This window comes from Desmodus rotundus, chromosome 3 (genome assembly GCF_022682495.2).
Source record: "Desmodus rotundus isolate HL8 chromosome 3, HLdesRot8A.1, whole genome shotgun sequence".
NCBI lineage: Eukaryota > Metazoa > Chordata > Mammalia > Chiroptera > Phyllostomidae > Desmodus > Desmodus rotundus.
Genome location: NC_071389.1, coordinates 75,978,308 through 76,050,396, shown reverse-complemented (window position 1 = coordinate 76,050,396; position 72,089 = coordinate 75,978,308). Strand labels below are relative to the sequence as shown.

Below are 72,089 nucleotides of genomic sequence, written 5' to 3'. Positions count from 1 at the left end.
GTACCTAAGGGTCAGCCTGGAACACTCTTCTCCAAGTTTTTGTTTGCCTCTTCCCTCAAGCCTCAGGTTAAAGGTCAGTTTCCGACCCCCACCCTGGCTCAATATATGACCTCACACTAACTTATACTTTCCTTTGTATCATCTAAGTTTGTTATTACATGTTCATCTGACCATTAACTCATTAGCTGTATCCCACGTTCCTGGGGGCAGGGATTGCGTCTGTATAATTATTATTGTTATTATTATTCCTCGCAGTACGCCCCAGACCCAGCACATGCCTTGTCCATATAAGGAACTCAATAAGAGCATGCTAAATCTGAGGGTACACTGAAGAGATGATGCCCCTTTCCTCACTGAGAAAGAAGGCTGTGTAGTCAGTCTTGTGGGATTCCTCATAGCTGGGACTCAGCATCTCTGGGGTATGATCATATTTCTAAGAGGAGGATTTGGGGAAAATGCACTCTTCTCGTCTCTGGCTTCATTTGCCTCATCTGATTGGCTTCCTGCTACAGTCTATACCTGCCCACCACTCATGATTCCCATCATAATCCCTCTAAGGCTGATTTCCATCTAAGGGGGAAGGTTGCAGAGAGGAATAGAAGTATTCCTTGCAAAGCCCTCTATCTGTGTATGCTACATAGGCTAATTATTATTGTTACCTTAAAGCAGAAATGTAATTAGTGTATTACTACTTGGTTGTGTTGTAGACTGTGAGTAGCACAAAATTTATTCACCTAAGATTATTGTTGTAGATGATTTGGAGGCAATAAAGAAGCTTATTACTATTCCAGCATCACTGTGGTATTATTGCCCCCTGGTGGCAACGTTAATTACTTAGCCTTGTATGTTTGAAGATGCTGTTTAAGCAGGGGGTCCACAGATTCTCCCTGGAGATTGCGGTATTCACTTCTCTCCAAATGAAACTAGAAGCAAACACATGAGAGCATTTTCTTGGTGAAAACCTCTGTGTCTACCCCACCAGCTCCTTTTCCTTAAGGGTTACCGTTTCATTTCTTTTACTCTTCTTCCCCCAGAAGACACATTTGTTCCCTCTTAGGCACTGTCCGGGGAGGCAATGAGCAGAGAAACGAAGCCAATGAACTGCATGGGGACCCTTGTTTCAGAGAACATCTGTGCCATAGCCAGTGTGCGAGGAGCTAGGTTTTCCATGGGACTTAGATTTCAAGGCAGCAAAACATTTTCAAATGGGTAAAATAATAGAAATACGGCCAACAATCAAATGTGAAATTACGTATAATAATTGCACAACAATTAAATTTTAAGGAAGTGTCACCCGAGCACAGGTTTGCATGTTTCCAAGTGCTTTTCAGTCTCCAAATGAGAAACTTACCCGTTGAGACACAGTTCAACTACTCACAATTGTACGACCTTCTTCTAGCCTTTGAGAAAAAGTAGAAGAAAGGCAGGTGGGGAAACAGTGTTTCTAACTGATAGAAAATGCTTTAGCAGAGTTGAAATATATATATATCTTTGCTATATGTTCTTTCCAACTGAGAGAGCATTTCCCAAAAGCTGGCTGCATTTATCCTTGATGGAAGCAATTCACTAAAGAATGACTAGCTTTCACAAAGCACAACGAGCAGTAAAAACAGTTTTCATTGCTCTCTGCATTCCCATTTTTTCCCCTGTAGTGCCAGATTTAGAATCAGACAGCTCTGGGGATGAATCTCAACTCCTTCTTTGCTAGCTGTGTTACTTTAGGCCAGTTACTTAAGATTTCTAAGCTGTAAGATCTTCTCTTCATCTATGAGATGGGTAAATGGGAAGATCAGATGTGATATTATATGTAAAATACTGTGCAAAGTGCCAGGCACATATAGAACATTCAAGAAACAGTAACTGTTATCATTACCATAATTATTATTGAAGTTATTCAAAACCTTATGAACGGTCTTGAGGAAGAAAATAACACAAAGCCGATAGAAGCTAATTGTTTGTATCCAGGAACAATATTTAGTCACTTTGAAGAGATCATGGGTACCAATAACTGGCAAATAATATCCTTTGCCTGTGTTCATTTTCTTCTGTCCCCCTGGGCAGATGGGATTCTAAGACGGCCCCTGAAATCCCAGGACCCTGGCATACGTCCCCAGGATAATCCCGTCTTCTTGACGGTGGGCGGGCCCTGTGATTATGACAGGGCCTCACAGCCGTGATTGTGTTATAAGTATAGTAAAAATGAACATGTTTGCGGATATAATTTAGGTTTCACACTAGTTGATTTGAGTTAATCAGAAGGGATATTATCCTGGGTGGGCCTGAATAAACCAGATGAGCCTTTTTAAAAAGGGTCTACAGGTCAGAGATAAAAGAAGCAGCAGAGAGTCTCTTCTGTTAGCCTTGAAAAGGCAAGCCACGATGAGTTCCACAGCTGCAAGGAAATGAATTCTGCCAATAACCACATCAGCTTGGAAGAGGGTCCTGCATCCTAGATGAGACCCCAGCCAACACTGTGAGATCTTGAACAGGAGACCCGTCTGAGCCACGACTGCTCTCCTGACCCAGGAAAACTGTGAGGCAATGAGTGTGTGTTGTTTTAAGCCACTAAATTTGTGGAGATTTTTTACGCAGCTATAAAAAATAAACACAACCCTGGCCAGCTGGCTCAGCTGATTGGAGCATTGTCCCATACAACAAAAGGTTGCAGGTTCAATTCCTGGTCAGGACACTTAGCTAGGTTATGGGTTCAATCCCCGGTCGGGGTGAGTACGGGAAGCAACCAATTGATATCTCTCTCACATCAACGTTTCTCTCTCTCTTTATCTGTCCATTCCCATCTCTTTAAAGTCAATAAACATATCCTTGGGTGAGGATTAAAATTTTAAAAGAAGGAAAAAAAAGGAAAATGAATACACTCCCCAATTGCTATTATTTATAATTACTATTTTTAATTACTCCCTCAAAATACTATCATGATAATCACTGGTGTTTTAATTTCCCAAAGAGCTGGAAAAAGAATCCAGGTGTCACGACTCTTTCAGTAATTTGGTTGCTCCTTTGACTCACGTATTTCTTAGAAGAATATATTTTAGTTTCCAAATATTTGGGCTTTTATCCAGAGATGATATTATTGGTTCTTTCATTATATTATATTATTGATTCTTCCCAGTGCATTTCCACGTCTCTCTCCCAAAGTCTAGCGCAAAGAGACTCCGTGCTCTCGCTGCTGTCGTACGCTGTACTCTCACGTAAGCCACAAACCTCACACCGCACTGTTATTATTTGTGTTGAAATCCTCAATTATCTCTTAAAGAGCTTTAGATAATAGGAAAACTCTTATGTACTGATGTATTCACGTAGTTACCTTTTCTGGTGCTCTTTGTTTCTTTGTGTGATCCATACTGGCATCGTGCCAATATGGCATCTTCCAACTGGCATTGTGCTCTTTTTGCCTGCAGGGACTTCAACGTTTCTCTGTATGTGTCTGCTGGCATGTGAATGCTTTTTTTTTATTGATTTGAGAAAGAGAGAATGGAAGAGGGAAAGGGAGAGAGAGAGAGAGAGAGAGAGAAACGTTGATTTGGTATTCTATTTATTTATTCATTTATTGGCTGATTCTTATATGTACCCTGACTGAGGATCAAACCTGCAACCTTAGCATGTTGGGACAACACTTTAACCAACTGAGCTACCCAGCTGGGGTGAATTCTTTCAACTTTATTTTCCAATAACAGTTTACATTCAATATTATTTTGTATTAGTTTCAAATATACTGCATTGGGCTATACAATCATATACTTTCCAAAGTGATCCCCCCAATATTTCCTGTACCCACCTGACACCCTACAGTTATTACAATATATTGATTATATTCCCTGGGCTGTACTTTACATCCCCATGACTCTTTTGTAACTACCAATTTGTACTTCCTAATCCCTTCACCGTTTTCACCGTCCCCCAACACCCCCCTCCACCATGGACCATCAGTCCCTGTGTCTATGAGTCTGTTTCTTTTTTGTTTGTTCGTTTCTTTTGTTCTTTAGATTCCACATATAAGTGAAATCATATGGTATTTGTCTTCCTCTGATTGACTTAATTTCATTCAGCATAATACTCTCTAGGTACACCCATTGTATATATATGTATTATATCTTCTTTATCTAATCTTCTATTGATGGGCATTTGGCTTGCTTACGTATCTTGGCTATTGTAAATAATGCTGCAATGAACATAGGGGTGCATATATTCCTTTGAATTAGTGATTTAAATTTCTACCCAGTAGAAATATATACCCAGTAGAATCACTGAGTCATAAGACAGTTTCATATTTAATTTTTTGAGGACCCCCAATACTGTTTTCCACAGTGGCTGGACCAGTCTGCATTCCCACCAACAGTGTAAGAGGGTTTCCTCTTCTTCACATCCTCACCAGCACTGGTTGTTTGCAGATTTATTGATGATGGCCATTCTGACAGGTGTAAGATGATATCTCATTGTGGTTTTAATTTGCATTTCTCTGATAATTACTGATGCTGAGCAGCTTTTCATATGTCCATTGACCATTGTACATCCTCTTTGGAGAAGTGTGTATTCAGGCCCTTTGCCCATTTTGAAATTGGATTGTTTATTACCTTTTTTTGTGTTGAATTGTGTGAGTTCTTTATAAATTTTGGATATTAACCCCTTATCAGATGTATCATTGGCAAATATCTTCTTTCATTCAGCAGTTTGTCTTTTCATTTTCTTGATGATTTCCTTTGCTGTGCAAACACTTTTTAATTTGATATAATCCCATTTGTTTATTTTTTCTTTTGTTTCCCTTCCCCAAGAGATATATCAAAAAAATATTGGTAGGTAAGAGAAAAGATAGAGATTTCACTGCCTGTTTTCTTCGAGGATTTTCATGGTTTTGAGTCTTACATTTAAATTTTTAATCCATTTTGTGTTTATTCTTGTATATGGTATAAGAGGTTGTCTAGTTTCAATTATTTTGCATGCATCTTTTCAATTTTACCAACATCATGTATTGAATAAATAGACTGTCTTTATCCCATTGTATATTCTTGCCTCCCTGGTCAAATATTAACAACCATATGTGCATGGGTTTATTTCTGGGCTCTCTATTCTGTTCCTTGATCTATGTGTCTGTTTTTATGCCAGTACCATGCTGTTTTGATTACTACAGCCTTGTAGTATAATTTGATATCAGGCAGTGTGGTACCTCCAACTTTGTCCTTTTTTCTCAGATTGCTGTGGCTATGTGGAGTCTTTTGTGGCTCTCTATACATTTTTGTATTATTTGTTTAGTTCTATGAAATACACCATGGGTATTTTGATAGGAATTGCATTGAATCTACAGATTGCTTTAGGTCAACGTTTGTATATCTGACAGCCTTGATTTTGCCTTTGTTTCTGAAATGTATTTTCACAGAATATAAAACTATAGGTTGCTCTATTTTTCTTTTAGTATTTTAGGATGTTCACTACTTTTAACGTTTCTCTGCACATAGCAAGTATTTTTTCTCTGTCTGCTTTTAAGATTTTTCTTTATCAGTGGTTTTGAGTAATTGTTTATCATATATTTTGATGTGGTTTTCTTATGTTTTTTGTGCCACTGGTTCCTTGAGCATCTTGGATCTGTAGGTTTATAGTTTTCATCAAATTTGAAATGTTTTCAGTCATTATTTTTTCAGATATTTTTCTTCTTTTCTCCCCACCCCCTTCTGCTCTCTCTTTTGGGAACTCCAATTATAAGTATCTTAGGCTAAGTGAAGTTGCCCCTTGATTCACTGACACTCTATTCATTTTTGGCTTTAGTCTTTTTTTCTTGAAGTGTTCCATTTGGTAGTTTCTATTGCTCTTCAGTTCACTAGTATTTTCTTCTGCAGCGTCTAATTGGTCATTGCAATGAACTAAATGTTTGTGCTCCCCAAAAATTCATATGTTCAAATCCTTACCCCCAACGTGATGGTATTAGAAGGTGAAAACTTGGGAGGTGATTAAATCATGAAGGCGGAGTTTCATTAATGGAATTTGTATCCTTCCTTGTAAAAGAGACCCCGGAGAACTCTCTCACCCTCTTCCCACCATGTGAGAATACAGTGAGAAGTCTGCACCCTGGAAGAGGGGTCCTACCAGATAGCAGCCATGACCTCAGACCTCCAGAACTACAAGATATAAACTGCTTGTGTATAAGCCATCCAGCCTATGGTACTTGGTTATAGCAGTCTCAGTGGACTGAGACAATCATTAATCCCACTCAGAATATTTTTAAAATCTCAGCCATTATAACTCCAAAAATCCAGTTTGGGTCTTTTTTGTATCTTTCATGTCTCTGCTTAATATGCTCAAACTTTCCTCTAGCTCTTTGAACACAGAGAATGCAGTAATAATAAGTTTTAATGCCCTTGTATTCTAATTCTAACATCTGTGTTCGTTTGGAGTCAGTTTTGGTTTACTTATTTTTCTCCTAATTGTGTATATTTTCCTCTTTTTTCCACATGCTTGATAGGTTTTTTATTAAATGTGTCTACATTATCAATTTTATTTTGGGGGGTTCTGGAGAGTTTTTTGTTCCTGTAGATAAACACACTTGAACTTTGTTTTGTAATGCAGCGCCATTACTTGGACACAGTTTCAGGTATTGCTTTTATGAATTGTTAGGTCAGACCACAGTGATGCTTATTGAGGGGACCATTCCCCCCCCCCAGCTGCTAATGACAAGCATTTAGTACTTTCTGATTACTCTAACCTATGCCTTCTGGGGTGTTCTAGGCTGGCTGGTGAGAACCGGAACTGTGAGAGCTCTGAGTACTATCCTTTATATTTCTTTTGGGTGGTTCTTTCTGCAGCCTGGGCAGCTTTCTCATATGCTTGTGCTGATGAGTACTCAAGCAGCCCTCTGAAATATCCAGAGTTTGGTTTTTTTTTATGTGTCTTCTCAGGTACTTTGTGCTCTAGCACAAAGTACCTTTGGGGTCAAGCTCTAGCCCCCTTTTTCCTCCTGGGATTCTCAGCTTGTCCTTGATGAAAGGCATCCACTGGGCTCTCATGGGATTTTGCCTTCTGCAGCATCATCCGGAAACTTTCTCAGGGCAGTTAGCTGGAGATGACCAGGCTCATTTAATTTGCTTTCCACCTCTCAGAGATCACTGCCTTTCATTGTCTCATGTCCAGTGCCTTGAAAACCATAGCTTCACATACTTAGTTTGTTTTTCATTGTTTCCAGTGGGAGAGTAAGTCTGGTCCTTATTATTCCACCTTGACTGGAAGCAGAAGTCTATCTGGACCATGTCACATCAGGGGAAAGGGAAGAAGGTTGGAGGTATCATTCTACTGAACTTCTTAAAGCTGTCTAGATGTATGGTACTCATTCAGTTCAGATTGGTTTTCAGGTTCACCCTCTGTTTCTTTTTATGTAACAGATTGAGGGAGAGGACCGGTGACACGCCTCTTCATTTCTCTTGGGGCAACTTTGAAGCATACTTTGCTTTTTTCCTAAAAGAAGGGAAATAAAAGAATTTTTAAATTCTTGCTAAATTTAATTCAACCAAAGCTAAATGTATAAGAGGATAAGAGCTGAATAGTTCCCTCCAGGAGGCTGAAGTGACACCACATCTGCTCTGAACAATTGGAAGTACATTTTTACTACATCGTGTAGTGCTAGGTGAATATTGCTGCTAACATCATTGCAAATATCTATCACTGTTTCTCCTTTAGCATGGAGCTGGTGAATAGTATAATTAAGTCAGTTGGGATTAACTTTAGAGGGGAACAAGAATAAGCAGATGATGTGTTACAGAAATGTACACTTGAACCTGTATGGTTTTATTAACCACCAATGTCACCCCAATAAACTCAATTAAAAAAAGAATAAACTCGGCAGGAAACTCTTAGGCCAGCCCACTACGGGCAGTTCTTTAATTATTCCTTTTGAGTCTTTGAATACCGCGCTGGAAGGAACTGAGGGTGCTGTTAGCTGCAAAACCTGCTGGGAGAGGCACGTTCCTGCTGCAGTGCGTGCTGGTGCACATCCCTGGCTGAGCAACACCCACGTTCCCCGTCGCTACTAACACAACCTGTTTGTAAAGTAAAAGACATTTCGGGGAAAATGAAGGAAATTTTTTCATGAAATACAGTATTATTCTCTGCCGAGTGCTAGAGAAACTCTGCTAAGGGAATAGGAAATAGCAGGATCCACATGGGCAACATGGACTTAGGACCATAAGGTACCACCACATCTGGGGCCCACAGCTTGATACAGCATCCCTTCTCTGATCCTCAGGCAACTCCTACGATGAGTATAGTAATACGTGACCTCCTCAAGAACAAGAACTAGATGCTGCTACTTCTCTTGAGGTCCCACCCAGTCCTAAGGGCAATGATGCTGACATGAGTTACTTCTCTGACATCATCCCTGCATTCTCCTAACTCCTGTGCATCCACCCTGGCCTCCAGGCTCTCCCTCGCACGTCCCACGTATGCTTCTGCACAGGGCACTTTGCTTACTGTTCCCTCTGCTTTGAACACTCCACCCATTCACACCCATAAGGGTCATTTCCTCTCTGCCTCTCCTGACTCCCCAATCTAAACTTGCATCACCCTTCCAGTCACTTTCTATTGCTTTTGGGATTTATTTTTCTGCACAGCACTTTCACCACCTCTCATGGTAGATGTCTACTTTTTTGTTTATTCTGTTGCCCCTTCATAAGCTCCATGAAGGTAGAATCTTTGTTTAGGTCTTTCCTGTACCCCCAACACCTGGCACAGTGCCTGGTGCACAGTGGGAATTCAATAAATATTTCTTGAGTTAATAAGCTTGTGGAACAAATGGCATTCTTTTAGGAAAAAAGCAAAGTATGCTTCAAAGTTGCCCCAAGAAAAATGAAGAGGTGTGTCACTGGTCCTCTCCCTTAATCTGTTACATAAAAAGAAACAGGCTAATAAACATGTGCGGATCATAAGAAAGCTGGCTTGATTACATGGAAGTAACAAGATGTCTGGCCATAAATTAAAATGTAATGTATCGAGTAATTGATTTTATAGGTATCTGTAAGTATGGAGTCAGCTGGGATTCCTGGGTAGCAATCTAGGAAGTGATTGAGGGATTCACAAGAAAAGTGAGGTGGTTGGTCTGAGACACTGTCAAGGAAAAATTGGTACGAAGAATCCCCAGAAGGACAGGGCCTCAGTCGCAGACCCTGCAAAAGGTCCCACACAAGCTGATGCATGTGCTCCGTGAAGACTTGAATAGCACAGACATTTTTTTAACCTATACAGTTACTTAAGACTAGCACCTAAAAGCAGGTAGGGAATCACATACAAAAAACCTAGCCATCAACAGCTATCAGGACCATTTTAAAAACTGAGCTGGTATTTCATCTTAGCACATTCCCCTTCTGAGCGGGCATCTCTAACAAAGACCTATTTCTATTTTTGAGGAATGAAAGACATTTTCTCATTCTACATCCACAATGTCTGCCTGACTCCTTTACTCTTTTAATGCCTGTCACTATGTGAGGTCCACCTGCCTACACACAGCTAAAAGGTGAGTCTGAAGCAGAGTAAGCATGGGCCAACTTTGGGCTCGACAGTGAACCTGACATGTACTAGATGCCCAATCCATGTCTGGGGAATCCAATGGAATTGGGCCATTACTGCAGGCAATGACACTGGTGCCCCCTGCTGTGTGGATGCACACAGCAGGTAAAGAACCAAGCTCCTCTTTTCCAGTGGAGGCTGGTCCAGAGCATACTTACACACCCTTATGTATTTGGAAAAGTTGTCCCAACCTTTATAAACAATTTCAATCTCTCTTTCTCTTTCTCTCCCTCCCTACTTCCCTCATCTCCAACCCCAGCAACAGTACTTACACCTGAGTTTCACAGTCTTCACACAGAGAGAAATAAGTAGCAGCCTCACTGTGATGATTCCCCTGGCAAGACTCAACAGACTTTCTAGGAGAGGAGAGCTATAATTTCCCTCCAAGTAATTCTGACGATCAGGTCCTCACAGCAGCTTGTTCTGAAGGAGAACAGGCAGCTCCCTGTAGCTGCTGCAAATGAGAGAGAGGACAGAAGGAAGGAGGGCGAAGCAGGAAACTGTGGGGCGATGCACCTCACCCCAGCTCTGACGGGGCTTCTCCAGGGGAAAAAATAGCATCCACTGTGAAAAGCGCAAGCCTGAGTCTGGCTGGTGGTAATATGACATGCAATGCTTGAACTTTAAAAAAATTTTTCCTAGAGTCAGGGCCTGATACATCAGGCTAGAGGTAAGTTGACCTATGTTGGTATAAAAATAACATGTAATCAATCTCATGGTTAAAAAAAATTTAAACCCTCAATCTTTTTCAAAAGTTTGAAAAAGTTTGATTATCAACAAAATGTTTTTTCTTCCCTTGCAGTGTTGTGAATTTGATATAGTTGTGGACTTTATGTCAGAGTTTTAGAATTTTATCTACTTTACAATAAAAAATAGGTAGACTCTAAATGTGAAAATATAGTCAAAATCATCTTAGCTGCCATGTAGTGCATAATTACAGTGAGTGGAGCACTTTCTATGCCTTTAAAAAAATTATTTAACCCTCCCAGTAACCCTAGGTACCATAAAATAGGTGGATACTATTTCTATGTCCTATTTTATTTTTTAATCAAAAGTATATATACTTCTTACAGTCAATATTATTTTGTATTAGTTGCAGGTGTAGCTATGTCCTATTTTAAAGATGAGTAAACTGAGACTTAGGAAGGTGAAATAATTTCCCAAGGTCAGAGATGAGCTGAGGTTGGCCTCTCTGTGAAGCCCAGGTGTTCTCTGCAAAATGGCAAGCATTCCTGTGCATATGAATAACTTGAGAGAATTCTTTTTTAAAATATATTTCATTGATTATGCTATTACAGTTGTCCCATTTTCCCCCCTTCACTCCACTCCATCCTGCCCCCCCCTCCAACCCCCCCCCCCCCTATAGTTCATGTCCATGGGTCATACTTATAAGTTCTTTGGCTTCTACATTTCCTACACTATTCTTATCCTCCTCCTGTCTATTTTCTACCTACCATTTATGCCACTTATTCTCTGTACCTTTCCCCCCTCTCTCTCCCTCCCACTCCCCTGTTGATAACCCTCCATGTGATCTCCATTTCTGTGGTTCTGTTCCTGTTCTAGTTGTTGGCTTAGTTTTCTTTTGTTTTTGTTTTATGTGTGGTTGTTAATAACTGTGAGTTTGCTGTCATTTTTACTGTTCATATTTTTTATCTTCTTTTTCTTAGGTAAATCCCTTTAACATTTCATGTAATAAAGGCTTGGTGATGGTTAACTCCTTTAACTTGACCTTATCTGAGGAGCACTTTATCTGCCCTTCCATTCTAAATGAAAGCTTTCCTGGATAGAGCAATCTTAGATGTAGGTCCTTGCTTTTCATGACTTGGAATATTTCTTTCCAGCCCCTTCTTCCCTGTTAAGTCTCTTTTGAGAAGTCAGCTGACAGTCTTGTGGGAACTCCTTTGTAGGTAACTGTGTCCTTTTCTCTTGCTGCTTCTAAGATTCTCTCCTTCTGTTTCATCTTGGGTAATATAATTATGATGTGCCTTGGTGTGTTCCTCCTTGGGTCCAGCTTCTTTGGGACTCTCTGAGCTTCCTGGACTTCCTGGAAGTCTATTTCCTTTGCCAGATTAGGGAAGTTTTCCTTCATTATTTGTTCAAATAAGTTTTCAATTTTTTTGCTCTTCCTCTTCTCCTTCTGGTACCCTTATAATTCAGATGTTGGAACGTTTAAAGGTGTCCTGGAGGTTCCCAAGCTTCTCCTCATTTTTTTGAATTCTTGTTTCTTCATTCTGTTCTGGTTGGATGTTTCTTTTTTCATTCTGGTCCACAGTGTTCATTTGAGTTCCAGCTTCCTTCCCATAACTATTTGTTCCCTGTACATTTTCCTTTGTTTCTCTTAGCACAGTCTTCATTTTTTTCATCTAATTTGTGACCATATTCAACCAATTCCATGAGCTTCCTGATTACCAGTGTTTTGAACTGTGCATCTGATAGGTTGGCTATCTCTTCATTGCTTAGTTGTATTTTTTCTGGAGCTTTGATCTGTTCTTTCATTTGGACCATTTTTTTGTTTTGTTTTGGCATGCCTGTTATGTAAAGGGGCGGGGCCTTAGGTGTTCACCCGGGCGGGGTAATGCTGGTCACTGTGCTGTGATGATATATGTGGGGGAAGGGCCGAGAGGGAGCAATGGTGCTTGCTCAGCTCTCAGCTGATTTTCAGTCACTCCCTTCACTACCCACAATCAAACTGGGCCCTTCTGGTGCTGCTTTCTGAATGGGTGGGTTTGTGTACGTTCTAGGCCCCCATGGGTCTCTCCAATGAACTGTCCTGTGAGGCTGGGAGTTTCTCCAGCTGCCGCCTCAACCCCCACAAGTATTTTCAGTCAGTGGTTTGAAGCTTTATTTCCCTGCGCTGGAGCCCTGGGTTGCACGGTCTGTCACCTGGTCCAGCCGATGCCTTGCAGCGAGTCCTCTCTGCCCGGCTGCCCATCTCTGCCCCTCCTACCAGTCTGGATGAATGTTTCTTCTTTATCTCCTTGGTTGTCGGACTTCCTTACAGTTCGATTTTCTGTGAGCTCTGGTTGTTTTTTGTTTTTAAATTGTTGTTGCCCTTCTGTTGGTTGTGGGAGGAGGTGCAGTGTGTCCACCTATGCCTCCATCTTGGCTGGAAGGCTTGAGACAATTCTTGAAAGTACAGATTCTGGGGCACCACTCTCAGAGATTCTGATCCAATAAGTTCATTCATGTGGTTGGGAAGCTGCACTTATGACAAGCAGCAGAGATGATTCTGAAACAGATGCTATAGCCCCTCACATCAAGGACCAGTGTTCCAGGGGCTAATAAATATCCAGCATTTCTTAGTCCAGCCCCTTCATTAGAAGAGTGAGGGGATTGCCCCCAGAGGTTAAGTAACTTCCTCGGAGGCTGGTCCACTAGCTCAGAGCAGGACTGGAATCAGAATCGAGCCAGCTGGCTCAGCCTTTTTTCCACCACATTCCGATACAGAAAAATTCAAGTCTCTTAGAGAGCTTTGTTCTTCCCCTAGCCTCTCAGTTCTGCAAGCAGCCAAACTCCCCTGGAGCGTCAAACAATATGTTCAAGGCCAGCATGGAAAAATCACACCACTAATTTGAAAAGTCTCAGAGCTTGGTGCCCACGTAGTGCTGAAATTGGAAGCAGTAAAAATCATTTAAATATTACTTTTCTTTAATTGTGAGAATATCAGTGTGTGAAAATCGCGATGTGTAACCTGAAGAGTTGTTACAGCTTTCTAAAAAGGAAACCTGCCTTTACAACTGCCATTCAGCAAGTATTGTTTCTCCTTTCACACATTGCCATTAAGATCTCAGCACAGAATTAGACCCATATAATATCTAAACGTGGTTCAGAACAAGTTCTTAAGGGCAGATGTAAATGGAAGTCTTATAATTCTATGAGATCATTATGGTTGAATTTACTGTTCAGCTGCCACTCTGAGCTATTACCCTGAGAGTGGCTGTTTCTCTCTGCTTTTACCCAGTTTGGGTTGAATGAGCAAACACCAAGATTGCTGGCTTAATGCCAAGGTTTGGCAAACAATTGTTCCCCTGTGTGGGGGCTTACTTATTTATTTCTGGTTGTTCTCTGCAAGAATCTGTCATATCAAGTCCCTTGAAGGGATAGACCTAAAATATGCTTGCACTCTACATTTTGAGGCAACTCCATGAATTCATCTGCGGTGTTATTGCAAGCGTTCGCAGGTGGATTGCAAAAGTCTTGGTTATTCAAGTGTGTTGTTGTGTATGTGTGTTTTAATGACAATATTCTGATACGATTTTCCTTTCCTAATAGTAGTTTATCACTCAGCCGTTTATGGACAGACTTGGGAGCTTTCTAAATGTGCTTGGTACTGTTACTGAGGCAACCTGCCCCAGAGGATTCCAGAGATAAAAACTTCAGGGGCCCCTCGCATCTGAGCCACTCAATGTGTATGTGAGGCAGTGGACTTTTTCTGTTTTCCAGAAATACAATGTTTGGGTGGAAGTGTCTGACAAAGGAACACGAAGAACCAGAACAATATGGGGTTTTGAAATTAGGTCTTTAAATTCAAGATGACTTTTCAAATGCCACCCCATTTCTTACAATCTGGCGCTCTCTTTTCTTTTTCCAGAAGCTGCAATGCTCGCTGCACACCCACTTGGGAGGCAAAGCCTCAGAGCAGCACAGTGGAGTTTTGTCCGTAGCCCTCCTGTCGCACAGGGTGCTCCCAGCAAAGCATGGCAGGCTCTCAGCAGCTGAATGAAGCCGCTTAAAATGTCTTCAGGCATGGAGTTCAGTTAGTTAATGAGATAAATTCCCCCTGTGTGGCAGCTAGTCCCTAGCAGGTTTTCTTGCCCTTCTGGAAGCCTTATAAGCTCTTTCAATCCATTAGAATTCCACATAGTTATTTAATACCCTTGTGGGAAATACTTTATCATTTTAAATCAGAGATCAGCAAACATTTTTGTAAAAAGCTAGACAATAAATATTTTTGGCTCTGTGGGCCATATGGCCTCTGTCACAGCTACTCAGCTCTGCTCTTGTAGCACAAAAGCAGCCACAGATAATGTGTAAATAAACGAGTGTCTGTGTTCCAATAAAACTTTATTTATGGACACTGAAATTTGAATTTCATATCATTTTCATGAACCACTAAATAATGTTCTTTCTTTTTCTTTTTTTTTCAGCTATTTAAAAATTAATTCCATTATTAACTCACGTATCAAAGACAGGCAGTGGCCTTGGGCTGGGGGGGCATAGATTTCCAGTCCTTGCTAAGCTAATAATTATTAAAATAAAAATACCAACATAGCCATCAGCTTCCCTCATTTACCTAAACATTAGCAAGCATCAAAAATGTCAGCTGTCACTGTAATAATTAGTCAGTTGAGATATGTTTTGGAATAAAGGTCAGCATATGATATTTCTATTCATAGGAAGAATGCCAGTAAATTCGGTGAATTTGGTGTTGGGTTCAGAACTGATTTCTTTGTGTGACTCCCCATCTCCTAGAAAAGCTCAGGGTCTGATGTGAAATTGGGAAGGTTTCAATGTGAAGTTTGAGACCTGTCAGCCGTGCAGTGCTGACCCTGCCTGGGTGTACTTAATGCCTGCAGGGAGACCTCTGTGCTCTCTGGTCCATTAGCCATCCCGGGAAGGGGAGCTCCCTCTCAGAACAGAGAGCAGGGGGGAAGGGGACTCCAGAGCTTGGATGATGGCAAGAAAGGGTTTTCTTTTCTTCTTCACCCTGACCCACTGACTCACAGAGACCCCTTCTCCACCAGGGTAGCAGGGCAGGAAACTGGTGTGGCACTCAGGTTTATTACACTCCTACTTGTAATTTAATGCATCAAGTTGCTTCCTAGACGGAGAATACCTTGATAAAATGAAGTCAGTTTCTCTTACCTCCTGTACTCCATTGCCTAATAGACTTGATTGTAACTTTCCCCCATCATTTCCCTCCTCACTTCTTTCTTCTTCTGTCCATATTCCTTTTTTCCTTTCTGTCTTTTGAAGTAATGATTTAATGTTCACTGATGTCCTATACTCTTCCTATGTCGTGTGATCCTATACCAACAGCGATGGCATCCCTGGGAGTTTCTTAGAAATGTGGTATTTGCTCCCCCATAACCATTCAGAATCTGCATCTTAACAAGACCCCAGGGTGTGCTCATTAAAGTTTGAGAGACACTTTTCTTTATAATATCCTATCGCTCCAGAGAAACAAAGCTCAACACAAACTTCAGGCTTAAATGAATATACTGGAGGGAAAGAGAGAAGTAACCTTCTCAGGATTATTCAGAAGTACAGGAAAAAATTAAGGATAGTAGTGAAACTTTAAAATGAGCGAGTGATGGCCCTGCTTTGGGGAGAATCTGAGGACTTTTTCCTCTAGCTGTCTTCAAGGTGGAAACAGGTTATCCCGCACCAGAGCATGTTAGTTAAGGACGGAGAGCACAGAGCCTTGGTGTCGCGCCCCAGCTCCTGTGTGGAGGGAGACGTGGAAATGACGATCACTCCGTGGTGAGCGCGGGGTGACTGCAGCCACTTCGCTGCAGAGAGAGGTCTGTGGAGGAGAAGGGTGAACACAGCAGGGTCATTCCTTGGCATTCCGAAATATAAGGGAAAAGGCAGTGTGAACTGGTAGATATTTAATAACCAGTTTGGGAGTGGGGAGTGGTGGGAGAAGCCCTGATTTGTAGTATTTATTGATCTTCGTGGTGCACATATTCCCACCTCAGGTGATTTCAAACAACCAATGTGATGTCACTGAACGTGGACTTGGGAAGAGGCACAAAGCAGCGCACCACTGTATGACAGTTCCACTCTACAGATACAACAGACCTAAATAAACTAAAAAATATGATAATAGTAAGCTATAATAAAATTTTTAGAAACTGACGAGTTGTATTTAGTACCTTTGTTTTTCATAGAACTCATTTAATTGTAAGTGTATATAATCTAAATTTTAATAATGGTTGTGTTTAATGACCAGGTTCAAATATTCCTGACAATCAGTGTTCATGAGACAGCACGAGCAGGCTCTAGTCCATCCCTGGAAAAAGGCATTTCCATGACCTGGGACTGTAGTCAGAGTGTGCTTCCAAACATACCCGTACAATACAGTTGGGTACCACCCCATTTATTCACGGGGATGCCCAGCAAACCTCTGTTTGCAGGTTGCCTTGAAAGGGGGATGGGAGGTTATCTGTAATACCTCACTCATATAGTTCATCCTACAAACTTTCATTAAGCCATCTCAAGAACGTTTTATAGGTGTGCTCTGTGTTGGATTATTCTAGTTGAAAATTTTCCAGTTTCCAGTTGGAACATTTCATGTGACTTATTATACCATGAGTTAATTTTTTCAGATACTTCCCAAATACCACTGAGCTTTGTTTCAACTCTTCAGTCACAAAATTTTAATGCTGGCTGTTCAATAATTATAATGCCTTGACTTTCATCTTCCCTCTTGAATTTCATCTTTCCTCTTCTTCAATTTTAGTAAAGAAAAATTGGCACACATCATCCAAGCAATAAGGAGAGAGAGTGAAAATGAGTTTAAATACTGTAAATAATCAGCTTCTTATAAAATTGCTGACCATTAATTTCCTTGGAAGGATCCAACAGTGTCACCTTTCCAGAATTCTTACTAGTATTTTTCCGGGTCGATACCTGGAGGGACTGAGTCAGGCCACCTGGTTCCTCATCCCAGATTCCTCAGTAACGGGTCCGCCCCCGACTCCGCCTCCCCACCTAAGTCAGTCTCTCTGAGCCCGAGTTTGCAGCCTGTAAAATAAGCAGTTGCTCCATGATCTGTAAATTCCCTTTTAGCTCCTTTTTTGTTTTAATTTTCGAAAATAAAAATTAATTGGAAATAGAATAAAGAGAAAAAAATGTTGCTCATTTGAGCAGTCTGCTTGGTCTGCCTTTGTTGAAGGATTACACCGTTTTAATTTAATTCTCTTAGAGAAATAGGCATATGTATGCTCTTTCCTAACCGCTCATAAAATATATCTTGCATAAAAATGATTCGCGTGACCCGTTTCTCGGCTGCTGAGCTGTTTATGATCCTAAATACCTGGATCTCTGTTTGTGTGACCGTCCTCTCCGGTGGCCACCCTGACACTGCCGTCCGGTGCTGTCCAGGGCTCCCTCACTGCCCACTGGTCCTCAAGAGCTGCTTCCGCCCACTGGACTCCTACGTCGCCTTCTTGCAATCACAGTCCCCACGGAGTCTGAAGCACAAAAGCCAAGAAGTGGAGTGCGTGGCTCGGGCACTGTAGGCGGGGGTGTATGCCACTGTGCCTTAGAAAGGAGGAAAGGAGGCCACACAGGATGCTTACGACTACAGTACTTCAAACTCTAACTCAGCCAGCAGCCGGCCTTCCCCTCACTTCGCTTGGGAGGGGGCTGTAATTTGCATCCCAGTTGTGAATTAGGCGCCTCCGATCTTCCGGTTTTCGGTTACAAAAGTCCCAGGGTCGGGTGATTTGGTTTATTGTGGCAACAGTTCCCGGCAACTGCCCAGGTGTCAGCGCCTCCTGCAGAGCCTTTCCTTGCTGGATGCCGGAGAGGCGGAGGCGCTGAAGCGCAGGTGCAGGACGTGGGGCTCTGGGGTTCAGGGACGCGGCTGCGAGAGCGCGAGGGGCTCACTGCGGAGCCCGGTCAGAGGAGGAGCGCGCTGCGCGCAGCAGGCAGCATGGGCTGTAGACCATCCCAGCCTGCTGAGGAACAGAGATTCGTCCCCACGCCCAGGAGGGGCTGGGAAGAGGGATTCAAGGTAAAACAGACAAAACAAGAATAAAAACCGTTGCCATGTGTGGGCGAGGCTGGAGTGGATCCGAGCAGGGTCGGTGAGGCTCACGGGGGATGGCCTGTATGGAGGGGGCGGCTTGGAACCAACTTTATCCGTCCAGTGTTTAACTGCTGTTTTAACAGGGATCCTTGCTGCTACAGGACCAGCGTTGAGAGTCTTTTGTTTCAAGGGCTAACAAAAGTGATGTCAGCCCAGGGCAGAGGCAGAGGCAAGAATAATGGGATGAGTGGTGCGTTCTTCACAGAGCTGGGGTTGGAGATGATTCTCAGGGGCAGGTGAGAGCACCTGGGAGCTGCCATGTATTACTAGCTTCCAGAAAGTGGGCCCTTTGGGAATTACTTAGAGCTGGAAGAGATCTCCTTTGCCTCTTGAGGGCCCCAAGGCCCAGAGAAGTAGACAACTTGCCCAAGGTGGCACAGCTTGTATGGGGTACAGGGCTGGAGAAAGAATCTAGTCTTCAAAAGTCTCATTCCAATACTCCCTCCACTCTCCCTCAAAGTAGTTTCTTCCTTAATTCTTCTGGAGACATGCAGGGGAATTTTTTCCAGGGTGGGGAATGGAGAGATGGGTTGGTCCAAGCAGAAATGAGGTCCAAGATTTCTCCCCATCCTCACCACATTCAAGATTCCACAAACAGAACTAGGAACCCACAAGAGTCTCCTCAAGAGGGGTTCCCCAAAGTTAATGTTACCATAAAATGTATCAGCAAAAGCTTTTAAGAATGAAAGACAACACAGATAATAAATTTACCCAGATGGTTTAAGTTAAGCCCATCCTGTCACCTTCCCTAAAGGGCATTTTTGGAACTACAGTTCAAGGAGCACACACCTTCTATCCACAGGCGACGTGCAAGACACTCTTCAGTGCCAGTTACAACACCTACTCTGTGTGAGGGACATCTGCTTGGCTCTGGGAGTCAAAAAACAAACCAGGGTCTACTAAAGGCTGAGACTCAAGCTTAGCGCCTGCTGCGTTGGGAGAGGTCAGCAGAAAACACCTGCTTTCCACCCCAGCTGCCGCTGCCTGCACGTAGGGCCCAGTGACCTCTTTGTGAGTCTTTCTGCCTCTCCTGTCATCATTCTAACCAGTCTGCCTCCCACCCTGCTGCCTACCTTCCTAAAAAAAAAAGTTTCTGAAGTGTGCAAAACCCTTGACGTTTGGTCTTACCCATCTCTCTAATATCATCCTCTTCTCTCCAGTCCCGATCACTCATGGACTTTCCCCTCTGCCAGCCGAGAACTTGGATTGCTATGCCCTGCCTGGTGTGGCTCAGTTGGTAGGAGCGTCAGCCAATAACCAAAAGGTTGCGATTCCATTCCCAGTCAGGGCACATGCCAGGTTGCCGGTTTGTTCGCTATCTGGGCGGTTATGATCCCAGTTTGGGAGTATCCAGGAGGCAACCAATCAATGCTTCTCTCTCACTTTCTCCTTTCCTCTCTCCAAAAGCAACAGAAAAAAAAATGTCCTTCTGAGTTCCTCCCATTCCTTAGTGTCTGCCTCTCTCCTAGTAGCATAACCAGACTAAAGACAGTCAGCAAGGAGGAAATCCAGAATCGAAATAACCTGAAAATAGATTCAAAGTCAACTCATGCATATATCTCTTTCCCCACCCCAAGCACTTGACTTTGGAAATCAGATCTGGGAAAGGGATAATTATTAATTAAACACTTGCTATCAGAACAGTACTGCTTCTACTACGTTCATAAATTCCTGGGACTCTGAGTTCAGTGGTTCGGCAGTGTCTTTAAAATCAGATGAACACGTTTGCTTGCATGAAAATTTATGTTTCTTAGTGGCACAATTGTAAAATATTCTGAATCAAACTTCTTGAGATCTGCCCGCAGACTTTTTCTTCATCTTACTTTAGTCTAAAGTAGTCCTTGGAATACACTCCAAGGATCCTTCATACTCTCCCCTAATATTTGACGAGAAAATTCTTATTTATTGTCAGTTAATGGGACCAAATACTTTTTAAAAAGTTTTGTTGTTATTCAATTATAGTTGTATGCCTTTTCTCCCCATCCCTCCACCCCACCCCAGCTGAACCCACCTCCCTCCCTCACCTCCACCCTCCCCCTTGGTTTTGTCCATGTGTCCTTTATAGTAGTTCCTGTAATCCCCTCTTCCCACTGCCCCCCTCCCCGGCTATTGTTAGATTGTTCTTAACTTCAATGTCTCTGGTTATATTTTGTTTGCTTTTTTCTTCTATTGCTTATGTTCCAGTTAAAGGTGAGATCATATGGTATTTGTCCCACACCGCCTGGCTTATTTCACTTAGCATAATGCTCTCCAGTTTCATCCATGCTGTTGCAAAGGGTATAAGCTCCTTCTTTCTCTCTGCTGCATAGAATTCCATTGTGTAAATATACCATAGTTTTTGGATCCACTCGTTTGCTGATGGGCACTTAGGTTGCTTCCAGTACTTGGCTATTGTAAATTGTGCTGCTATGAACATTGGGGTGCACAGGTTCTTTTGGATTGGTGTTTCAGGGTCCTTAGGGTATAATGCCAGCAGTGGAATTGCTGGGTCAAAGGGCAGTTCCATTTTTAGTTTTCTGAGGAAATTCCATACTGTTTTCCACAGTGGCCTCACCAGTCTGCATTCCCACCAACAGTGAACTAGGGTTCCCTTTTCTCCACATCCTCTCCAACATTTGTTTGTGGATTTGTTTATGTTGGCCACTCTGACTGGTGTGAGATGGTACCTCATTGTGGTTTTAATTTGCATCTCTCTGATGGCTAGTGATGCTGAGCATCTTTTCATATGTCTCTGGGCCCTCTGTATGTCTTCCTTGGAGAAGTGTCTGTTCAAGTCCCTTGCCCATTTTTTAATTGGGTTGTTTGTCTTCCTGGAGTGCAGTCGTGTGAGTTCTTTATATATTTTGGAGATCAGGCCCTTGTCTGAGGTATCATTAGCAAATATGTTTTCCCATACTGTTGGTTCTCTTTGTAATTTGGTGCTGTTTTCTTTAGCCCTGCAGAAGCTTTTTATTTTGATGAGGTCCCATTTGTTTATTCTTTCCTTTATGTCCCTTGCTTTAGGGAATGTGTCTGTGAGGATGTTGCTGCATGGAATGTCTGAGATTTTCCTGCCAATATTTTCCTTGATGACTTTTATGGTGTTACAACTTATATTTAAGTCTTTTATCCATCTTGAGTTTATTTTCGTGTATGGTGTAAGTTGGTGATCGAGTTTCATTTTTCTGCACGTAGCTGTCCAGATCTCCCAACACCATTTGTTGAAGAGGCTATTTTTGTTCCATTTTATGCTTCTGCCTCCTTTGTCAAATATTAATTGACCATAGAGACTTGGGTTTATTTCTGGGCTCTCTGTTCTGTTCCAATGGTCTATGTGCCTGTTTTTATGCCAGTACCAGGCTGTTTTGATTACAGTGGCCTTGTAATACAGTTTGATATCAGGTATTGTGATCCCTCCTGCTTTGTTCTTCTTTCTCAAAATTGCTGCAGCTATTCGGGGTCATTTATGGTTCCATATAAATTTCTGAAACGTTTGTTCTATATCTGTGAAATATGTCATGGGTACTCTTAATAGGGATTGCATTGAATCTATAAATTGCTTTGGGTAGTATGGCCATTTTGATGATGTTAATTCTTCCAATCCATGAGCAAGGTACATGCTTCCATTTGTTTGTGTCTTCCTTAATTTCTTTCTTCAGTGTTGTGTAGTTTTCTGAGTATAGGTCTTTTGCCTCCTTGGTTAGGTTTATTCCTAGGTACTTTATTTTTCTTGTTGCTATATCAAATGGGATTTTTTTCCTGATTTCTGTTTCTGCAGTTTCGTTGTTGGTGTACAGGAATGCCTTTGATTTCTGGGTATTGACTCTGTATCCAGCTGTTTTGCCAAATTCATTTATTAGGTCGAGTAGTTTTTGAGTGGAGTCTATAGGGTTTTCCATGTACACTATCATGTCGTCTGCAAACAGTGACAGTTTCATTTCCTCCTTTCCAATTTGGATGCCTTTTATTGCTTTTTCTTGTCTGATTGCTGTGGCTAGGACTTCCAATACTATGTTGAATAGGAGTGGTGAGAGAGGGCATCCTTGTCTTGTTCCTGATCTTAGTGGGAAACCTCTAAGTTTTTGTCCATTGAGTGCAATGTTGGCTGTAGGTCTCTCATATATGGCCTTTATTATGTTGAGGAATGCTCCCTTTATTCCCACTTTGCTGAGTGTTTTTATCAGAAATGGGTGCTGTATCTTATCAAATGCTTTTCCCGCATCTATTGATATGATCATGTGATTTTTGTCTTTGCAGTTATTGATGTGATGTATTATGTTTATTGATTTGCGAATATTGTACCATCCTTGCATCCCTGGGATGAATCCCACTTGGTCATGGTGGATGATCTTTTTAATGTATTGCTGGATGCGGTTTGCTAATATTTTGTTGAGAATTTTAGCATCTATGTTCATCAGCGATATTGGCCTGAAATTTTCTTTCTTCGTTGTGTCTTTATCTGGTTTTGGGATTAGGAGGATGCTGGCTTCATAAAAAGAGTTTGGGAGTCTTCCATCAGTTTGGATTTTTTCGAATAGTCTGTGAAGGATAGGGGTTAGCTCTTCCTTAAATGCTTTGTAGAATTCTCCTGTGAAACCATCTGGTCCAGGGCTTTTGTGTGTTGGGAGTTTTTTGATGACTGCTTCAATTTCCTCTGCAGTTATTGGTCTGTTCAGGTTTTCTGTTTCTTCTTCATTCAGTTTTGGAAGATTATATTTTTCTAGAAATGTGTCCATTTCATCTAGGTTTTCAAATTTCTTAGCATACAGTTCTTCATAGTAATTTCTTACACTCCTTTGTATTTCTGTGGTATCAGTTGTAATCTCTCCTCTTTCATTTCTAATTGTGTTTATTTGGATCCTCTCTCTTTTCTTCTTGATAAGCCTACTTAAAGGCTTGTCGATTTTGTTTATCTTTTCAAAGAACCAGCTCCTGGATTTATTGATCCTTAGAATTGTGCTTTTAGTCTCTATGTCATTTAACTCTACTCTGATCTAGGTTATTTCCTTCCTTCTGCTTGCTCTGGGCTGTCTTTGTTGTTGTTCCTCCAGCTCTTGTAGGCGTAGGGTTAGGTTGTTTGTTTGAAATGTTTCTATCTTCTTAAGGTAAGCCTGTATTGCTATGAACTTCCCTCTCAGGACTGCCTTTGCTGTGTCCCATAGGTTTTGGGTTGTTGTGAGTTCATTTTCATTTGTTTCCAGAAAGTTTTTGATTTCTTCCCTAATCTCGTTCTTGACCCATTCATTGTTTAATAGCATGCTATTCAGTCTCCATGATTTTGAGTGTTTTGGGTTTTTTCCTTTGGGGTTGGTTTCTAGTTTCAGTCCTTTGTGGTCAGAGAAAATGCTTGATATGATTTCAATTTTCTTGAATTTGTTGAGGCTTGCTTTGTGTCCTATCATGTGGTCTATCTTTGAAAAAGTTCCATGGACACTTGAAAAGAATGTGTATTTTGCTTCTTTGGGATGAAAAGCTCTGTATATATCAGTTAAGTCCATTTCCTCTAGGGTATTGTTAAGTGACACAATATCCTTGTTGATATTTTGTCTGGAAGACCTGTCCATTTTTGATAGTGGGGTGTTAAAGTCCCCTACTATAATTGTGTTGCTGTCAATATCTTTCTTGAAATCCTCCAAGATTTTCTTTATGTATTTGGGTGCTCCTGTGTTGGGTGCATATATATTTACATTGTTTATGTCTTCTTGGTGGATTCTTCCTTTGAGTATTATGAAGTGACCTTCTGGGTCTCTCTTTATGGCCCTTCTTTGGAAGTCTATTTTGTCTGATATGAGTATTGCTACCCCTGCTTTTTTTTCCTGTCCGTTTGCTTGGAAAATTTGTTTCCAGCCCTTCACTTTCAGTCTGTGTAAGTCTTTTGTCCTGAGATGGGTCTCTTGTAGGCAGCATATGTGTGGGTCATGTTTTCTTATCCATTCAGCTATTCTATGTCTTTTGGTTGGAGCATTTAATCCATTTACATTTAAGGTTATTATCAATAGGTAGTTATTCATTGCCATTTTTTCCTACCTGTGTTCCTCTCTCTTTCTCATTTCCTTCCTTTCCTTAAAGCAGTCCCTTTAGCATCTCTTGCAGAGCTGGTTTGGTGGAGCTGTATTCTTTTAGACTTCTTTTGTCTGGGAAACTCTTTATTTGGCATTCTATCTTAATTGAGAGTCTTGCTGGGTAAAGTAGTCTTGGTTGCAGGCCTCTGGTTCTCATTACTTGGAATATTTTTTGCCATTCTCTTCTGGCTTGGAGCGTTTCCATTGAGAAGCCAGTTGCTAACCTTATTGGGGCTCCCTTGTATGTTACTTCCTTTTTCTCCCTTGCTGCCTTTAAGATCCTCTCTTTGTCTTGGAAATTTGCCATTTTAATTATGATGTGTCTTGCAGTGGGTCTCTTTGGGTTCCTCTTGCTTGGAACTCTCTGTGTTTCCTGGATTTGGGTGACTTTTTCTCTCCTCAGATTAGGGAAATTTTCCATCATTACTTTTTCAAACAGGTTTTCTATCCCTTGCTCTTCTTCTTCTCCTTCTGGTATTCCTATTATACGGATATTGTTACGTTTCATGTTGGGACCAAATACTTTTTAAAGTCCAATTTTTAGAAGAGCATATTTCTGACTTTTTTTGGAGAGTTGCCATTTATTATTTTATTCATTAAAGTAAACTAGAAAAAAAATAAATTTTGAAGAACAAACTCTTCCTATATGTAGACAAATATATTTATAAACTGTACCTGCCAATAATGTGATTTAAGAAGGTTTATGCTCCAGGAAGCCTTAACAAATGACTCCCTCCAAGCTGTTTGGAAAATTTGCTTCCCAAAAGCTTTAGGATACACATGACACCTGCAGACAGCCGGACCAAACAAAACAGAACCTGTCTACAGTTAAGTCAGTACCTTTTTTGGTATGTTGATTGTTCTTATGCATAGCTATTAGCTTGGCATTCTCAGTTTTTCAGTGTTGTGTAAAATTGATCAAATTTTTTCACCAAGACAATGAGGTACAAAATAAAATTGATAGGAAATGTAGAAAGGCATTGAGTCTGTTCTTCTGCTACAACTTCATCTCAAGGAAAAAAATAAAACCTTTCACCCACCTCCCTGTGCGCCCCTCCTCCCCCCCAGTCCCAAGAGGTAGACTTCCTGGTGTGAAAATGTAACCTCAGCATGCACAGAAAGTACAAGAAAACTGTTTTAGACTTATGGCTGAGAGGCATAGGTCTAATTAATTTGTAAATACCTCTAGTCTTTGAACTATATCTATTCCCAAATCTAGATTATGAAATTGGGTTAAAATTTCCAAAATGTGTTGCACATAGATAAGATATTTAAAAGACATTCTCAGTTTTCAAAAAAGAAAAATCTTAAATTTCTGCTCTGGCTACTGAAGGCTGGTATATTATTATATTTTATGCTGAAAGATTGTGTTTCATCTGCTACAGTTGAAGTTTTGGCCACTCGCAGAGTTTAAAGGCAGATTGTATGCAAATAAGCGTAAGTGGGGAAAACGCCTTGCTAAGGCCTGGATTAATCATTTCCATGAAACAATTAGGAGGTCGGTCATTCAGGGTCGTCACATTTAAATCTCTTCCAACCAGAATATGTTTGTGAAAAGACATCTTTTAGACTGAAAATATTCCAATTTGCTCTCAGCTCCAATGTGGGCATTTTGTTTATTGTTGTTATTGTTAAATTAGTTAAATTTTTCAAGGTCTCCAGTGGGAAATATGAGAGGGCAAAATTAATCCCTGTGTGTTATTTAGTGCTTCATTAATTCAATAAAAGAGAGATCTGTAAAACAAAATGAACTGTGAAAATGTCTGTCTTACTGTCACTGCAGGCACTGGGTTTTGGTAGGGTATTTGGGAAGAGGGGAAAGAATGCCCTCCGCGGTCTATGACTTCAATAGGAACTGAGAACCCCGGAAAGGTTAGCAGCAGGTAGGCTGTCCTTTTCCTTCGTTGTGTGTAATGACAATGAAACAGAGCTGATATACACAGGGTGGGGCAACATCAGGCTTACAGTTGTTCATATGGAAAATAATACAATAATAAATAATAATACAAGAATAAACTGTTTTGCATGCTCACAACTGTAAACCTACTTTGCCTCACCCTATATGTATGTTATAATAGAAAAAGGAAAACGAGACCCTGTCTGATGAAATAATAATTATTGCATAAGAATATAATAACATATCATATGTTGTCTGTAAAGACTATTCCCAGTGGGCTTATTCTACAGGGACTGCAGGCCGTAACCGTGTCCATGAACAAAGATAGATGGCGAGGGGAGAAAGGCACAGAGGGGCTCTCAGGCTTTCTCCTTGTGCCGATTCTTATTTCTGATCCGTGGAGTTTTTGTTTGTTTACGTTGTTTGGTTGGTCGGTTGACTTTCTTCCTAGTTTCCCATGTAGTCCTGAGCCACAGAACTAATTAATCCTCAGCACAATAAACTTGCTGCTGGTTTGGCTGGAGTGATCTGGTTACATAAACTCAGTGATAAGGAGCCGTGTGAGGTCAGAACTTGGGAGAGTCCCTCACTGCACTCAGAGACCGAGGGGGCGGGGCCGCACCTCACTCTTGTGATTTCTGCGTAGCCTCTGAGGGACTTCACGTGTTGGAGTACTTCTAGAAAGTGGTCAAATGGACTTAGGCTTTACAAAATTTGTCTGATTTTTATTGTAAAAATATCAAGAGTTTCATGCTAGTGTCCTACTTTTTATTGTTTTCCTCTTGTATGAAGGGATGTTTTCTGTTTAGTTCTAGAGTCCTAATTCAGAGCCAGCAGGGACCCCCCTCCTTCAAACCGAAGTTCTCTGAGGTCTGTTATCTACCTTTCTAATACTTCCAAGCCCACCGTTTTCCCTCATTTTTACTGACGTGTCCTAGCGGGTGTTTAATCAGTTCTCACCTGGACAAAAACCCGGTAATTGTAACTGGCTGCCCTGTTTTGTTCCTTCCTTGAGTTCTTGCCACTGCACTATCTCAAGAGCAATCTTTCTAAAAAACACAACTGATCATTTATTTTACTTCCACATATAGCAGTCCTACAAAGGATTGCTGTTGTATTCAAAATAAAATCAAACTCTTTTACTTGTCACAGAAGACTTCCCTTTCCTACCTCAGCACCTGCCACTTTCTACTTCAGTGTGTTTCTGCTGCGATGGAATAATTCAGGTTCAATTCAAGTTCATGGACACACAGGATTGTTTCATGTTTGTGTGTGCTTTTTCTTATAAAATGACTTTTACTCTTTGCTCGTTGGAAATTCATTCATTAGGACCCAATTCAAGCATTCTCCTCTGAAAGACCTTTGCTACTCCCCAGAAGACACAAAGTTGTGCCAATGTATCCAGGCTGTGCTGCAAAGTGCAGGAGTTGGGGGGTGGAATCCTGAGACCCCTCAAAGACTCGGGGGAGAAGAGCACCTTTTGGATGAAAAACGTAAAGTCATAGGCATAAATAAGAATAGCCAGAAGACAATATTCTGCAGAAGATGCTTATGTTCTTAATCTCTCCTGAGAATACTGAAGAGACTTCCTCTGGTATGTGTCTTACATAAGAGAAGAGATTGGCTGATAACATCTAGAAGCTTCTAATGAATAAGAAGTGGGAAAGCTGCAAACCAAGCAATGAAAGAAGAGCCAACACTGGGAGAGAGGGAATGCGGCGTTAGAGGAGATTCGAGAAAAGTTTTCCTGAACATACAGTGGAGTTGCGGATGAAGAAACCGACATCCTTAAAAGGAGAAGGGGGGAATGTAAGTCAGTGCACGATTTACGGAGGGCCCTCTGGACACACGTGTTGATATAAAAATGTGCATGTTCCTTGATTTGACGGGTCATCTAGGAATTTATCCTCGTGGGATGAGTGGGTGAACTCAGGCTGACGCGTATGTGCAGATACTGTGCCAGCACTGTCCGTTATATCGATAAGTTGGAAACAACCTAGGTGGCCTTCAGTAGGATTTGGTCAACTGAATTGCGATGCAGTTACATAATGTGCTATAATGCAAACGGATAGTGACTGCTTTCCACCGTTAAATATTGCTAATCACTTTTAAGCCTCTGTATTACTTTTTTAATCAGCAAAAATAATAAAGCTAGTTCCATTAAAAATATTTTTTTAACCCTGCCAGGTGGCTCAGTTAATTGGAATATCATCCCGTAAAGATTCTCCATCAGGGCATGTACCTCGTTTTGGATTCATGCCAAAGGCAACTGATTGATATTTCTCTTTCACATCAGTGTTTCCTTTCTTCTGTCTAAAATCAATGAACAAATCCTCTCATGAGGATTAAAATTTTAAATTTTTTAACAGCGGTATCTTTATTTTTTACACTTGATGATTATGAACTTGTTAATTTTTGTGTCTTTCAGAATGCTCAGCATAACAGCTTGTGCCTGATTCATATATGATATTACAGTTGACCCTTGAGCAACACAAGGGTTTCGGGGAACCAACACCCCTTGCAGTTGAAAATCCGTGTATAACTTTTAATTCCCCCAAACTTTATTGGTCATCCCTTGGTATCTTTGAAGGATTGGTTGCAGGACAACAACCCCTCCCCTCTCCGCACACACACTGCAGATACTAAAATCTGAGGATACTCAAGTCCCTTATATAAAATGGGGCTGAACAATGCATAGAACCAGCCCTCCAAATCTGCACATTCCCAACCGCAAATTGAAAATACTGCTTTTGATCCATGGTTGGTTGAATCCACAATTGCAAAACCTGTGGGTAGAAAGAGGGCTGACTGTATTTGTTGAAAAAAATCATGTATATAAATAGATCCACTCAGTTCAAACACCTGTTGTTCAAGGGTCGACTGTGTATTAGTTTTCTATTGCTGCTCTAAAAATTAACATAAAATTATGGCTTAATATAATTGTATTCTCACAGTACTGGAGGTCAGAAGTACAGAATCAGTTTCACTGGGCTAAAGTCAAAGGTCAGCAGGCTGATTTCTTTCAGAGGCTCTGTGGAGGGACTTTTCCTTGCCTTTGCAGCTCTTAGGGCTGCATTCCCTACATTCCTTGGTCAGTGGCCCTTCCCCATCTTCATTGCCAAGACTGTAGCATCTTCTAATGTGCTCTCTGCTTCCTTCGTCACATCACCTCCTCCTCCATAGTGAAATCTCCCTCTGCCTCCCTTCCTGAAGGACCCTGTGGTTACATTTAGGCTCCTCCTGGACAGTCCAGGCTAATCTTGCCATCTGAAGGTCTTTAATTTAATCACACCTGTGAAGTCCTTTCTGCCAAGTAAGGTAGCATCTGCAGGCTGCTGGGTACTATTCCGCCTACCACAGATACTAGCTAGCTAAACTTTCACAAGGCCAATCTTGCCACATTGTCTTCATTCTCTGAGAAACCATTTTCTAAGAATCTTGACTCTCCAAAATGATTCCCTTTTCGCAGGCGAATGTGGGTGTCACTCATTCTGGGGAGAGCTGCAGACCCCAGCCTGAGGCTGCACTGTGCAAGGACTCTGTGGGCGGCCCCGAAGGCCCGGAAAAACAGGTCCAGTTGGAAAGCTTACCCGGAACCATTCCAGAAAGTTCCCCACCCCCTAATGGAAGAAACAGAAGAATAAATTTAGGTAAAAGCCCCGATTCATGTTAATCTCTGTAAAATACTGTTTCTCTAAATATGTTTCATAATATGTGTTTGGTGGCCCCTTTACCACAGCTTTGTGGGCCAGGGAATGCTCTAAACGCCAAGGTCCCCTTCTCTAAGACATTAGAATGTAGCCTTAGGCCTTCATTGTGTGAGTAAATAATGCTAACCATTACTCTCCTGGTCAAGCTGTAATTAAACCATCTTTTTTCCCCTTTAATTAAGAGCCTCATTGATGGTTGGTAAAAGGCCTTAAGAATAGAAGTTGCATGGGCTTTGGTTAAATTCCCTTTAATTCCCGCTATGTTAACGTTTTTCCAAGGGAAAGATCTATGTTTGAAAAAATAAACAAAACCTGCATCTAACTGTTTCCCTTATTTCTCCCCATCCAAAGTATCAGCAAATATACAATAAAAGAATCTTTCAAAAGCATAAAAGAAGTCATTGTGACCTCATATGCCCCTTGAAACTATGTGTTTCTAAATATTTTTCTTATGGCATGTTTATGCTTCATTTACCCCCTTGGGTTGATATAAAAGCTCTTACTTATATTTATCAGCCTTTGAAACAAATTGAACTTACCAGACCACAAGGAAAAGTCCTGTCTTTTACTGGGGCAAAGGCTTTCATTTATTTCTTCTTCAGTGTAGATTCTTCCCTAGGTACAAGTTAGAACTAGAAAATGGACAGGTTATAAATGAGATTTTTTTTTTTTGGACTCTCGTGCACACTCAGATTGTCACACATTTCATATTCACCCTCCACTTGTGCTTCTGGCTGGTGCAGACGTGGCCTCTGAGAATGAGGTAGGAGATGGGATGCAGCACAAGGCGGCCTCTCCCTCTGTGCGCGTGTGGGACTTTTTCTCTGCAAATTCTGCTGACGGGAATGCCTCCCCCAGTGCAACACGAGTGCTCAGTATCCATGATGTTAACAAAGTAGAGATGGCCGGGTGGACGCGGGCCTGGGTGTGCCCTGGGCCCTGGGCCAGTCAGCCCCGTCAGTCAGCCCTTTGCTGTTGAAAGCAGGGAGGGCCATGGGGGCAGTGGGGGGCAGTGGGGGAGGGGAGGACAGGGCTGCAGGAGACCAGCTTGGGGAGGGAGTAAGCGACCAAAGCAGATGTTTCCAAAACGAACTGTTAAGTAGCTTTCAGAAAGCTCTTACCACAGAATGAAAAAGAACTGGTGCCCTGAGCTTTGTATTCTCCTCTACCCAATTTCCCCTCTGCTTTCCGCAGAGTATGTTTGTTAAAAACTTCAAATTTCACACTCACATTTCCCAAATATTTCCTGTTGGAAGAAAAACTTCTTGTTTTGAATAATTTCAAATCGAAGAAAAGTGGCAAACAAAAATAAAGAATGCCTGTATTCTTTTACCCAGATTCCCTGGATATTAACATTGTACCCTTTTTGCACTTGCATAGTCTTCCCCCTATCCACCGCCCCCTCCATATACAAGTGTATTTTCTCTGAGAGCAAGTTACAGACACGATGGTAGTTTCCTCCTAAATACGCCAGCATGTGCTCCATCGACACAAGGACATGCTTTGCAAAATCGCAGTACAAGGACCTGAATCGGGAAGTCGCCGCTGGTGCGGTACTAGCATCTCTCCCGAAGACCACGCTCCCATGCTGTCAACTGTCTTACAGATGCCCTTTATAGATAAATTTCTGGTTCAGGAGCTAATTCAGGATCACGTGTTTAATTTAGCTGTCATGTGGCTGTAGTCTCCTCTAATCTGGACCAGTCCCTTGGCTTTTCTTTGTACTTTATAACCTTGACATATTTGGAGATATGGACCATTTATTTTGTAGAATGTCCTCAGTTCCAGTTTGTCTTATATTTCCTCATGATTAGGTCCAGATGATGCATTTTTAGCAAGAATACCAAAAATTGTATTGTATCCTGCCTGGTACAACACAGCAGGGGGGTATGTGATATCTATATTTGACTTTTATTGTGAGGTTTAGTTTTGGCCTTGCAAAGTTTTTAATGTAGTAAAATTTGTCAGTTTTTTTTTTCTTTTATCAAATCTGGATTTTGAGCCAGTTACAAAGCCCTTCCCTACACCATGGTTAAAGACAAAATCACCCACGTTTTCTTGGATCACTTCACTTTCTATACTTGTGCTTGTGAAGAATTTCTAAAGGCAGGAGAAAATGCTAATGTAAATGTTTCACTGCATAAGAAATGAAACTACATGTTCAATGTGATGGTACGTTTATAAAAATAAAATTTTATACATTAAAAATGATAATATCTGAATAGTAAGAGAATGGACATTTTTATTATCTTTTTATTCCTTTCAATATTTCTAAGTTTATGATATATTACATTTATAATCAGAAAGAAGTACAATGTTATTTTTAAACATTTCTTCAGTATTCTTCAGTATGCCAGAAATTGTGAAAATTAGTCAAAATGACTGACATAGTCCAAAGATTTCTGTATAGATTAGCTACTGTACATGTCAAGCCAAATACTACAGTAGATTGAGGAAAGAATGGATCGAAATGGTTAAAATAATGGTATTGTGTGACAGGTGTCCATAATGACATTTTTTATAGAAACGTCCCGAGGGAGAAGGGACCGTGGACGGTGGGAGCCATGTTCATGGCGTGTGTGGGGAGAGTGCCGCTCAGTGAGGTGGCGAGGAACGTGGCTGTTGAGGTCCACTTGGGTCTAAATCCTCATTAATTGGCTCACTACCCTTGTCACCTTTAGCAAGTTAGTCTCTCTCGTATAAGGTGGTTTATTTGTAAAACAGGGATAATAACACCTCTCTTGCAGAGTTCATATTTGACTCAGATGTTATAAAATATATAAAGTACTTAATACAGCGCTACTTCAGAAATTTTCATGAAGACACCATCCACTATGTTTACAGAATAGAAGAGAGCTCATTTCTGAAGACATCCTTGGCATTTTTATCTTACAAAGTGAAGTTTAAAAAATGGAGGCTTGCTTGTTTATTTGCATAATGAGTTATTTGTCATAGGAGAAGTCTCTCAGGACCGTTTATAAAGGTTCCCCTATAAACTGTTTCAGTGCCATTTTTAGAATCACTAATAAAAATTTAGGTGATATCACTTGACTCCAATTCTGATTTAGTTCAAAACTCTTCTCAAAAGGGCCTATTTTTACTTATGTAGATTTAGCAGATGGCGTAATTGTAAACTCAAGGGTGCAGAACTAGGAGTCTCTTGGCAACACCACTGTTTATCCTTTGTATACAGAGCATAGTAACCAACTGCCACTCAGAAGAGTCACCAAAAGAATATCTCATTCTTAGCTGTGGTTTAGCTTCATAATTAGTGCAGAGAACCCATGCAGTTGTACCCAAGTGTACAAGTGTTGTTACAACAAAAAAGCAGCACAGAGCAGCACGTGAGAGACTTTTTGTTATGTTAATATGGGGTCTGCTTAGTAAACAGTGTATTGTGTTGACATGTATCCTCTGTTAGAACATTAGGAATTTGAATTTCAAAGGATTCAAAGGTTTATAATAGAAACAGGTATTTAGGTAAGAGTGTTGAGTGTGAGATTTAATTAAGAAGCATGACTTGAATGGCACCCATTTAGCATTTGATTGACAATATCTTCAAGCTTAAATTTTGCTTTCTTGTTTCTTTTCCCTCGGAAGACTCAGCAAACAATGGATTAATCCAGAAACCCCAACCTCCACAGAATCGAGAGCGACAAAAGTCATCAGACATCCTAGAGGAGTTAATTGTTCAAGGAATAATACAAAGCCACAGCAAAGTATCTAGAAATGGAGAATCATACGATGTCATGGCAAGTAATTTTGTAGTTAACATTAGCTTGTAGTTAAAAATAGCAATCGAATATGATTGATCACAAGTTATTTCCAGCATGTGCATTTCAGAGTCACAATGCAGACAGCAGTGATCTAAGCCAGGTTTTCTCCCATAAATTCCCTCACCTCTCTGCACACCATCCTTCTCTGCAGACAGAAAGGCGCTAATCATTAATGATTAATGAATCCAGCAAAACGTATCTAGGGTTTTACCAAATTTGAGATACAAGCCCCATTGAATAACATGCCTCATCCTTTCAGTAATTTTTGTTATGCATTGCCTATGTGCTAGAAACTGTAAGTATAAAACTGAACTCTGATTTAACCAATAAGAAAATAGGTCTAAATGCCAAAGCTGAAACAGATATGCTTATACATTTATATACACACTATGAGGTTAAGTATGAGGAAATAAATATAGTCATAGAAATTGTTTCACACTTATCTTCCTTTGTTGATTCATCTTGACTGATCTATCATTGTTTTTCCTTAGTGTGATCAATATATTTACTCTAATTTTAATTATTGTGGCCAAAGTCTTGAGATTTTAATATTTTAAATTATATTTTATTGATTATACTATTACAGTTGTCCCAATTTTCCCCCTTTGGCCCCCTCCACTCAGCACCCCCAACTGCCTCATACAGCAGACCATACCATTTCATGTCCATGGGTCATGCATACAAGTTCTTTACCTACTCCATTTCCTATACTGTACCTTACATCCCCATGGCCATTCTGTAACTGCCTATTTGTACTTATTAATCCCCTCACCTCTTCACCTTTTCCCCTACACCCCACTCCCATCTGGCAACCATCAAAATGCTCTCCATGTCCATGATTCTGTTTCTCTTCTTCTTGTTTGCGTAGTCTCTTTTTTACATTCAACTGTTGACACATTTGTATTTTTTGCCATTTTATTGTTCATAGTTTTGATCTTATTCTTTTCTTAAATAAGTCACTTTAACATTTCATATAATAAATGGTTTGATGATGATGAATTCCTTTAGTTTTTTCTTGTCTGGGAAGCTTTTTATCTGCCCTTGGATTCTAAATGATAGCTTTGCTGGGTAAAGCAATTTTGGTTATAGATCCCTGCTTTTCATAACTTTGAATATTTCTTGCCAATCCCGCATAGCCTGCAAAGTTTCTTTTGAGAAATCAGCTGACAGTGTTATAGGAACTCCCATGTAAGTAACTAACTGCTTTTCTCTTGCACCTTTTAAGATTCTCTCTTTATCTTTAACCTTTGGCATTTTAATTATGATGTGTCTTAGAGTGGGCCTCTTTGAATCCATCTTATTTGGGACTCTCAGTGCTTCCAGGACTTGCATGTCTATATCCTTCACCAAATTAGGGAAGTTTTCTTTCATTATCTGTTCAAATAGATTTCCAATTTCTTGTTCTTTCTCTTCTCCTTCTGGCACCCCTATGATGTGAATGTTGAACCTCTTGAAGTTGTCCCAGAGACTGCTTACCTACCCTTGGTTTTTTGTTTGTTTGTTTGTTTGTTTGGATTCTTTTCTCTTCTTGTTGTTCTGATTGGTTGTTTTTTGTTTCATTATGTTCCAAATTATTGATTTGATTCTCAGCTTCATTCACTCTATTGTTGTTTCCCTGTGAATTGTTCTTTATTTCAATTAGTGACTGGATCTTTTTTATGCTGTTGAGATCCTCACTAAGTTCCTTGTGCATCCTTATAGCCAGTGTTTTGAACTCTGCATCTGATAGATTGCTCATCTCCATGTTGTTTAGCTCTTTTTCTGGAGTTTTGATCTGTTCTTTCATTTGGGCCATGTTTCTTTGTCTCCTCATTTTGACAGCCCTCCCGTGTTTGTTTTTATATACTTGGTAGAGTTGCTATGACTCCCTGTCTTGGTAGTGTGGCCCAATGTAGTAGATGTCCTGTAGGGTCCAGTGGTACAGTCTCCCCTATCACCCAAACTGGGTACTTGAGGTGTGCCCTTCATGAGTGCTAAGTACACCCTCCTCTTGTAGTTGAGCCTTGATTGCTGTTGACAGGTCAATGGGAGGGATTTAGCCAGGCCAGTCAGCTGCAAGGATTGGCTGTGACCACAGACCACCAACCTCCACCCTCTGTGGAGGATCAGCTGTGCAAGGGTAGGGTGGTGGTACTCCAACATGGTCTGTAGCTGCCCACTGGGTGCACAGGCTCTGGGGTTTCTCTGGTATTACAGGCCACCTGTGTTTTGCCTGGGGCCATCATGCATGAGCTATAAACAATCTAAGATGGCACTACTTTTGCTGGCCTTGGTGATATCCAGGTGAAGCCAAGATGAGACTCCAGGCTGGCTGCTGCAAGTACCTGGCCTGGGGCCACTTAGCTAGACCAGGGGTTCACTGAGGCCTACTGTTGCTTTTGTGATAGGATTTAGGAAGTTGTGAAGCATGAGCCAAGACCAGCCATTCATATGGAAAAGCCATGATTAACAGTTGTAAGTTGGGTGGGACAAAGCCTCAGGGGATCTCCAGGGCAGTGCAAACAGTGCTAGCCAGGTTGATGGAGTCTCAGATATAGCACTGCCTGCCTGCTTTCTGGCTCTGTATGGGGAGCACCCAGAAAAGGGACAATGGCCTCTGCTTGCCTTTCTGTCTTGGCGAAAGCTGTCTCCCAGCTCTTGCCCTGAGGCCAGACACTTCAGTTCCTCCCTGTATGCCATTGGTGCCTTTCAAGCTGCTATCCTGGGGCCGGAGTTCAGAGGGAGTGAGTCTGAGTAAGTCCATGTATGGGTTCTTTAAGGGAAACTGCTTGGAACTCCTGAAGTTTCTTCTGCTGACTCAATCCGCTGTAGCTTTTGTAGCCAGAACTTATCAGGATTTATATTCCTGGCACTGGAACCCTGGACTGGGGTCCTAGTGTGCAGATGGGACTCATCACTCCCAAGCTATCCCTCCCAAATTTTGATCCACCGCTCAAAATCAGCCCATTCTGCATCACTACCATTCCTACCAGTCTGAATGGATGTGCTTTCTGTAATTCTATAGCTGTCAGAGTTCCATTCAACTTGATTTCTGATGCTTCTGAGTGATGGTTATCTATAATTTAGTTGTAATTTTGATGTGGTTGTTCAAGGAGGTGAGTTATGTTTACCTACTTAGACTGAAAGCCTGGAAGTCTTAATTTTTTTAGTAAGCTCTGTGTAAACTTGTGAAGAGGATAGCAGGTTTTGTTGTTGTTTTGTTTTCTTTTCTTTTTTTTAAGCTCACACACAGAGGCAGTTCCTAAAGCATATGCAGAAGAAAGAAGATAAAAGAAGAAATAACAAAGAAAAGAAGCCTGAGGAAAAAATGGATGGGAAAGAAAAAAGAGGCAGAAATGGTGGAAATAGAGACCAGAAATTATATCAGTGTCTTATGTTGTAGGGAAAACAGTCATCTCGGGATAAAAATGTGCTTGATTTAAATCAAGTTTGCCACGTAGACCAACTCACCTAGTGTTTGAATACAGATAATTTCCTTTTCTGCTTAGAAAATGCTGAGAACTCATCAATAAAATCTAAAGTGGAATTTTCTTTGGAAGAAGGAAAATAAGTCCTGGAGAAAGTATTTGGGTGGAAAAAAGGAGATTGCTAGATCTTATGAGTGATATTATCAGACTACCAATAATAAGATGTGGGGGAAAGGAGTTGGTGAAAATGGACCATATAATGGAAAAAATAATGCCAACATAATGACAATTTACATTTGTACAGTGGTATGATACAAGGCATTTTGGAGTACCTTTTTTGAAAGTATTAAAAACTATGTGTCTGTAATATGGAAATGGAGAAGAGAGATATTTTTCTAGCTGCAGCTGAGTCTCTGGCATGTGGGGGTTGGTCAGGAAAAAGAAAGTGTGTCAGAAGAAAAATACAGGAGAGCAATCCAGAGGAGGATAGATTTTGGAAACACTGAGTATCTAAGTGATGCCTTCTTAAGGGAAATGCTGTGGAACCTTGATGCTAATGCAATGGGAATAACATTAAAACATTTTCCAGTGATTCAACTACCAGAGATGAGTGAGTTCAGACTCTGGCCTTGCAAGGGCACCCACAAAGTTAATTAATATAAGCTGCATTATGAAAGAGATGTCTCTTTAAACAAAAGAATAAAAACTATGGGCATCATTTCCATAACATCATTAAGTGCACCAAAGATGAAGGCTGTTTTTGTACTCTGCAGAGAGGGGATGCTGTCAGGAGCATAGCTGGAGTGTTCTCCAAAGGATTTAAATGTGACAGGACTGCAGAGGTAGGCAGCAGTAACACGGCTCTTTTGTGTTTTGTGGAAGGTTTTTGTTTTGTCTTGTTTTTGCTTTGGAACTGAGCCAAGATACCCCAACATAAGCCAGGCTTGCAAGAGGCCTGCAGTATCACACAGCTGTGCCTTTTGTTGCCTAGTGCAGGAGTCCGTAAACCCGGCTGCACATTTGAATCGCCCAGGAAGCTTTCAGAACTCCCAGTGCCCAGGCTCCACCTGCGGCCTGTGGCTGGGGCTGGGCCACAGCTGTAGTAGTTTGAAAGCTCCCACGTAATTCCCACGGACAGCCCAGACGGAGGACCACTGTCCTGAAGTTTCAACAGACATGTAAATATATGAAGCCTTCGAATTCATCATAAAGCTGGGGAGGGTTAACATGAAATCCCCCATTTATTATGAAAGAGAATTCTAAAGCATTCCTGAAAATATAACATATTATCAGGTGTCAGACTAAGATTGTGCCCAGGAAGCATGTGGAAATGAAGGAGAGATGTAATTGCTCATTGTCACAGGCAAAATTTCTTTCAGCTCAGGTGTCGTTGAGAACTTAACTGTGTCAGACACCAGGTGTCTTGTGTATTTTAAGAAAAGTTATAAGGATCCTGTGAAAAGGTGAGAATTAAACTTAAAAGATTGAGAGGGGAACCATATTAAGAATAGAAATATTATTAGACAGAGAATACTTTTAACTACCTAATTATTTAAAAGTATTTTAGGAACAAAAATAGATAATAATACAGGCTAAAAACAAACCAGAGTGAAAGGAGACAAAAAGAGGATGGTCAAAACGAGATGTTAACGTTTACAGTTACTGCAGTGTACTAGATTCAATCAGACACGTAGACACTGTTTCTTTGGTACTTAAAGAAAACCTTGTAAATATGACGGGGAACCAAACAGAGTAATAGACGTGAGAATACATTGAAAACAAGACTCCTCATGCAGTCCAATAGTATATTTAAATACAAGGGCATTTTAGATATAAATCTGCTGCCTTCTTAGCCAGGTGCTTACCTTTAATTCGGTCACATTAGAGTGACATGTAATTAAGGATGCTCAAAAGTAAGGGTTCTTCATTCATATTCTGAATCAGGGGGCTCCCCTGTGAGCCAGTCTCTCCCTAGAAGTCCATGGCAATATCTGAGCCCCCCACAGGGCCCCCTTCCGTCTTCTTCTCTTAATTTTTATCAATTGCTTATCAGCAAGTTCTACAGCAATTCCGTAAAGCCCTGCTTTCAGGCGCATTCTTACTAACAGATGTTCTGTTCACGCAGAGAGAATATAACGATATGGAAGAGATACAATATTAAGCTAAAGTCAGACATCGGAATCAGTGTACTTTAAAACATTCTAATGAGACGTAAGTGGCTGTACTATAAATGGGAATTGGTTTTGTGCACACATGTGAATATGTGTAAGGGCTGGGACGGATCTCATCTCTTCAGATAGATGTGATCGGCTGTCATTTATCCACATAAGTATTAACCAGTTTAGGTGTTCGTATCCCTGACTTATTTTCCCCTGTCTCTTAGGGCATCCTCAGTCTCCCTACATAAGACTCTTTGACTCCTCCTGTCTGCTACAGGTTTATCCCCTTCCCCCCCACCCCCTGTATTCGGTAACCTTTTGTGCAGCTGGGGAGTTTGTTCACATTACATTAGAGTCACATTATTTGTTGAACCTCATGGGGAGTTCGTTGAGGAGGAAGTTACTGGATAAACACCAGTTAACACTCAGACTGGCCTCCCCCAGGAGGTCTAACGGTGACAGAGCGGGGATGGCAGATCTCCCTCTGTGCATGGGGCTCTGTACCAGGGCTCGGCCAAGGTAGGTTCCTCTGTAGGTCAGTAGTTACTTAGGGAAGCTCTGAGGAATACACAGTGGACGCGAGAAGTGTATACACACACACACACACACACACATCTATATAGTTAGGTTGTCTGGAAAAAAGACCCAAGTTTTATCATGGCATCTTAGGGTGTGGCAGTCTTCCCATGGTGTTCTTAAAATGATGGAGCTAGTAACTTCTATAGGTTTTTAAGTTGGGTTTTGTTTTGTGTTTTTTTAGTGTTTCTATGGGTAGCACCTCTCTAAGTACAATGTGATCCTTGTTATCATTTCTAAGTGCCATTTTAGTTGACAAATCCTGACTTAATAAAATCCAGTAGTACAGAACTCAGATATCTTTCCTCACATCTTTCAATATTTTACTCAAGAAAGGATGTGGGTTGCACAGGTAGGATTAATTTCCAAAATGGGGAGGAAGTACTTGATTTTATAGGCATCATTTTGGGCCAAGGCCACAGGAGAAGTCTACCCAAACAGGAAATCCTAAATTCTCTGAGAACTACCCATCTGATCATCTTAGACAAGGTTCAGACTCCTATGTCAAGCCTGATGGAACCTTCTCTTGTAGGCTCCTGGATTACCAGTCCACTTCCTTTGAGTCCTCTATGACTGAACTCCCCTAAAAACCTGGTTTCATACTGATCTCACAGTATGTCTAGTTGAGCCTCCATAGCAAATGTGTCCCTTTTTCAGCAGATGGCTTTTGTCAGTAGGAAGCCTACAAGCCAATTGTCATTAAACTAATGCAATGATGGGGAAGGGGGAGTTGCTTCAACAACATCCTAGTTTGTTTTTTTTTAATGAACAACTCACTATATAAAACTTCCACAACGCTGTAACTGAGCCAAAATTTCGACACATAGTTTCCCTTTTAAAGGCTCTCTGAGAATCATAGATCTTAAAGCTACAGGAAGCTTAGCTGTCATCAGTCCCCTCACTATTTTTACCTTTGAGGAAACTGAGTACAAAGAGAAAAGGTGCCCTGCCTCCAGTCACGTCATATTAGTGGTGGGCCAGGGGTTAAAGCCCAGGCCCCCTGCCTGTTGGCTCCTGTGATTCCTGTCATTCCTCCACTTAGTGACAAATGATACATATTGGTTATGATTCTGTGTTCTGTCTTTGAAAAAAATCACTGCTTTCACCAAATGCAAAGTAATTGTCATTTACTGAGTGGCTACCATCTATATTCCTCTTAAAAAAAACACACACACACACAACAATCCCGTGCAAGTGTTATTAAACCGATTTTATAAATGAGGACGGCAAGTGGCACAGGATGAATGGCTGAGCCAGCACGCAACCCAGGCCTTTCTGCGTACCACATGGATCCCGTGCCTTCTTCTCCTGTGCTAAATGGTCTCTTTTTGATTTATTTTCTTGGTGCTGAAAATATTGCAGTCTGATGAGAGGCAGTCTTTTAAATATTACAATGGATACAATATCTCTTTTGTCTTTAAACATCTTTAGAGAAATTATCTAAAATAATATTCAATTTGTTTTATAATGAAGCCTTGGAGTTCATGAAGACCTTCTCCAGTTGTAATAAATCTATGTAGAGTGAGCTAGAAAGATGTTCATACTAAATTAAGTGAAGAAGGCAAATTGCAGAGCAGTGTCTGTGGTACCATCCCATTTGTGTTTGATTAAACATTACAGATGTGCGTTAAAGTGGTTCATGATCAGGGCCAGATGGCCAAACAGAGTATTAGGAGATTATTTGTGTATCATTTTAATTTTTAATAATTGATGAATATTATTTTAAAATCTAATTTAAAAATATATGAAAACTTTCTTTATAAATCCTGTACAACAATTTTACTTTTTTTTGCAGTTAGAAATTATAACCAGCCCTGGCTGCTGTGGCTCAGCAGATTGAGCACCAGCCTTGGAACCAAAGGGTCGCCAGTTCGATTCCAAGTCAGGGCACATGCCTGGGTTTTGGGTCAGGTCCCCAGTAGGGGGCACACGAGAGGCAACCACACATTGATGTTTCTCTCCCTCTCTTTCTCCCTCCCTTCCCTTCTGTCAAAAAATAAATAAGATCTTTTAAAAAAAGAAATTATAACCAGAAAGTCATTATTACTGCTTTGAACGGTTTAAAATCTGTCAATCAAATGAAATGGGTGGTTTTTGTGCTGTCATGTAAACATTTGTAAAGTAGCAACAGCAAAGCCCAGTGCCGAGCTGCTGCTCAGGAATGGTTAACTCTTCCTCCACAACACCAGAAGTACTAAAAACTAATCTGGATTCCAAATGAAAGTCATTACAGCTTGTAGCACATTATAAGTCGTCAGGTTTAACTCTTTACCTTGACTCACAAATTTATTGCTCATCTGCCACCTTTTTCTGTCTTGTGTTTATTCTCAAGTTTTTTTCCTTCTCCTGAGCCCTTGCCCTGTTTCAGGATATCTTTGCTTGCTTTCTTTTCTTTCTTTCTTTCTTTCTTTCTTTCTTTCTTTCTTTCTTTCTTTCTTTCTTTCTTTCTTTCTTTCTTTCTTTCTCTCTCTCTCTCTCTCTCTCTCTCTCTCTCTCTCTCTCTCTTTCTTTCTTTCTTTCTTTCTTTCCTTTCTTGCCTGTTTTTTTTTTTTTCTAGGCGCCTAATAGTTTTTTTTTCTTTAGGTCTCAGTTCTGTTGTTACCAGTTTTCATGTTTTTGTTTTTTTTTAAATCTGACACTGGAAAGTTCACAGTTTTGGGATTCACATTTTAAACTGTATTTATTTTACCTTCTCTTCTCTGCCAATAAATACATTTGTTTCTCCAATTAAAAAGTATCTTCCTCCAGGTGGACACGACTGAGAAGCCACTGAGAAAGCCACCAGCCAGGCTGAAAAAACTCAAGATCAAGAAGGAAGTACAGGATTTCACAAGGAAAGACCTAGAGGAGAAGATGCAGGCAGCGGCAGAGCGCAGGAAGGTACCTGAGCTAGGGCGGGGGCAGGTCTGCCTGCTGAGGTGAGCCTTTCCGATCAGCAGCCTTTAGACAAATTGCATGGATTTATATTAATTATTTTCATGATCAGTATGTTTCTTATGCTGTATGTTTAATTTTTTTTAATGTGTGCTGTGAAGGAATAAGGCAATATCTTGAAGTTGGTTGAATTAGTTTCATCCATACAGCCTAAGGAAGCAATATCCAGTTCTCAGAACGAAGTGTGGAGTTTTCTTCATAGAAAAAAAGAAAAACTGTGTTGGAGGTTAGGGGTGAGGGGAGGTGTGGGGGTGGAGGATAGGATCTCAGAGGAGGGTGTGCAGACCATCAGTTCCTGCAGCATCTGCACGCGCAGTCCCCCATCGCTCTGACAGCCTTCACTGCCTTCTCTCCTCTGGGATTTTCCAACTAGGCTAGGAGCTCCATGAGGCTAGGGAGTGTATCTGTCCTCTTCAATGGTAATTCCTCAACTTAGCTTTGTTAAATCACTGAATAATGAAACTGAGAAGCCATAAATGTTACATACAGGCAATGTTAACGAAAACTTGGAGAGCATTATTTGGACTCTTCTTCATTCTTTAATACTGCTTTTCAGATGAAAGAAGAAGAAATAAGAAAAAGGATACAGAGTGACCGACTTTTGTCCCCAATAAATCAGTCAGAATCAGCTGAACCAGATGGGACTGAGGTTCCATTTGCCAAAGGACTTAACCGTGTGGGTTCTGCCGCATTTGAACCATCACACCTGCAAGAAGGAAAGCCATTGAAAAGGAAGAAGAGCAAAAGTGACGCATTTTCACATGATGGAAACTACAGTTATGAAGGAATTGGTGTCGTGGAGTCAGACATGTCCTACAACCGAGAAGATGACATATTCTAATAAGCCATTTTATGTGAATTCTTTGAAAAGGCATCCATTCCCCCCAGTCGTGACATGCTTAGTATGTCTCATCTTTTTCTTTGACTGCCTGATCACATGGGCTGGAAGTTAGTTGAGTAAATTAAATGGGTAATGGCTATGCTACCTAAAAAAAAAAAGGGAAGATTCAACTACCTTCAATATTAACAGTTGGCATTCTCTTTCATTGTGGCTTTAAATATTGTGAAGATATCTTTATGAGTACCTCCCAGTTTACATTAATGTATTTGTGCCAAATGAAACCTTGCTTTTTCACTCCTGCCCCTTGGCTGAGTCCATCCTCTCTGAGTTTCCTTTAAGACAAATTTCATGGATCTTGTCAACTGCTGGTTGTTGGTACAAATACAATGCCAACACGAATCCCCATTTTAGGGTTCAGTGAAGAAGGAAACTATTCAGTGCAAAACAGTCAACTGTAATACAACACAGCTGTGAAAACAGCACGGCTGTGAGGTAGCCCTGGGGGCAGGGCCCCCTCCAGTTAGGCAGCTCTGCTCTGCTCTGTTCTGACGAGACATCTTCAGTGTTTCAGCCTGGGAGCGGCAGTCTCCAATCTTCAGTGGAAAGGGAAAGATGGCTCTCAGAGCCAGAAAGAAGCTGCCTTACATAGACTGAAGTCCCCACCCCTGCATCCCTGATTGGTCTATCCTCATGCAAATGAGGACTCCAAATCCTTGCAGTTTGATTGGTCCAAGCAGCACTGTCCTGATTGGTTGGAGCTGTGCAACTTTACTTGGATGAGGAAAGCCTCAGTTCCATTGGTTGAACTAGGATTCCAGGAACTCCTTTATAAGGGCTTGCTCAAGTGGCAGAAACACACCGAAAGCAGGCAGTTCAGTGCAGAGGCAGGCTTCTCCCTGAAGTGCAGTTTGCATGAGAGATCCCTGTACAGAAACGGCTGCTAGACTTCGTTGTTTAAAATTTGAGCCCAGTTAGACACCAGGAGACCTTCTTAGTAGGTGTCTTTTTTCTCAGGGTTCACGATCTATATTATGTACTTTAATTATCTATATGCATACTCTGGTTTCTCTTTAGATCATATAAATCTTTCACCTTTTTAAAATTATCTGTGTGCTTCATATGCTGTATATTTTTTAAAATTCTGTTTGTGTTGTGAAGAAATAAAGCAACATCTTGAAGTTGGTTGAATTATCATTTTATCCACATAGCTTAAGGAAGAAATAGGGAACCCTCAGAGCTGAGTACAGTATAGTTTCCTCCATATAATAAAAAAACCCCTTCAGTTGTGTCTAGGGGGTAGGAGGAGGCCCCAGGTAGAAGGTAAAGAGTGAGGAGGTCCTAATACCAGTGCCTTACTTCTCTGCAGGCACTCTGGGCTAAAGAACTTGGGGACCCTCATCCTATTGGAATTGTACTTTGGTTCTCTCTTCTCCCTTGCCCCCCACATCCAATCAATCATCAGTTCTATGAGTCTACATTCTAAGGATCTCTTGCATCTATTTTCATACTTTTTCCCTGTCATTACCTAGTTTAGACCACCCTATCATCATTCAACTGGATTACTTCAACAACTTCCTTGACCTTCATATAACAGTCCTCTGTATAAAACCCTTTCTTGGTCCCTCTCATTGTCAAGATAAAGTCCAGACTCCTTTTTGCAACTGGTAAGGATCTTGGTTTACCCAATTCACCCACCTCAAACTCATCACACTTCCCCTAGCCTCTGGGTCTTTGCACATGCTGTTCCCTCTTTCCCCTCTTCTCTACTCATTATTTTAGTTGACTAATGCCTTCCTTGTCTCCAATGTTATTGTTTATGTCTCCACTCAGGCCGTTTCCTCCTACACCCCCGCACCCAGTCAGAGTTGGTGCACCTCTGTCTAGTTGCCTTTTAGCACCATGGACTGTGCATCTTTGCACTTACCACCCTGTGTGGGATCGCCTGATAACGCTTTCATCTTCACCGCTAGGTATTTCCGGTCTATCAGGGCAGGGGATGAGTCTGTCTTGTTCATGGCTGGATTTTTTTGTACCTCAGAAAGTGCATGGCATATCAAAAGTGCTATGTATATATTTCTTCAGTGGATAAATCAATGTACCCATACATCTTCCAGAAGCAGGAGGACAGTCCCAGGAGATGGTTGTTGTTCTGGGAACCAGAGGCTGGGAAATGCCAATTTGACCTGAGGACCCCTCGACACCCCCTATTTACACATTCCCTTTGGGTTGTTACAAATGGACACTGCGGGTCCCTATAGCCCATAGGACTGAGGACTCCTGCGGCCAGAGAGGTATGATGGTGGTGGGGAGGGGGGCTTCTTTCAAAACTCATTTTGGAACCAAAGCCTTTAAGAACCAGAGTTTACTTTTTTCTTTTTATTAAATTTGTTGGGGCAACATTAGTTAATAAGATTATATAGGTTTCGAGTGTACATTTCTGTGATATATGATCTTCATGTTGCATGTGTGCCTGGCACCCAAAGTCAAATCATCTTCCGTCACCACGTATTTGAACCCTTTTCCCCATTATTATCCCCATGCCCCCTTCCCTCTGGCACCCACCATACTGTTGTCTGTGTCTATGAGTTTTTGTTTGTCTTTCTTGTTTGTTCATTTGTTGCTTTCAGTTTTATATCCCACATATAAGTGAAATCATGTGGTTCTTAACTTTTTCTGTCTGACTTATTTCGCTTCGCATGATATTCTCAGGCTCCATTCATGTTGTTGCAAATGGCAATATTTCATCGTTTCTTATGGCCGAGTAGTGCCCCGTTGTATATCCGTGCCGGTCATCTGTGGAAGGACACCGGTCGTTTCCATGTCTCGGCCTGTGAGTAACGCTGCAGTGAACATAGGATGCACTCGTTTTCCATAGTGGCTGTACCAGTTAACACTCCCACCAGCAGTGGGTGAGGGCTCCGTTTTCTCCGCACTCTGTCCAACATCTGTTATTACTTGTCTTGTTGATAACAGACATTTTAATGGGTGTGAGGTGGAATTTTATTGTAGTTTTGATTCGCATTTCCCTAATAGCTAGTGACGTTGAGCATCTTTTCACATATCTGTTGGCCATTTGTATGTCTTCTTGGGAAAAATTTCTCTTCAGGTTCTCTGCCCATTTTTTCATTGGATTGTTTGTCTGATATTGAGTTGTATGAATTCTTTTTATATTTTGGATGTCGACCCTTTGTCAGAGTTGTTGTTTGCAAATATCTTCTCCCATTCAGTCAGTTGTTTTCTGTTTTGTTGGTGGTTTCTTTCTCTGTGCAGAAGCTTTTTAATTTGACATAGTCCCTCCACAGCATGGCATTGGCAGAAAAATGGACACACGGAGCAATGGAGTAGGATTGAGAGCCCAGAGTTTACTTTTAACAGTGTGCCCTGGAAAGCCCTGTAAGCTCTCGGCGTCTCATTACGTCAGGTGTTAATTTGGAATAGCCACCTTCCTGGGGTTGTACCAAATCACATAATGCGTTTGCAAGTGCTGTGTAAACTACAATATGCCACATTATTTATATAAAATCTTATGTGAGCAACACGATGTTTTCATCCGTCCTGAGGTTTTTCTGTAAAGATTATCTTGTGGTGGCCTGTGCCAATCTCCTGAAATCTTAGCGTAGCTAACAATGATTACCCGCAGACACAGGAAAAGACTTGGGTATCATTCAGATCACTGAAAGTAATACAATTTAAGTGACCAAAATACATTCAATTCAAGTAATAATAATTGTAAATTAAATTCCAAAACTTGATAAATACCCAAATAATATTTTCTCTTGAAATCTTATGCTCTTGCCTATTTATAATATTTATAGTGACTTAGATGACATGTTTGTTGAGTTAAATATGAATGGAAACATTGACCTCTGGCTTGATAGCTTCTGTACATGTTTAGCATTGAATGACACTCTGAATGACAACTGTGTTTCCTTGGCGAGATCGTCCACTTTCACAGGATGGGAAGCAAGACAGTAAGAATGCGGAACACTTGCCCTCAATGGCGACTACTCACAAAGCCACCTGAGGGCTAGGGACAAAGAAACGCAGGCTCGGAGACTCGAAGTGTTCCCACCCTCACGGAGCGCCAGCATCAGCTGGGATGAAGCTTGTGCTTGAACCTGCTCTGCCTCCCACGAACTATCAACCACATTCCTGCAACATTAAAAACAATCTACAAATGTAAATGTGACTGATTTCCATGATCGTCTCTCTTTTCTTTCTTCTTTTTTTGAAGGTTGATTTATATTGATTGTAATAGAAAAGAAAGATTGAGATTTTTTAAAATAGAGCCTGTATTTTCACGTTAATTTTGTGGTGAAATAACATAATTGATTTTCTCATTCTTAAAACATAATATTTTGAACAACCACCAGGGTGTTGCAACTAAAATCAAACCACAACCTTCAGGAAGTTGTGAGTGAAGAAGACAAGATTGGGTAAACGTCTCCACAATTATTTTAATTGGGCGCAACTGAAAACAGCCTGTATTGATTTTCTCAGAGAGGTGGTCTTGCTGGGTCGAATTGAAGATGATCTGATATCCAGTAAGTCATCTGCATTTTTTGTGGGGGAGAACCTTATGGATAACTTATTTATATTTACAACAATATTTTAAAAATATATTTTAAAATATTTCACATATATTAAAAATAATACACATCATAAGATTCTTATGTTAGCCAAAGTAATACTGCAGTCACAGGTACAAAACCAGAATTTATCACAAGTGTTGCTATGGTAACTACCAGTAATTGATGTCTATGCTTATTTCTGTGTTTGTATCAGGAAACAGCTGATATTTGACGGAGTCGTTACACAATGAGGGCCACACTCTATGACTCATAATGCTGCGGTGTGTCAGTGGGTGAATCACTCTACACCCGCCTAACCTGTGCAAGCCCCGCCTTCCTTCAGGAAGGTAGAATTTACGTGTCAGGAGGGTCAGTGAGGGCATTAAAATAAACTGTGGGAGAGGACAGTTATGGTCTTTTTGTGTCACTTGTATTTGCTTTTTAAAAATAATAGCTGTCTTTTTGTACATTACATAACTAACATGTAATAGGAAATACTGAAAAACAGAAGCAAAAAATACCAGAGTCCAGCATCCCCCCCCCCCACCGCCCTGCCTGACCAAGGTAACTGCTGGGAACATTTTGGTATGCGCACTTCCCCACAAAAAAACACACAAAGATGGACACATACTAAGACGCTGTTCTGCAACTAGCACTTTGCACTCAAAAATGTATCTTCCCATGTAAAGAAATATACTTCCACAGTATAATGATGTAACATTGTTTAGTTTCCCTATTGTGTTTCTAGGAAGTTCCCAGAGTTAAAAACAGAACACATTTTCATTTCCGTTTTTAAAACCCTGACAGAGTGCTAGCGCAAATGAACACTGAAGGTCAGAGGCCACCGGTTTTGCAAATCCGCCTCCAGACTCTTCTCCTATTGGAGAAGCGGAATGCATCTCGTCTCACTGAGATCTCAAGTGTGCTTCGAAAGTCCACGTGATAAAGAGAAATAAAGAGCGATAGCTATTATATCCCATGTCCGAGTTGGTTTCTCATTGATCAGAAATGAAGACTAACCACAGTTGCAGAGTTTTACCAGGAAAACACTGGTTGTTATTACCAGGAAAGTGTTTGCAGCTAAGGGTCTGAAACCTTTCCTCTTGGCATTTAGAAACAAATTTAAAAAAGAAAAAGAAACAAGAAATTATAGTCAAAAAAATAAAGTGATTGGCTATCTCAAGCACAAAATGCAGTCATTCTAAACACCTGGGTGTGAAAGCAGTAATTTTGTAATTAATACATAAACACCCTCTCTATGTAATACATTCCAATCCTTAAACCAAACACAATAAATGTACCATTTAAAAATGCATATAACAATTTACGCTTTTCCTGCTTAACTCAAACAGGAGTGCTTATTTGTTAAATGGAAGAAAGAGGATTATCTCTTAACCAAACTTCATTTACTAAATTGTGGGATTGGTCTATGCAGGTGGTTTTCAGAATGTGGCCCCCCACCGGCGACATCAGCCTCACCTGGGAACTTGTAATAGATGCAAGTTCTCAGGCCCTGCCCTAGCCCTTCTGTATCACATCGTGGGGCCTACTGATTTCGGTTTTAACAAGCCCTCCAGGCGACCCCGAGGCACACTCAGGTTTGCCCTTGCCTTCCCTCTGCAGGCGTGTCCTGGATAAGCTGGCACTTTCTAGAAAGACATACTTTTAGCAGGCCTGCTTCCCCTGCCCCCAAGGCTCCAGTTGAATATTTACCAAGAATCAGTTAAGTTTATTCCAAAACCTATTAATGCTATTTATACTAGCTATTATATTTAATTTGAATAGCTTTATAAAAACTGGTCTGTAAAGGAATAAACAAAATTGTTTTTGAAATCTTTTAAGGTCCTACACATAAAATATATAAATTTCACTGTCCATTTAAAGAAAACTTAAAACTACAACTGTTGATAATGAATTGCAGATATGGTTTAGGTAGGAATTTTATTCATGCATTGGTGTTACATCAAAGTATTTTCAAATTAAAGTATAAGAAGTCGGTTGGGGAAAAGTACAACCATTGTTAATATAACAAGAATGGTTTGTGCAACATCTATGTAACCTGGCAGCCAAGGAGAGTGGACTAGAATGCACATGTGTGAACAATGAAGACTTCACTGCACTAGTCAGTGGGGGCGGTAGATACCATTGAGTGAGCATGTGTACTGTGTGGTTGTGGCATTCAAAATGGCTGAGCAAGTGCAGCAATGAATCTGCATCAAATTTTGTGTTAAATTTGAGCATTCCTCCACGGAAACTATTTGGATGATTCAGGAGGCCACAGCTATGGGCAACTGGTGATTGGCAGCTTCATCACGACAATGCATCCACTCATGCACCACATCTCATGCAGAGTTTTTTGGTGAAATATCAAACCACCCAGGTAACTCAGCCCCCTACAGCCCAGATTTGGCACCCTGCGACTTCTGGCTTTTCCCAAAACTAAAATCACCTTTGAAAGAGAAGAGATTTCAGACCACCGATGAGATTCAGGAAAATACAACAGGGCAGCTGATGGGGATTAGGAGAACTGAGTGAAGTTCCAAGGTGCCTACTTTGAAGGGAACTGGGTGTCATTGTCCTATGTACAATGTTTCTTGTATCTTCTTCAATAAATGTCTCTAGTTTTCATATCACATAACTGGATACTTTCTGGACAGAACTTGTATGTAAATGTTTTAGTTAAAATAAAATATTTAGGGTATATAAGCATGGTTTCTTAAAACTACCTATCTACTTGACTATTTTTAATTAACTAATAATCTCCTAGACCTGGTTTCATATATCGTATTTAAAGAAATTTCATAACATAATCTTTACCATGTCGATCAAATATTTTAAAATATTTTTTATTTAAATCAGATCTTTATCACATGCCATTCAAAATTGCTGAAAATATTTTAAAACCACTTAAAGGGATTTGCAATTTTAAAAAAGTTGGAAGATGCAATTATTTATTTAACCAATCCCTATTGTTGGGGGTTTTATGTTCAATTTATCAATATTATATTATCAATATTATTAGTTATTGTAAACATACAAATGCTAGTTTGTTAAATGTCAAATTTCATCTCATAAGTTCTATAAAATGGAAAATTTCCTTTTGTTTCTTGTGTCTACCATTGTGAGAATTTGACAATGCGAGGAATTGCAATTTTCACAGAAATATTGTGACAATGAGTGATTGCTTGGCTTCTTGGAACCATTTGTTTAATTCTCCAAGGAGAGACCGCCTATTTTTTTATCCTTCCCAACTCGTTGAAATCTGTGCAGCTTGAATGCTGAAACTTCACAACAGAAAAACAAGCAAACAAGCAATCTCCAGCTGCAGCAACTGAGGGGGACAATTCATCTGGACCGCAGTCCTCAGCCCAACTGCTTGCCTGCAAATCAGTTGCTAGAAAGACTGACACTTCCTGTGCCACATACAGTACAGCAGATGAAAAGAGTGATGTCCGTGGCAGATGGCCTTGGATATTGGCTCGACTAAACTACTACATTCCATTCTCTGTAACATAAAAATTGTAGGTTAAATAGGGTCCACTTATTGGCAAGTTCCTCTCACTCAGCCTGATAAAAGCCAGCTATTCCATATGATCAAGGAGTGTTTCAGAGCCTGAGTAGGCAGCACTGCCCTAGGCAAGTGAAGACAATGGGGAGAGGAAGGAAAGCCTGGGTTCTCAGGGGAGTCACCAGGATCCTCACAATGCTCCCTGGAACCTCCCAAAGACCAGCCAGCTCGAGCCCTCCCAGAGGTGGCTGCTACTTAGCTGTTTCTCCTCCACATTCTGTATCACCACCGTAAGATCAGTGAATATTTTTCGGTATTTTTTCTCCTTCTTCACCTGGTCTTAAGGTAAAAACTTTAGAGTGATTTTAGTTACTAGTTGACGCAGATCTCGGCCCGCAAAATCTGCTGTTGAGGTTTCAGTATTCCAATACACATACACACGGACTACAGAGGTCCTGTGGGGGAAAAGGGACAGCGCGGCCCCTCTCTCAAGAGGAGAGTGCCTCTGAGCGACTCAGCCACTCCCTCAAGTGGGGAGCACCACTACCCTTGCCTTGACAAGCTTTTATTGGTTTTCCAGGCCCCTGACATCAAAGAAGGTCCTTATACAAAGGTTTGTTTTGGGTGGTTATCTTTGCAGACACAGGAGAGGGTGTCGCTGAATACATCAAAGGAGGACATTTGCAATGTAACGGGAGAAGTGGTCCAAACGGCTAGGACCACCTGGAAGGTCTAGCCCAGATTTGAGGAAGATAAAGATACTCAGTAAACATTTGCTGCCTCAGGGTGAGGGAGTTTTAGCAAGAGCAAGCCCCATAGCAGTCTAGGTACAATGCAGGCCTGATTTCCCACTGGAGAACCTATCCATGGACGTGGGTCCTGCCCCTCTCGCTCCCCACTGGCTTTTCTGAGTGGGGGGCTGAGCCACATTTCCCACACTTGGAACGGTTCCCCACAACTAGTCGCCCTAATTCCTGGTTTTTCTGAGATAATTTAGTACTTTTGATTTACTATTGATCAATTTTCTCTAAGGTACGCTCCTGTTTCAAGAGTCCACACTGGCATTTACATACGGACTCCCTGACCGTCTACCCTTACTCCTTTAGGTAGACAGATGTGGGTACATTACAGATGTAAATATCTCCAATTTCATTGCTCGTGGCTGTTTCCTGTCATCTTCATCTTGCCCTAACTTCACGTCTGTTTGCATTTGGGGTTTGTTAGAGCATTTCCTTGAGAAAATTCCTAATTTAGGGCCATTTGGGTGATGTAATGTCTGAATTCATGCACACCTTCACACTTCTTGGGCACCGAGATGGGCTATCTTGGTTGGGTAAAGGCTTGCGACTTGTAGTTATTTCTATTTTCTTTCACAAATCTGTAGGTTTGATTCTACCATCCTTAGCTTCTAGTGTTACTTACGAACAGTTCAATGCCAGCCTGATTTTTTCTTTGGGTAGTGATACGTTCTTTATGATTTTCTCTTTCTTTTTGGAATTCAGGAATTTTATTGGGATTTCCTGAAACACGTATCTTTTCTCATTCATGCGGCCTGGAAATCGGTATACCCTTTTAATCTGCAGGCTAACATTATCAATTTAACTCACAGAAATGTTCTTTCCTTTTTATCTAGTGTCATCTCTCTTTCTAGAACTCTTACAGAATTAATTGTTTAGGCCTATTCTCCAAATCTCTTATCTTCTCTTTTGGTATACTTTTTTTCTCTGGTCACTGAGATATTTCTTGTACTTGCTTTTCCAAGTCTAGGAATTTGAGCCTTAACAATAAACTTTTCTTCTATTTATCTTTGGAAATGCCTAATTGTTAAATTCTGTCTTTTGTTATTTTTAAAATATATTTTATTGATAATGCCATTATAGTTGTCCCAATTTTCCCCCTTTGCCTCCCTCTACCCAATACCCCTCTTCCCTCCATCAATCCCCACCCTTAGTTCATGTCCATGGGTCATACATATAATTTCATTGACTTCTCCATTTCCTATACTATTCTTAACTTCCCTCTGTCTATTTTGTACCTACCATTTATGCTTCTTATTCCCTGTATCTTTTTCTCCGTTCTCTCCCTTCCCCCCCCCAGCTGATAACCCTCCAAATGATCTCCATATCTAGGATTCTGTTCCTGTTCTAGTTGTTTGCTTAGTTTGTTGTTTAGATTCAGTTGAAGATAGTTGTGAATTTATTGCCATTTTAATGTTCATAGTTTTGATCTTCTTCTTATATAATTCCTTTTAACATTTCATATAATAAGGGCGTGGTGATGATGAACTCCTTTAGCTTTACCTTTTCTGGGAAGCACTTTATCTGCCCTCCCATTCTAAATGATAGCTTTGCTGCATAGAGTAATCTTGGATGTAGGTCCTTCCTTTTCATCACTTTTAATACTTCTTGCCAGTCTCTTCTAGCCTACAAAGTTTCTTTTGAGGAATCAGCTAACAGTCTGATGGGAACTCCTTTGCAGGTAACTCTCTGCTTTTCTCTTGCTGCTTTTAAGATTCCCTCTTTATCTTTACCTTTGGCATTTTAATTATGATGTGCCTGAGTCCAACTTGTTTGCGACTGTGCTTCCTGGACTTATATGTCTATTTCCTTCACCGAATTTGAGAAGTTTTCTTTCATTATTTTTTCAAATAAGTTTTCAATTTCTTGCTCTTCCTCTTTTCCTTCTGGCATCCCTATGATTCAGAAGTTGGTACATTTAGAGATGTCCCAGAGGCTCCTTAGTCTAGCCTCATTTTTTAAAAAAATTCTTTTTTCTTCTTTCTGTTCTGATCGAATGTTGTTTTCTTCCTTGTGTTCCAACTTGTTGATTTGATTCTTGGCTTCATCCCCTCCCCTGCTGGTTCCCTGTAGATCTACCTTTATTTCACTTCATTGCTGCCTGGGTCTTTCTTATGCTGTTGAAGTACCCAGTGAGTTCCTGGGGCATCCTGATAACCAGTGTTTTGAACTGTTTATCTGATAGATTGGTTATCTCCACTTCATTCAGTTTGTTTTCTTTTTCCTGGAGTTTTGTTTCGTTCTTTCATTTGGACCATATTTCTTTGTCTCCTTGTTTTGGCAGTCTCTCTGTGTTTGTACCTGTGTATTAGGTGGAGCTGCTTTGACTCCCTGTCTTAGTAGTGTGGGCCAGTGGATGAATATGGTTTCTTTAAATCCTTAGTTGTCAGCTCCATACTGCTCGATTTTCTAATGAATCTGGGTGATATTTGTTTTGTAGACTACTTGTAATTTTTGCTATAGTTTGGCAAGAAGGTGATGCATGTTTTCCTACACCTCCATCTTGACCGGTAGTCCTAAATTCTCTCTTTTAGCTTCATAAATTATTTTCTGTGTTGCCCATGACTCCCTTTATTTGATACTTTCCCCCACTAAATTGTCTGTCTCCTGGAGCAGCTTCGTTTCCCTGGGCATGTCTTCTATTTGCTACAACTCTTCATCCTGTCTTTAACTGATGACCTTCCTCAGGTGGGAGTTGTTACTGTTGTTGATGTTGCACATTTAATTGGAGCACCCAGGTAAGAGTGTCTAAATACCTTTAAAGGCAGCAGTCATAGGAAGAAGGAGGCAAACCAGTCTCCACTCCAGGGAGTTTCACACATACAAGTCAGAGGGCTGCTCCACCCTTCCTCGTGTGCATCTGAGGGAAGGTGCCTTGATGTTGGTGTCCACAGACCTTACCAAATAATGTCTAGACAGGGCTAGGCTAACCCATTCAGCTTCTTAAGGTCTTAGGACACAATGACTGGGCACATTTTATCAAGTGGATGGTGATTTCCTCCAGGAGCTCCATTTATGTCTAAAAGTTACATTGTTCCCAAATCCACCATTGTCAGCCCTGAGCTCCCTGAAACCGGTCTCCAGGCAACCATCCTGCCCCTGGGAGAGAAAACCCTATGCTGGTTCTCTCTGCTGGAGGCCAACTGGAGACTCGCTTTCATCCAGCTCCCTGGAGGCCCCAGAAGTTGTTTGGCTCAGCAGACCCACATAGATTGGAGGTGGGAGTACAGAGAAAGACATGGCAACATAAGATGGCTACATTTCCGAACTGCTTCCACACCCTCTGAGAGGGCTTATAAGTATTTCTCCATTCAGTGCTTGAGGAGTGAAAAGTCTCTTCCCCACGGATATATCTTGAATTTCCCAAGACGTTTTTTCAGCAGACCTCAGAATGGTTGTGCTGTTTTTCTCCCCTGCCCTACTGATGGAATGCACTGTGTTAGCTTCTTTGCCCATACCAAACAGCACTGCCACTGCCCGCACAAATCCCCAACTGAGCCGTTTTATCGATTAGAAGGCTTTCACCTAAAAATAGTAAACAGCCCAACTCACGACTTTAAATGATAAAAAATGTGTTGATGTGTATAATGTCGACACAAGAAATGTCCAAACCTATGGAGAAGTCTTAGAAGAGTTTATCTGAGCCAAACAGGTGGCACGTGCAGGGGAGCAAGATCTCAGAGGCCCCAGAGAATAGCAGTTTTGTAGTTTCTTTTATGCATTTGAATTAAGGAGGGAACACAAAGAAGATTACATGAAGGTGGGAGAAAGCAATTAACATTAAGACTGTGCAGTCTCATGCTTCAGAAGGTGGGGTCTGAAAGCGGGCATTTCAAAGACTTGCTGACCTCAATGCACAGCAACCACAGACAGGGCTTTCTTAAGGGAAAGATAAGCCTTTTACTGAAAAAGTTATGTGCGTGGGCTGTGACTGCTCACCGTGACCTGCCCAGGTAGGAATTTATGATCAGATCACCCTGTGAGGTTACTTTCCATGGGCTGCTTTTTTTTTTTTTTGCCCATAATACTCAGAGTAAAAAGGGTACGGCAAGTCCATGGTTGAATTCATGCATACTTCCAAGTTTCCTGGACATGTGAGATGGGATGCCTTGGTTGGGTAGAGGATCGTGGCCTGCAGTTCTTTTCTTTCACATATCGGTAGGTTTGATTCTACTGTCTTGATCCAGTGCTCAGCTGTCATCTCAGACCCAGGTTTTTCTGTCTCTCTGCTCTTCTGCTCACAGCCATTTGCTTTATTCTAAGATGGGTATTCCTGTGGTCATAGGACGGTTTTCGTAGCAACTGGGGCTACATGCTTCCTTACTTACCTTTGGCAGAAAAGTCACTTCTAGAAGCTCTCCCTCAAAAACAGGAAATTTCCTAAAGGTCCCCCAAAGTGTCTCCTTTGTTGTCATATACCTGGATAGCGCCCATGCCAATTTCAGAGCCAGCCACTGTCAATGGAGCAGGAGGTACCTTTAGACCAACCAAATCCTTCCTTGGAGTTGGGGAATAGGATCGCTTCCCGTGAGGCAAGTTAAAAAGATTAGACACCTGAGTAAAATCAGACTCCCTTCAGAAGAGAGAAGGGCACATGGATGCTAGATAGGCAAGAGACAATGTAAATCACAGGTCAGGAATTGTTATTATTTTACTCTGATGCTGGATTCATTTTGCTAATATCTTATTTTGAATTTCTCATATTGTTATTCATTTTTCTTCATTATGGTTATTTCTCTTAAGAAGTTCTTCGGAATTTTCTACCAGGAACCTAAAGGTACACAGCACTTTCTCTTTTCAGTCTGCTGGATTTGGGTCTGAACATCTCCTGATGTTGCTCCTGCCGACCATTTGCCACCAAGGGATTCGAATAATTTGCTTCCGACTTTACAGAATTTGAGAAAGCTACACGGTTGAGCTTTAGACGATCCATTTAATTGTTCTGAAGTCTAATTTATTCATGTTCTGGTCTTTGATAAGTTTTATTCACATTTTATTATATTTTTATTCTTTCTAAATATTAAACTTTTTATTTTGCACTGATAGGAAATAATACAGAGAGATCCCATGGGTCCTTTACCCTGTTTTCCTCAGTGGTAACATTTTGCAAATTTGTAGTAGAACTGAGGTGTTAACATTGATATAGTCAAGACATAGGAAATCCTCATCACCAGGAGGATTCTTCACGTTGCCTTTTTAAAATTATTTTTTACTTACTTTCAATTGTGGTTAAAACCGCATCACATAAAATTAACTATCCTAACGTTTTTCATTTTACAGTTCAGTTATGTGAGGTATATTCACATTGTTGTACAACTATCTTCACTTTTGATGGTTTCTTCTTCATTCTCTAGTCTTTGGTAAATATTAAGCATCTATTCTTTGCCTGGCCTTGTACTAGGTACAGGTAAGGTGGGCTTGTCAGAAGCAATGTGTAAGATGAGGTATCTGATTACCGAAAACTTGAACCTATTGGAGGAGGGGAAACACATGTAAACATAAAACAATAACAAAATAGATAGTATATTCCCCAAAAGACAAATTATAGAACATTTAGACAATTCTATCTCATTCCTGCTTCCTCTTTTCCCTTTGTGTGCCTATTTTTAGTCTTTTCCAAACTCTGCTTCCATCTTATACATCTTTTTCCTCTATTTCCTTCCGAGATATTTCAGAAGGCAAGATTTATGAAATCTACCTCTGGTGACATTCCAAAGTGATTATTAGTCAATCACGGTCCGGTAAGAACGGTCCTATTTTTTTTCTACCCTCCGTGAAATTTATGAAAATCGCGAGGACTTTCCTTGGAGGCTTCATCCTCCTAATAGTTATTTGCTTTGGTCTGTGCCCAGCAGGTGGCGCTAAAGGATAGCTAATAGAAGTTAATATGCTGCACAATGGTAGAATTAAAATCTGTTGGGTTTTACCAGTTGAGTCATTTTAATTGGTTGCATAATAAGCAAAAATTGGGATGGTTTACCCCTTAAATATTTTACCTCCTGGTACTGTTGCACTCTTTTTTTAACATTCTTCGTGCCTTAATTCTTGGTGATCTCAATATCCTCCCAACATCCTTACTTCTCAGTTCCTTGACTTCCTCATATCCCTGATCTCCCCCCATTGGAGAGCCCAGAGCGCTTTTCTTCTGACTTCTCTTTTCTAGCTAGATTCTCATCTTTGGTGATCCCATCCACTCTGATGGTTAAAATGCTGTCCATATGCGGATCACTACCAAATTTGTATCTCCAACACAGACATCTTCCCTAAGTCCAGGCTCCCCGCGGGTGTCTCACCTGCATCTCAGGGTAACCTGTTCCAAGCAGAGTGCTCCGCCTGTCTCAAGGCCTTTCCCATCTCAGTGAGTGGCGCCTCTGCCTCCTCATGGCTCAGGCCCCAAACCGTAAGTCATCCTTGACATCTCTCTTTCACATTTTTTATCCGATCCTTTAGCAAATTCTGTCAGCTCTTCTTTCAAAATATATACAGAATCTGACCACTCCTCACCACCTGTGCACTAAAATTATTGTCCAGGTCACAACCATCTCTCACCTGGATTATTGTGAGACTCATCCTAACTCACGCCCCTGCTCCTGCCCCATCTCTCCTAGGGCTGTTTAGAAGGCAGAGCTGCTTTGACGCCCCGTCTTAGTAGTGTGGCCTGTCTGGATAAACGTGACTTCTTGAAATCCTTGGCTGTCGGACTTTCATACAGCTTGATTTTCTGACAGATCTGGATGATACTTGTTTTGTAGTCTAGTAGTAATTTTTGCTGTAGTTGTGTGAGGAGGCGAGGTGTTTACCTATGCCTCCATCTTTGTAAAGCTGATTAGTGGTCGAACCCCAGAATATCTCTCGGTACATAAATACTGCCAAACACTTGGGATGAGCAGTACATCGCCCCTCTGCTCTACAAAGATAAACAGATCTACAAGTCTTTGTCCAAAGCTTTACTGAAAGGAAAGCTTCAAACTCAGAACAGACCAACTCACAGGCTTTTTAAGTCAATTGCCTACCTGTGTCTGCCAACAATCCCCTTTCCTTGATCCATCTTTTGTCTGAGTGAACAGCTCCTAAAGGCACACATTCTACATGGCTGAACACAGTGACATGTTTTATAAAATACCAGTCAGTGACGGAAAAACATCCTCACCCTTAGAATCATCTATACATTTAGGTTTCCAAGCCTAGCCAGTTTAGAAACCTGAGAATGGATAACTGTAATTTATTTTTTGAACCACACTAAATTTCTCCTGTGGCTACTTAAGTGTCTAAGTCCTAAAATACTTGCATTAACTTCGATTAAGAAAAAAGAAAAGACTTTGGGTCTCCATCCTCCAGTTTACAGTGTGTCCTAAATGTCAGCTGTGAAGGGTATTATTGAGTCATTTCTCTGGCTTTTTGTCAGGTGAAAAAATCACAGTTTATTTGCTCAGAAGAGTGAGACCACAGAACTCTGTTCTGTACCAATCAGACCTAAAATGCTAAAGCCTTTTTGGGAGGGAGGAGTCAAAAGTGGGGAATGAGGTATTACTCCTGTGTAGAAAATGCAGTGGTCTAAGGGGATTCTGTTTGGAACTTTGCATACATTCCACAGCTTAAGCCTTGTAAAGAGTTTTCAGATCCAGCCAATTGATATACCCAAGCTGCACTTCAAGAGCGACTCTGTCTTTTCATTTTAAATAATGGTATGCTTTAAGGAAAAAGTCAACTCTCTTTTTGCTTATATAGTTTGCCTTTGACTATCTAGTCTTTCATGCAACAAGCATTTTTTAGCATGTGTGTTGTGCTGGGTCTTAGAAATACAGAGAATACAGGGGTAAAGAGAATAAACTTTAGCTTTATTTATAGAGCTTATGATGCATTAGAGAGAGATGCAAACGGGTCATCAAAATGCAGTGCAAAGCATCCCAAATTAGAGCACAGCGGAGAGGAGGAAGAAACTATTTCTGAAGGATTCTGTGATCATGTCATTAAGAAAGTGACATTTAAGCAGAACCTTGACTGATGAGTGGGCGTCTACCCCAATATAGAAACAGGAGGAAAAGGCTGCAGGTGAGGACTGTGTATGCAAAGACGAAGTGTGAAAGTAGAACACAGGAAGTGACGGTAGAACAGGGAAGTGTTTGGTGCACCTGAACCAGAGACAAAGTGGGGGGAGAAGTCGCTGGAGAAGTCGCTGGAGAAGCTTAAGTGCTGTGTACCCTGCTCCGTGGTTGGGTGTTATCCTGTAAACACGTAAGGGGTTTAGCCAATGGTTGAAGGCTGTTTGAGGACAATTACTCTAGCACAGTGCTTCTCAAAGTGGGACCAGGCTAGAAACAGCAGCCTCATCTGGAAACCTGGAAGATGTCCAAATTATAACCACAACCCCAGGCTTCAGAATCAGACATTCCGGTCATGGGCTTGGGAATCTGTGTTCATCAAGGGGTCCAGCCAATTCTGAGGCACCTCAAGTTTGAGAACCTCTTTTCTAGTGACAGTGTGGAAGATGAAGTGGGCTAAAGGCAGGTTGAAGCAGATTGAAGCTATTTGTTCCAAATAGCTGAGCCCTGAAGAAGAAGAAGTAAAAAAAAAAAAAAAAAAAAAAAAAAAAAAAGCCAGGGATAAAAGTTTGGGCAGGACAGGCTGCATTAGAGAGAACTTTCTGGCACTTCATGTTTGGCAGGAGACAAGCAAAGAATATCTGGAGTACCAGTTCTCAAATCTCACTGAGTGCCACAATTAACTGGGTGGTTTTTTAAAAATATAACATTGAGGCCCCATTCCTGACTTACCAAATGGAATCAGCATCCAGTTGTGGGCTCCTCTTCTTCTGCTGTCCTTATATTTTTATTATCTTTCTTTGTTGTGCTTTTTTGTTCATGGTATCATCCCTTTTGCTAAGGTTCTACAACTACTTGCACTTTTGAGGGATTTCTGGTAAGTCCCACTGGCCTTCTCTACATTGGGAGACAGTCTTATAGCCTCTGAGTGGTGGAGGGGGGGCTGTCACCACCCAGAGACCCAGGGTTCTCAATTCCAGCCATTCATTAAATCTCCTATAAATGTTTTGTGTGTGTGTTTGTTTTTGATACTGATGCTCAGGCTCAACCTCAAGCAAAACAAATTAGAATTCCTGAGATTGAAGTATGTCTAAAATATTCCCTAGGTGATTCAAATGAGCAACTAGCACCGAGAACTGCAAAGTAGCCCATTACCTTCTTTTTAGTGAGAAGTAGTCAGAAAAAGCTCTTAGGGTCAATAAAGGGCATAGCCAACTGTCCTTCAAGTCACCTCAGTCAACTGTGTCCATAGTCAGCTATGTCCTTAAGCATGGTCTAGGCTTAAGAGGTAGAGAGGAGTGAGAACTGAGAAAAGATGATTATATTTAGTAATGAGAACAATACTGCGGGACTTCCAGACACAGATGGCCAAGAAAAAGCCAACTAGTAGAATCTCTCCCCAACAGCTAAAGTAAGAAATTAGAAATTGAAAACAAACATAAAAGCTAAAAGGAAACAATAAAAACTTACCAGGCATAATTAAACAAGAAGAAAAGAACAACTTCATGTCATTCTCTTTGAAAAAGAGGCAACAAGGAAAGGAACAAATGACTCTGGAGTGGTACCATCTGGTCTGGCTCCTGACTGTTTTCTGCTCCCAGAAGCTCTGCTGAGGAAAGATGAATAAGTCAACAAGATCTTCAGCCTTCTCATTAGTGCCCTCCAATCTGCAGAGGAGTAAACCAAGGGTGTGAGTTGGAATCCAGGGGGAAAAAAAAAATAGAAAAGTCTTCCAGATTACAAGCCCTTCTCTCCCCCCTTGGAGGCCTTGAAAGATGCTAGAAACAAGGTTTTCCACTTGCCGAGACATCGTGTTAAGTTGGGAGAGGGTGGCGGCAGAGGGTAGGGGATGAGCAATCGCATGGGAGTTGGATGCATCCCTTGCTGGGTGGAGTGGGCCCTCTTACATTTGACAGACTCTCCAAGCACTTTCAGAATTCACGTCCCCTGGACTCCAACTTCAGCCCCAGCTTGACTCTATCTCCACCCTCTTCAGACCACCAGACGACAGAAAATTGAGCTAAAAGTAATAGTGAGCCTTAAAGCTGGGGAGGCACAATAAGCTAGTCTCAAAATAAGGTGGGGGATATATCCAATAGAATGTAAGAGCAATGAAACATGTGCACAGAGCTGTCCACTTAAAGCATGCTTCATTTCTGTCTGCTCTACAAGTGTTCTATAACGAAAAACAATACTAAACTAAAAGAAAATTAAACATGAAAAGAAGAGAGCATGCAAAAGATGGGCAAAGAACTGTCTGGAATAAAACATAAACCAAAAAACAATAGATTGCCCAAGAGTGCATCCTGCCATAGAAGACTTCATTTCTGAAAAAAAAATATTCAATTATATTCAAGGAGATTCTCATACTGTTCAAGGAAATAGTTTTGAAGGAGAGGTGGGGTAGAATCCTGATCCCAAAGAGTGAAGACTGAGCGTGGAGTAGGCAGGCCTTTACTGTGATAATGAGTAAAAGGAGTGAAAACAGACGTGTGAGAGTTTATCTGAGGAAAGACAGGAAAGGATGATTATTTTTGTTATCACGAGTGGGAATCACGGAACGTATTTGTATGCTACAAATAAATAATCAGAAATGCAGAGACTTAGTCTTAAAAGAGAAGGAGACCCTGCCACGTGCTGCCGCGTGGGATGAACCTTGAGGACATCGTGCTAAGTGACATTAGCCAGTCGGAAAAGACAAATGCTCTGTGGTTCCACTTACACGCTGCCCCTGGAGTAATCAAACGCAGAATCTGAAAGCGGAGAGGTGGCTGCCAGGGGCTGGGATGGGGTGGGGGGTTGGGAGGTGTTTGATGGGTGCAGAGCTTCTGTTTCGCAAGGTGAAAGGTTCTAGAGATCTGTTGCACGACGATGCACATATACGTGACACGACTGTACGCTTAAAGTGGTTAAGATGGTAAATATTAAGTGTTTCTTACTACAATTGTTAATTAATAATAGTAAATAAATAGCCTTAAGGTCCAAATTGGCCCCTTTTACCGTCTTGCTCCAAGGGTTGCTGCTCATCTGGTTAGAATGCTTTCCATCCTCTCTAAGACAAAGGAACTCTGATTCAGCCAGGAGGAAGCAAAAACCAAAAGACAGAGAATGACTGAAGTTTAGCCTCATCATCTGAGCCCCTGGGTGAAGTTACACCAGAAACAATAAGCCTTTGGAACTTTCAGTTAGGAGGGACAACAAAACTCCTTTTTTTCTTCTTAAAGTAAAACAAACAAACGAACAAAAACCAAATCCTATCAGATCCAGCCTAACTTTAATTATATCCTTCAGACCACAATGTAGGAAATAACTTGGACTAAATCATTTTTTAAATAATAGGTTAATAACTTTCCATAATAAGTTAATAATAGATTACAAGTACTCCACCACCACTTAACCTTCAGTTAGTTCAACGTGTTAATTAATTGGCTGTGGATTGGCTGTGCCACGTTTTCTGTACACTCCAAGAGCTCCGGCTGGGCTCTTTAGCAGAAACATGAACTGTGGCCTCTGTGTTAAGCAACAGCTTTGCTTTCTCATGCAAAACTGTTTCAGGTCAACTCCAAAGCTCCAATATCCATATAAGTTCTGGAATTCTCACAGATGGATTTACGAGATCATTATTATTCATTTTGTAGCAATTCCCCTTCCACACATCCAGTTTCCTATTTGGTCATTTTTATCATTACTCAAGCTGGAGATTCTTCTCTGTAATGAACCGGGCCTCCACACTGCTTTTTGAGGTAGTCAGCAAGGGTTTTTTGTGTTAAAGCATCTGGAAGTTTCCATCTGAGGGCAGTGGGACCCCAGGAATATATCACCTAAAAGGTGAATGAAATGGGTTTCTTACTTCTCCTTTGTGCAATACAAAGAGAAAACTTTCATTGGATTTCATTGCCTTCTTTTTCATTAATCTCTGGCTCTTATAAAGAGATACAAGATAGAGAGTTAAAAAATAAGTGTCTGTACTCACAGTACACTCTGATGCAAATAACCAAAAGCTATTTCAAAAGATAGACAGTTTAGATCAAAGAGCTGAAGACAAAATTGAGCCATCATAGGCCAATCAATACAGAAAACAAATGTCTGTTGTGTCAGAATAATAGTTCTCTAGGAGAGGAATATTTTGGAACTGAAGATGTCCCTGGTGAGTTTTTTAAAAATCCAATTGAAATTATAGTTTACAAACAGCTTTATAGTACAATTTACTTAGCATTGGAGTATAGACATTTTCAGGTGCAACATTATTAGTTCCACCCATTTTTGTAATGGCTGCATCTATTCCACCCAATGGCTGTGGAGCTCATATACCCTTTTCAACCCTCCTCGTGGTGGTCAGCACTTCGGCTGTTGCTGGTATTGCACTACTGGGTATAACCATGATGAACTTCTTTGTCTGTGTAGATTCTTCCAAATTGTAAAATATTTCCGTAAACCAGGTTCTCAGAAAAGAAATTATAGGATCGAAGGGTTAAGAACATTTTTATTCTCCATGTTGCCCAATTGACACGCAACATAAATTTAGTCAAACTGAAGATCAGTCTCCCTTTCTCGCTGTTAACACTGAGTATCATTAAAATAATTCTTATTGTAGCTAAGGAGGAAATTTTTATTCACACTCATATGATCACTACTGAAATTAAATATTTCTCACGTGTCCTTTATTAATTTGTTTCCCTTTTTGGGAATTGTTTGTCTATGTGATTGTGAGCCCGTGACACAGGGGAGGTTTATTCCAGGAACTCTATTGCCTTTCAAGTCTATCTTTCACTCATCTCAACCACCTGTGATTGCAGGCCAGAAAAATTCCCACAATGCTCTACTCTTGCATAGGCAACTTGTTGGGGACAGTTACATCGCTGAGTGGTTCCAGGCAAATCCCCAGGGTCCTCCCTCTTCGTGCTGCCCTCTACCTCCTAGAAGTGTTACTGCTCTCTCTGCACCTAGAGAATGTATTCCTGAAATCAGTGGTTCCCAGCACTGACTGCCCATTAGAATCATCTGGGGAACTTTTAAAATTCCCAATACCAAGCACATTCTACACACCAATTAAATCAGTCTCTGGCAGTGGCTCATGGCATAAGTGATTTTGAAAGCCCCCCTGAGGGCTCTAAAATATAGCCAAGGTGAAGAACAATGCTTTACATCCACAGTCATAGAAGCACTGTGCCAGGCACTGAGGAGTCGAATGTGGGTTTACAGTGCCCTCTGCCTTCAGGGAGCTCACAGCTGGGTGGTTTGAATAGCAAAGTACACTCTTGAATGTTATGTGTGTGTACACACACACGCATGCGCACATACAAGGTCTGTCCAGAAGGTATCCAGCCACGCACTATGAAAAAGAGACATTTATTGAAGAAGATACAAGATAAAAGAAACATTGTACATAGGACAGGGATGCCTCAGTCCCCTTCAAAGTAGGCACCTTGGGACCTCACACAGTTCTCCCAATCACCATCAGTTGCCCCATCGTATTTTCCTGAATCTCACTGATGGTCTGAAATCTTTTCCCTTTTAAAGGTGATTTTAGTCTGGGGAAGAGCCAGAAGTCACAGGGTTGGGGCTTTTAAATCTGGGCTCTAGGGGGACTGAGTCACCTGGGTGATTTGATGTTTTACCAAAAAAATCTCTGCACGAGATGTGATGTGTGAGCTGGCATGTTGTCATGATGAAGCTGCCAATCACCAGTTGCCCATAGCTGTGGCCCTCTGAATCATCTGCATAATTTCTGCAGAAGAGTGTTCAAGCTTAACACAAAATTTGATGCAGATTCATTGCTCTGCTCGCTCAGTTGTTTTGAGTGTGATGGCTACACAGTACACATGCTCACTCAACGGCATCTACCGCCCCCACTGACTATGGCCCCCAATGACAGCGAAGTTGTCATTGTTCACACATGCGCATTCCAGTCCACTCTCTTTGGCTGCCAGGTTACATCAATGTCATGCAAACTATTCTCATTATATTAACAAAGGCTGGACTTTTTCCAGGCAGACCCTGTGTTATCTACCACTTCATTAACTGTTGGCTATAACTTGATCAACCAGTGGCATCAACTTAATGGAACTTTTCTGCACTCAGGTTTTGTCATTAAAGGGTAAATTGTGTGAAAACAGAGAGACTTTTTAAAAGCACACATGTAACAAAGGCTGAGACAGTTCGTGATGCTCTCTAGACTTTCTGCTGGTACTAACCTACACTACTGATTGTCCTCCTGGGATGGAGACTTTTCAAAAGGAAGACCTTACAGTGCTCTCAGATGCCTGGGAAGTGGTTAGTTATGTTCACTATGCTATTTTTCCTAAGGCAACATGCATGTTAGCAAATATATTAGAAAGATCATTTAGAAACTAGTGACAAAAAGGATTTTCACTTGATTTCTTTTAACAAGACATTTAAATTCGTCCTCACCCCTCCCTCAGGTTTCTGCAGCAGTACCTGTCTTTTCAGTAGGTGGCGCTCCGGGCAAACGCCTAAGCTGTGGGCTTTGCCACAGTTAAAAGTCCCTTCAGAGAAACAAATCTCACTATGTGGCAGAAATGGCTGTTGATTCGCAGCCCAGACCTAAAATAATCTGAAATGATTTTCTTATCTTTTGCTAATTGAGAAATAAAGTTAGATGCACTCGAACAGTGTTTATAATGATCAATTCAAATATTATCTTTAGAATTTTAAAAATCTACCTTATCATTTTATTGAATTCTATATTTCCCCCCAATTATAGACAGTTGTAGGCTTTGAAATAGCTTCACAGGCTTCATCTGACAACATTCAGTGCCTGCTTTTTCCACTGGAGCCCATCATGAAATAGAGCTCCCATCGCTTACATCTAAAGGCCCAAACGCACATTAGACCTCCAACAATTGGATTTATTTTTATGGCTTAAAGCATCTGAATGTTATCTGAGATGGGATTAAATGGAAAGCATCCCTGACTTCTGTCTACAGGACTGTCCTGGCCCTGGGCCCGGTGTTTGAGTCCCCGGCTGGAATAAAATACTGTTCAGCAAATGGCAGGCCAGGCTCAGAGCGCCACTCCGGGTAGAGCGGCTGCCCACAGAGGTTGTGCAAATTCTCAGGAAACTGGATCAGAATTTCCAGAGACAGCTGGTCACTGCCATCCTTCAGCTACCCTGCAAAGGGCAGGATTCTTTTCCGCCCAGGAGGCCAAACGTCATATCGTATCCAGAGTTCATCCTCATCTAACCCAGGTCCTGCTTTATGGATTCTCTCTGGCATCTATGTTGCTATGAGTGGACCGACAATTTTAAACCCTTTTCATCCCATGGCACACTTAAACTTGCTACTAAAATTCTGCGGCACACCAAAAAAAATTTTTTGCCAATCTGACAAAAACAATAGGTATCATTTTGATTCATTTACTCTGGGCAGCTATTGTTGTGTTGACTGTTGTCATTTTTTCATTTGACAGTCTAAGGGAAGAGAGGTCAGTGCTCCTGACTGAATAGTCAGGTACTGCATGCGTTAAAAATTCTCGCAGCGCCCTGGTTGAAAATCGCCAAGATAGACCACTGGAATGAGTTCAGACTCTTCTGTTGCAAAACTGAGCTTGACATCAAGAGCCAGAGAAGACCAAAGACATGTTTGCTTTCTTATAGCACTAGGAGAAATGTTGCTTCAGGAATACTGGATATTAGTGAGCAGGAAAAATAACATAATATTTCATCCTTTTATTGGCACAGCCTAGAATCTGGCTGGTCTCTGATCCTGCCTCAGAAAATATGATGCACTTGACATTCATAGCAATTTCTTGGATGAGAATATTGGTGCCTGAGTATTTATGCTAAACTATTTCTGATCGCCAGTTGATTCCCTTTCCCGTCTCCTCTAGGGACCAAGCCAGCCATGGGTAGGATTGGCCAGTCCCTTCACCTCGCAGAGCAGAGCCCCTCAGTCTGTGCTGGTGCTTTTACGTGAACACTGCTTCCTCCTTCCAGGAACTGTTCTCCACACTCGCATTACATAAAAGAGGAGATGACTTAGCTAGTGTCAAGGATCTCAATATAATATGATAAATTATCCAAAGGAAGTGACTTTTCCAGATATGAGGGCTCTTGGATCCAGGAGTGATATTCTCACCTAAGGTGAGACAATCACAGCCCTCCTGGCATTTTATTTTACCTTGGGACTGGAGAGAGAGTGAGTCAGTCTTGTTCTAGTAGTGGGAACAGCAGGATATAAAACTTCACACAGCCTGTAGTGAAAATGTGGTCAACAGGTATGGAAAAGCATAGACAAAGCACAGATCCTTGTGACAGGCAGGTTTCTCATGGTTTCTCAAGTGAAGCTGCATCCTTGCCATCTTGCTGTTGGGCGGTTGGTTTCCTGTGATTATAAAAGAAACCTCGGTATGCTTTTTGAAATGAAGCTGATCTTTTATCACATTCAAAGGAAAAAAACCTCATAAATAATGTGTGATCAAACTGAAAATATATGAACTATTTGTCTCAAAAAATTTCAGGATTATGTCAGAATTTTAACTTTTGATGTAAGTAGGCTCACTTCTTTGACAGAGCTACCAAATGGTCCCTACCTTAAAAGGGCTCGGTAAGACCTGAGCAAGATGAAAGTAGCCAGAGGATAGCCCTGCTGTGGATCAGGCACTTACATAAAGGGAAAGCATTCGGCCCGTGTGCATGGGAGCACTCAGCCTGGCCGGTGGAAAATGCTAATAGGGGTCCAACACTCCACCCGTGGGCTTGTCTGCTGCCCACAAAGAAGCTGCACTGATGAGCCTGGGAGACCCGAGCTTTTGGATGTAAAGATGAAAATGTCAAAACAGTACTCTGTAGAGAGGTTGAGGGGATCCAATTGCATTCAAGCCATGTCAATAATTAACAAGAACACTTAGATAATTAGAGGATGCCATTTATATGAGGGAATGTCACTAATAATTTCTTCCTGGATAGAGACTTCAAACACCAGACTGTCACATTCAAAACCCTCCACAGCCCAGTCTCTGCGAAGCCATCCCGGGCTTCTTAGAACCATGTCCCTCTCTAAGGAGGAGCAGGCAGGGGTGGGAGGAGGCAGGCTGAGGAGGAAATATTTTCCGGTTATACTGCAGGTCCGAGGAGTGGAAGAGACCTCAGGCCCATAGTGGGGCATTTGCTGGTACGACCTCCTGCTCCCTTGGGCCTAATTTTCTGAAAAGAGAAGACATGTCTCATCTGGTAAGAGGGGAGGAGAAAGGAGCAGTTCCAGAGAAAACATTTAACTTTGTACCTTGTTCTGTCTCCTATCCAGCACCATCTATAAGGCACCCTCTCCTCTCTCCCATTTTTACAATGCCCGTATTAGTGGTTGAAGAGCAACCCTTTCCAAGTTCATGTCCAACCAGAACCTCAGAAAGTGACCATGCTTGAAATAGGGTCTTTTCAAATGTAATTAGTAGAGAATCTTCAGATGAAATTGTGCTGGATTTAGGGTGGCCCTACATCTAATGACCGGTGTCCTTATGAGGAAAAGACACACAGAGACACACACAAAAGGAAGGTCATGTGATGGTGGAACAAGAGATTGGAGTGATGCTGCCACAAGCCAAGGAATGGCAGAGGCCGCCAAAAGCTGGGAGAGGTAAGGAGGGATTCTGCCCTGTGGCTTTCACAGGGCCCAGGGCCCTGATGACACTTTGGTTTGGGACTTCTAGCCTCTAGAACTGTGAAAGAATAAATGTCTATTGTTTTAAGCTACCAAGTTTGTAGTCACAGCAGTCATAGGACAATGCAGTGCTTTAGGGAGTCCTTTAAGCCTCCTTCCCCACATTGAGTACCAAAGTGCCCACACAGACCTCCTTTCTCCTTCCCTCACCCTACCTCTCCTCTCTGCCCTCCACTTTTCCATCCCAATATCACAGACCCCATTCCCTAAGTGTGGCTTATGTCAGGTAAAAATTCAAAGAAAACCGATTTGATTGAATCAGTTCTCATCAGAATAGACAATATCACCATTTGCCCAGAACATTTCCATTTTTAGAGAGGATTCTTAAAAACAAATCTTTAATTGGCAGAAATTTTTATATGGGGGGAATATTTGAGGACTAGACACACTTCTTTGCTGAAGAAGAAGAAAAGCTCATCCCTAGGGTTTAGAATTTGGGTACCCTTAGAGGGACCTCAAAGCAGGAACTCTTTCATCTTCCCACCTAATTGATTCCCGTCAGCCAGTCTGGCTGTAGTAGCTCATCCTCACACAACAGTGTCTGGAGGAGAAAGGAGCTCTCTCCTTTTTTCAGATAGAAAATCTTTCCCATAAACCCACAAACAGAGTTTTTCTTTTATGCCTCTCTGCACACCCCTAGTTCAGTCACTACCTGGGGCAGTGAGATTGCCCAAATTGGTTTAGACTGTGGCCACTTGTCCCTGAGCTGGGGCACTTAGTCGTTCAAACATAACTGTTGTTCCAGCCCTGGCTGGTGTGGCCCAGCTGGTTGGAGTGTTGTCCCGTAACCAAAAGATCAACAGTTCGATTCGCAGTCAGGACACATTCCTAGGTCGAGGGTTCAGTTCCCTGTCAAGGTGCATAGGAGAGGCAACGGATCGGTGTTTCCAATGTTGCTTTCTCACATCGATGTTTCTCTTTCTTTCTCCCTCCCTCCCCCTCTCTCTAAAATCAATAAGCATGTCCTCAGGTGATTTAAAAAAAACAACAACAGACAAACAAAATGAACCCTGTTGTTCCATTTGCAAAGAAGCCGGGGAAATAGCTGTTGTAAAGGGCAACCAAAGCTCTCTTCCCTGTTAATTAAGAAGCTCACACTGAGGGATAAAGACATTCTGGTCCTTGATTTGCTTTCATATTCCACAGTCATGTTGACATTGTTCTAAAATGCCAAAACTGATTTCATTCACTTGGGGCTTTTCCACTTAGAATAGGCTGCCCCATGATTTAAGGCTAAAGAATTGTGTGTGAACAATATTTAACTAAGCTTATAAGTAGAAAAGATTATGATTTAATTTTTTATGCTCTCAGCCCAAAGCAACCTCAGAAGCAAGTGCTATTTATTTTACGAAACCCCAGCCTGGAGGGCTCCGGAGCTGTCCCCTCGCACTCTGGGTTACTGGCTCCCTTCGTGAGCCCTGTGCCTACCCTTCCTCCTCAGGGCTCTCTGCTCTCCTCACCTTTCTCCCTCCTGCACCTTCCTCCTTCTCCTTCCAGACTTGACCTTCTCTCTTGTTATCGTTTTCTTCCTCTTTATTTCTTTCATCTATCTTTCTTGCTCCTCCCCACCTTTCAACTTCTCCTAATACTGAAGTGTTCCTTTCAACGGAAGGATCAGTGTTTCATTACATTTGTTTCCTATTCATTATTCTTACTTTTAAAAGCAGGTGAGTTAAAGGATTGGGCATCACCCTTGCAAAAAAACTTTCACAAAATTAAACTGAACTAAATGAAAACACAGCAAAACAAAAAACTTCTTCCATTTCTGTCA

At 41.2% G+C, this 72,089-nt stretch overlaps 1 protein-coding gene across 1 annotated transcript; it reads left to right on the top strand.

Annotated features, from left to right (window-relative positions):
* The first annotated feature begins 18,030 nt into the window (after positions 1-18,030).
* On the top strand, positions 18,031-44,898 carry STMND1 (stathmin domain containing 1). Its single transcript, XM_024565444.3, has 5 exons — positions 18,031-18,304; positions 29,787-29,967; positions 33,628-33,779; positions 42,694-42,825; positions 43,436-44,898. The coding sequence occupies exons 1-5, from the start codon at positions 18,224-18,226 to the stop codon at positions 43,718-43,720; spliced, it is 831 nt and encodes a 276-aa protein (XP_024421212.2). The 5' UTR covers positions 18,031-18,223; the 3' UTR covers positions 43,721-44,898.
* Positions 44,899-72,089: the final 27,191 nt, after the last annotated feature.

Coding starts and splice junctions, on each gene's coding strand:
- STMND1 (XM_024565444.3), top strand. CDS start 18,224: ATGGGCTGTAGACCATCCCAGCCTGCTGAGGAACAGAGATTCGTCCCC. Junction 29,968..33,627: donor AAACAGAAGAATAAATTTAG/GTAAAAGCCCCG, acceptor TTCCCTCGGAAG/ACTCAGCAAACAATGGATTA. Junction 33,780..42,693: donor GAGAATCATACGATGTCATG/GCAAGTAATTTT, acceptor ATCTTCCTCCAG/GTGGACACGACTGAGAAGCC.